The sequence below is a fragment of the Haliotis rufescens genome, unplaced genomic scaffold (genome assembly GCF_023055435.1).
Source record: "Haliotis rufescens isolate VD_foot unplaced genomic scaffold, xgHalRufe1.0.p SCAF_15, whole genome shotgun sequence".
NCBI lineage: Eukaryota > Metazoa > Mollusca > Gastropoda > Lepetellida > Haliotidae > Haliotis > Haliotis rufescens.
In genome coordinates this window covers 29822276-29879238 of record NW_025963835.1, presented here as the reverse complement: position 1 = coordinate 29879238, position 56963 = coordinate 29822276, and the positions used below count along the sequence as shown (strand labels likewise).

Genomic DNA, 56963 nt, shown 5'->3' with positions numbered 1-56963 from the left:
TGTTTTCTGTATCACGGCGATGGAAATTAAGATTTTATTCAACATTGGAATTCCAGGTTGGAATGGATTCCCCGCAATACTTGCTGGTGTCAATTAGTAACTGAATCGATCGGGTAGTCAGGTAAGGTCATTGCGTTCAATATTAGCAGCGGAAATAAAAGGTTTAATTCTTATTCCAAGAGGCGGTATAATAGATGACATGTTTTTGTAAAGATCCTCACGAAGGGGATTAATCACACGTTGGTATGCAGGGTTTGAGTCATTTGAATATAATTTTGTGATCTTAGACCTTGCTGATGCATTAGATCGAGTAATTTAAGGTTACTTTTTGGAAGCAACACCATAAATGATGGCGCTATCATCGAGTTTAGAACAGATAACTGATCTATACAAGTGAAGAAGGGTCAACTGATCTCCTCCCCACTTGGAATTAGAAACATTTTTTAATTAACCTAGAACTAGTGGCTTCAGACATTTAGCTTTCAGGGCCCACTTGTACAAAGCGATCTTAGCGCTAAGATGATCGTAACTCCCATACTTTAACATAGGCTTACAATAGTTGTAGCGCTAAGATCGCTTTGTGCAAGTGGGCCCAGATATGTAATATGTGGTAAGAAAGTAAGATGATGATCAAAACTTATTCTCCAAAATTTAGATTCATTTACAACTTTAATTTGAGTGCCCGCTAATAGTACGTCTGGGTCCTTATGTGGTTTATATTTTTGACAAAAACTGAATGCAATATGTTTTGGAAAATTGAAAGCCGATCTCATCTGACAATCCTAAATTTTATTAAGACAAAGCTGCAGCTGTCTCTCAATGGTGTGCATATGTTTACCTTGACATGAAACATTGAAAGCATCGGCAAATCAACATTTAACACCTAAGATAAACTATTAATTATTATACCAAACAAAGTTACCGATAATATGCTACCTTGTGGGACACCCTGATCTTTTTTATCGTAAACATCAGACAAGGTGGATCACACACGTACCTGGAAATTTCCACCTGTTAAAACTCTGATATGGAATAAGGCAAACCTCCTCTCAATCTAATTTGATGAAGTTCTTTTAAAATTCCATGTTTCAAGGTTGTATCAGACACTTTTTCCAAATCGAAAACTGCTGTGTGTTGTTTATTGATGATAGCATTTTTAACAAATGTTTCCTATCTAACCAAATGGACAATTATACATCTATTTTTTCGAAAAACACTTTGAATATTAGTAATAAGGTCATTATGAAGGGAAATTTCCCGTTCTCCAGATATGATAAAACATATTTGACAATGTTTCTTTCCATGAATCAGGTAAATGTTTGTGTAACTGATAATGAATTTTATCAGTACCTGTAGCAGTAACCCTATCTCCCAGAGGAGAAAAATAACGACATGCATGAAACTAACGTTAGTTAAAATGATGTGTCTGCTTTAGATAAGGTTTCTTGTAGACACACTGCTGAATCCTGAACAAAGAGCTGTAACTCAATAAATTAGTCCTCAGTTCTCTACAATTCCATTACAATATATGTGAAGAAGCTATCTCTTCGGAGCATTGACAGGATATCTACCCCTTACCTTCCTGGAGGGCGATAAGCTTTGTGTCCTATGATGTCCGTTGTCAGACACATCCATATCCTCAAGGGATCCATACTTATTGAACATTTGGATCTTGTCATCTACTGAATGGCACGAAACAGTTCTAGGAACAATAGCAGGAGGTGGAGTTGAAACAGAAACAACAGCAGCTTCATATGACATCCGTTTTTTTCCAGAGCTAGGACAATTTTCTGTTCATCCAGAAAAGAGATATTACTCTCATGCTTGATTCACAATATTTTTTATTGCATTTTCCACATAGGGTAATCTTTTGGAGGTGAGGTGAGGTGAAATGGGGTTTAACGTCGCGTCCCAGATTATTGCACTTATATAGCGACGTGCATGCACGTGTGTGTCTGTGTGGCTGCTTGTTCTAGTCCGGACTGATGCCGATTTATAGTGCTAGCTCACCGAGATATCATGCCGCAGTTTAACATGAATACCCCACTCAGACACAGTATACTGACTCCGAGCCGACCAGTCCTTGTTTTATCCCCTTAATGCCGAGCGTCAGACAGGGTAACAACAAGTACCATCTTTTAACGTCTTTTGGTATGACGCTGCCGGGGACCGAGCCCCGGACCTTCCGTTCTCCGGGCGGACGCTCCACTAGACCACGGAGGCGGTCTTCGACTTTAGAAGACAGACATCAAGAGAAGACATGACAAGGAATCGCGCCCAATTATCAGGTTTGATGAAGGGTGTTGGAGGGTCCTCATCCTCAAAAGAGATTGAATCATAGGTGTAGGTGCTCAGGGCTTGCCATGACTAGCCGATTGATAGAACCGGGCCCATCCTACCACCCGTCTAGGCGAAGTATGGATCGAAGTGGTGTATTGAGCAAAGGAACGCCACTCCTGGAACCAGTACCCCCAACCACCAGACTGCAGCCCTGCGCCGACACAGGGACAAATCCTACTGCAAACCCGGTAGCGTAATTTGGTCGCCCCTTACGACCAGCAATGGGGTGCTGGGAACACATTCTACCCCAGGTCCCCACGGGGTCAAGGGCTAAGACACATTAGCAGACATGTACACACATGCAGTTATTTATGCATTTAACATGGAAACATGTATATTATGTTCATTTAATATATTTAATATGGAAAAAGTGTCCTTTTTAAAGAGGTGTTCACCTAAACTTCTCTTCTCTGGATCATGAAGGGGAGAGAATACTGTGTCAGTAAATATTGTGACTATTTCTGATGATTGCTAGTGGCAGGTGCACATAAAATATCAAGTGTTCTGTTGGTGATGCTCTCATGGTTGGTAATCGTCCAAACTCCATCCCAGTCCTTGACTCGTCTTTGCGTGTGTTTGTGACGGGTGCCACCAACACCTGGTATCATCATTTTTATGGGGATTCATAAACACATACTCACGATATAGTCTGAATCGTTCAATAGAGTCTGCTTTTGGGAGAGATTTCTTATAGATATGGAAAGGGTTTTTCGCTTTTATTTTTTTACTCTCCCGGTATAGATAACTCCGCGTTTTTACTGTTGTTCACTTACAGGACTGATTGACTTCTCGAAGTTTGTAGAAGACTGTCTGCACCTAAATGCGCAGCAAAAGAAAGTGTACGTCCATATTTGATGGTGGCCAAAAGTGAAACAAAAAAGAAATGATTATTTGATGGTAATGCTTTTGATCGGCGATATGACATGCATCATATCCATGAATATCTCACGACTGATGACATGCGTATGACGTCTTAAGAACCTTGCAGGGCACAATTTGGACGACAGTTTGTAAGTGTATGTTTTCTTTTGCCCGGCCTTATATGAGAGCGAGAGCCTCATTCTACGATTTGTCTCGCGACTTATTTACTTGCCAAGCCCGGACAAGATACCTTTCGGAAAGCTCCGAGGTTTCCTGCTGTTTAGTGTTTTCTGGGTTCCAGAACGGAGCACGTACCTCGTCCAAGACATTCGACCATGACACATTCTGGACATTCGTGAGTGCACAGACTTGTGTAACAGGGCCCTGGCCTGTTATTTATTGCTGCAGCCATATATTTGACCCTTTGCATTGCCTTTTATGCTTGTAGACATAATCCTGAGTGTTTTAATATAATTTGGTGATTGTTCATTTATTTTATGTGGTTGTTTACTGATTCCAGAATTGAGTTCTGTTTATTCTTCGCGTTTCAGCTTGGGAATGAACATGTACACTTTTCAAAAATAGAAACGCACAGGTAGTATGTAGAACCTGACAACACAAACAATGCGGTATATAAATTGGATATCTGTTATTGGAAAATGTGGCCTGATATTCGACAAAAGGTGCGTTAAAATGCAGCCATTGTCGATTTGCAATGTTTTAAACCACATTATTTTCACACTTGTTCAAAAATGTCATAGAGGAAAACAGTAAAGCAAAATCCATGTGCAAGTTATGGCATTTGTAACTCGTGTTAGTGGCTATGAAAAGGAAAGCACAAGCCAATAAGTTTGAAAATGCCGAGACTCAGAGCTGCCGATCGGAACATCGCCATAGGACGTAGCAAAAGAGGGCAATCGCCTCTTCTGTTGCACGCCACTTCAAAGTCCACCACAGCATTATTTGCCGCCTTTGTGACCGATACACACAGTTCAATTGCACTGCAGACCGTCCGAGAACAGGCCGACCAAGAGTTACCACCCCTGCACAGGATCGCTACATTCGACTGTTCAACCTACGTCATCGCAATGCAACAGCTACGGAGACTACAGGACGCACCCCTGGTTTGAGGGGGATATCGGACCAGACTGTCAGGAACCATCTTCGCGAGGCTGGAATGCGATCCAGAAGACCAGTTATCGTCCCTGTTTTGCAACAGATCCATCGACAGGAGACGGGTATGATTTAGCGATGAATCAAAATTTCTTCTTCACCGGCGAGATGGAAGACAACGTGTTTATCGTTGTCGAAATGAGCGTTTTGCCCCATATTGTGTTCCTGAATTCGACAATTTCAGTGTCATGGTTGGGGATTGGGGAGGGGGCATATCCTACTCCACGAGATCTGACGTGGTTGTGGTTCAGGGAGATTTGACAGCCAATCGCTACATGAATCAAATTCTACAACCTCAACTTCTACCAAACATTGACCGCCAAAGTGAGCTGTTTCAACCGGACAACGCTCCACCGTTCACAGCTCGTGTCACGGTAGACTACCTTCATAATGCCAACATCAACGACTTGCCCTGGCCGTCGAGACTGACCAACGCGTTACAAACAGAATGACACAGATTTCCGCAGGACAGAATTCGTACACTTATCCAGTCAGCGCCGAGGAGATGAAGAGCCGTGATTGTTGCCCGGGGCTGTCACACGAGATACTGAGATCAGTGCTACCTTGTGGCCTTATGTGACACGACAACAAACAGTTTGCAATGCCTTTGTACAACAACATCATGTGACTATCGAGCTCCAAAATTTCATATTTGTATATATGATATTAAATTCAATATATCGACTTTATTAGGTACTATAAATTTACTAAAAATATACATGTGCCTCTGTCCTTAAGGATTTGACCTCATACAAACCAGATTCTACAAAAAGTTAACAGGCTTTAAGCAATATCATTCAATATATGTCAAAAGTGCTTGGCCTTATCTCAAGAGGTCAGCATTGGAAAGACTTTTCTCCACCAGCACGCCACGCTGACTTCTCCACACTTGAAACAAAGCATGCGGTTTTCTCGGGTACTGCTGTGTGTTCAGCTGGCTATTGGTGAGTCTGGCCTCAACTTCTTGATTGTGATAACATGGTACAGCGTCTTTAAGTCTGTAACTCTACCACGAGATGTAACTGCGTTTATATGCAGTTATTTCTCGAAACAAACTTAAGTTCAAGTTTTTAATGAGTAAACTCGTCAAAATGCATTTCTAAAACAAAACTGAGTTCATTTGTTTACTCCAAAAGATGTCGAAACCGCGTAAAACTTAAGTTAGCTTACATGGTTACTTAAATTTTAATACTGATACAAAATGGCGATTGCTAATAGACAGCGGAGATCGAGAAGGAGACTTGTTTTTTTCTAGGGGGCTTATCGATTGTAATAAAAAACCTGGAATACATGTTAGGGGAAGATTTATATCTTAGATTTAGATTCCATAACGATTCTATACGTCGTGTCACTCGTGTCCAACAGCTGAATTCTTGATAAGTTTGTTTGGAGAAATTTAGCTAAAATGAATCAGTCTTTTTGGGTTTTTTTTGGTTTTTGAGAGGGGGCGGGGGTTTATTTCCGGAAACGAGGGCCCGATTTGCGTCAGACTCTAACGACCCACTTTTGAAGGTAAATGGTACTCAGCTAAGATAAGTCAGTAAATCGGATGTCTTAAGGCTTACAAGCACCCTCCACACCCCCACACCCCCTTCAAAAGTCTTCTGAAAAAAGTTGCGACTTATTTTTGAAAACAATAGCGAATTACAGATGCATATTATCCAGGCGTGCATGTGGAATAGTGTAAGCCAAGTGTGCCTAACATATAGTGTTACCCATGGGAACCGGTTGTATTGTGTAAAAATAAAACGTCAAGCAAGACAATAAGTGAAGTGAACTGCAGTAATGTGTACGCCTCGAGTACCTACAGTGTAGTGTTATCTAAGTGTACAGGTAGTTTAGTGTTAACTAAGTGTACCTACAGTGTAGTGTTATCTAAGTGTACAGGTAGTTTAGTGGGAACCAAGTGCACCTACAGTGTACTGTTATCTAAGTGTACAGGTAGTTAAGTGGGAACCAAGTGTTTCTACAGTGCGCTGTTATCTAAGTGTACAGGTAGTTTAGTGGGAACCAAGTGCACCTACAGTGTACTGTTATCTAAGTGTACAGGTAGTTAAGTGGGAACCAAGTGTTCCTACAGTGTAGTGTTACCCAAGTGTAAGGTAGTTTAGTGTAAACTAAGTGCACCTACAGTGTACTGTTATCTAAGTGTACAGGTAGTTTAGTGGGAACAAAGTGTACCTACAGTGTGCTGTTATCTAAGTGTACAGGTAGTTTAGTGTGAACAAAGTGTACCTACAGTGTACTGTTATCTAAGTGTACAGGTAGTTTAGTGGGAACCAAGTGTACCTACAGTGTACTGTTGTCTAAGTGTACAGGTAGTTTAGTATGAACAAAGTGTACCTACAGTGTACTGTGATCTAAGTGTACAGGTAGTTTAGTGTGAACAAAGTGTACCTACAGTGTACTGTTATCTAAGTGTACAGGTAGTTTAGTGGGAACAAAGTGTACCTACAGTGTACTGTTATCTAAGTGTACAGGTAGTTTAGTGTGAACAAAGTGTACCTACAGTGTACTGTGATCTAAGTGTACAGGTAGTTTAGTGTGAACCAAGTGTACCTACAGTGTACTGTTATCTAAGTGTACAGGTAGTTTAGTGGGAACCAAGTGTACCTACGGTGTAGTGTTATCTAAGTGTACAGGTAGTTTAGTGGGAACCAAGTGTACCTACAGTGTAGTGTTATCTAAGTGTACAGGTAGTTAAGTGGGAACCAAGTGTTCCTACAGTGTAGTGTTACCCAAGTGTAAGGTAGTTTAGTGTAAACTAAGTGCACCTACAGTGTACTGTTATCTAAGTGTGCAGGTAGTTTAGTGGGAACAAAGTGTACCTACAGTGTACTGTTATCTAAGTGTACAGGTAGTTTAGTGGGAACAAAGTGTACCTACAGTGTACTGTTATCTAAGTGTACAGGTAGTTTAGTGTAAACTAAGTGCACCTACAGTGTTCTGTTATCTAAGTGTACAGGTAGTTTAGTGGGAACCAAGTGTACCTACAGTGTACTGTTATCTAAGTGTAAGGTAGTTTAGTGTTAACTAAGTGCACCTACAGTGTAGTGTTACCCAAGTGTAAGGTAGTTTAGTGTAAACTAAGTGCACCTACAGAGTAGTATTACCCAAGTGTAAGGTAGTTTAGCGTAAACTAAGTGCACCTACAGAGTAGTATTACCCAAGTGTAAGGTAGTTTAGTGTAAACTAAGTACACCTACAGTGTAGTGTTACCCAAGTGTAAGGTAGTTTAGTGTAAACTAAGTGCACCTACAGAGTAGTATTACCCAAGTGTAAGGTAGTTTAGTGTAAACTAAGTGCACCTACAGTGTAGTGTTACCCAAGTGTAAGGTAGTTTAGTGTTTATTGTTAAGCAAGTTTACCTCTGCTGCCGTTGTAATATGCAGCTATCAACCGGCTCGACTCGCATCAAAACACAGGGCTTGCGGGCAGATGACCATGGAGTACGCTGATCACTGTGTCGGATTAACGAGGCTTATTAATGAGTGATTTCGGTAATTCGTTGCAAATTAGGTGTGCTGGAGTCGGAGTGCGAGACCCTCGGATTAACGAAGCTAAATAGAACTGATTTAATCGGTTCCCATCATTAGTGTCGGATAAAACCAACTGTCGGATTAACCAGACTTGACTGTACTACGCAAAATTAGTAGGAGATATTTTGTTTTGAGGTGAAAGAATAGGTTCTGGCCATGAAAGTAATTGATTTATGAAAATGTCTGGAGAAATCAATCACCCAAACACAACACTGTCACAGTCATGACCTCGGACAGCACGTGTAAGGGGTGGTATGACATATTTTTGGCATATTCTTTATTGGAACCAAACACCCAAAGACACTTTATTAACACATTTAATCATTAAGGAAGCGACATTGCAGTAATGGGCACACGTCAGAATTATTAATGTTTCTCAATACAGTAAACTACGGTTATAACGAACTCAAAGGGACCACTAATTTTAGTTCGTAATAACCGTAGTTCGTTAAAAGCATATATACAGCATATATACATCAAATGGCCGGGACCAAAAAATAAGTTCGTTATATCCGTCAGTTCGTTATAAACATGTTCGTTATAAACGTAGTTTACTGTATGTCATCAGCAGATTGTGGGCTCGATACCAACAAACGCCTAACGTCAGTACTTGCCACCGCTCCGGACGCCCAAGGGCAACAACTCCGGCACAGGACAGATTAATCAGAATGATGGCATTAAGAAATTCCTTGCAAACCGCCACTCCGATTACGGATCGGTTGCAACAGGCAAATGTTGTGAGAGTACATGCCCAGACGGTGCGAAATCGTCTACACAGATGGCATTTACGTGCACGACGTCCACATGTCATCCCACAACGTACTGCACGTCATTTAAATCAGAGGCGTCTATGGAGTAACGTCAGAAGTGGGAAAATCGATGTTGGGCTACTGCCATGTGTCCTGACGATTCTCGGTTCACTCTCAACTTCCCTGACCGAAGGAATCGAGTTTGGAGACGACCTATGAGGGTTTTATGGGCGTTAACGTCATACAGCAGGATCGTTTTGGGGTGGGGCCATAATGGTATTGATTGGTATCACAATGACTGGCTGGACTGCGCTTCATATTGTCCATGGCAGTCACGGACACGCTCCTAGTGCCATTTGCACATTTAACATGAAAATGCACGTACCCATCGTGCAAGGATCGTGACCCAATACCTTCAACAGCAAAACCTCAATGTCATGCCATGGCCATCACACAGCACTTTTTTACCCCCCTTTGGACATGCCTGAGATGTCATTGACAGACGGTTACGTCAACGTCAAAATCCACCTAACACTCTAATGAACTCTGTGTTGCTCTTACTGATGAGTGGAATAACATAAGGTAAGCTGACATTGGTCGACTCATCAGAAGCATGTCTTGAAGAAATCGCATGTCTGGCCAACAGATTTTACCAAGTGTTAGTAACGCAAATTGACCCCCTATCTCCTATGTTTTTGACATATTATGTTACCCAAATGTACTTATAGCATTATCTATACATAAACTGTAATGTAACCCAATTGTGTATGTTATGGAGTGTAACCAAAATATGTTTTAGTGCTTCTGTCCGATATTCAATGGACACTGAATGCTCATGCGAGGCCAGTGGAAGAGGTCCTCAACCACCCACACAAAAATCCTTTCTCCGCCACGTTGTGCGCCGCCATCTTGAAATTTGACTGCAGTCTTCACAAAGTCACAGACCACGAGACAATGTGTGGCACCGACCAAGTCACCTACCCCGACCAGTGAGTGTGTTCAGGGGCAGAATAATCGTAAATGAGTAGGCCTAAATGTGGAGGATGCAAACAGAATCAGCGAACCACAAGTTCCTGGTAGCCATCATCTTCAACCCTTCAGGGGTTTCCATTCACTACGTTCCCTCTCACCCGTGAATACACACTACCGGTATATGTGTAGCAGTGACACGTGTCTATTGTGAGTCTGGCAACGAAGTGAGGGCACATTGTCAGGAGCTGGACCTGTTCCAGGGTGGGGTGATACATCGTCTATACAACCCTCATCGTCTTTATAAGGGGCGGTCGGGTAGCCTAGTGGTTAAAGCGTTCGCTCGTCACGCCGAAGACCCGGGTTCGATTCCCGACATGGGTACAATGTGTGAAGCCCATTTCTGGTGTCCCCCGCCGTGATATTGCTGGAATATTGCTAAAAGCGGCGTAAAACCATACTCACTAACTCACTCACTCACTCATCGTCTATACTACTGCGTGTATATCTATATAGTCGGATAAGCACAATTCTATCGATGAACCTTTTTCGAACCCTCCCGTTGGCTGATATGGAAGCAATGTGTAGGGCCGATTTAATCTGAACGCTACTTGGTCTGAACATTCCCTTGTTCACATCTCCTTGAACCAGACCGTGGTTTGACTCGTAGGTTCCACTAAGCGACTAAGCTGTATCTCGGCCGTATGATTTATGGAGGAACGTAGTGTATACATTTGTATGAGGAATAGAATATTGGTTATTTCCATTCAAAGGACGGTTGGGTAGCCAGGTGGTTAAAGCATTCGCCCATCAAGCCGAAGATCAGGGTTCAATTCCCTACATGAGTACAATGTGTAAAAGCCCATTTCTGGTGTCCCCCGCCGTGATATTGCTGGGATATTACAAACCATACTCACTCACTCACTATTTCCATTCAGTATTACCCTGGGTATATTACCGCATTCGCCGATACATCAGGAATATATTCCTTTCCACATAACTGCAGTTTAATATAACATAATATCACATCAGGCATATCCACCCTCCCCACTGATTGATATACTGCTTGCCCATACAGCTCGACTATTTATGCGTTCAATATTACAGCATTGAGATCCTACTTTCCATTCAATATCACACCAGGAAAATCAACTTTCAATTCAATAGTACACCAGGAATATGCTACTTTACATTCAATATTACGCCAGGAATATGCTACTTTTCATTCTATATTAGACCGGAGATATAGAAATGACATCTTGATCACATCATACATATAAATGTATTACTTTCCCACTATTACACGAATAAACTATATATTTGCAGTTCCAAAATACTGCTTCTATTTTTCCATCCACATTCAGCTGCGTGTTTGCCAAAGCAAGATGTCGGCCATCTTCCACCATACTGTTCAATCACAAAGGAGCCTGTGACGTCACGCCATCTCCAGCCAGTCACATGACCACCATCCTTCCAAGCACCGTCACGTGGGGCCATGACCCGGGATATGACCTGATCAAAGACGTTTTCTGTACCAACATCAACACCATCATCTGTGGGAATCACGTAGACTCCGACATCTGTGCCACGGATGGGAAGGTGTACACAAACCAGTAGGATCATCATAATCATCAATAGTAGTAGTTGTAGTTGCTGCAGTAGTAGTAGTAGTAGTAGTAGTAGTAGTAGTATCAGTAGTAGTAGTAGTAGTAGTAGTAGTAGTAGTAGTAGTAATAGTAGTTGTAGTAGTACTTGTTGTTATTGTAGAAGCAGCAGTAGTAGTAGATGTTTTGGTAGTAGTAGCAGTAGTTGTTGTAGTAGTAGTAGTTAAAGACAAGTGTGACCTGCAGTGTGTTTCAGTGATAGACGAACCTCAGCACTTCCTTGTATTATTTTGTTTTTTACTGACACAAAGTTTCTTTATCCAAGGTGCCTTTTTGCCAAAATGAAATGTTTCAAGCCTGACCTGGAGCCGACCAACCCCGCAAAGTGTCACGAGAACGGCCTCCCCTTGAAGTCAACACCGAAGTCTATTCTGATTGGATAAATTCATGCCCAATATGACGAAATGCATGTTTCAAGTACCATATGATGGACCTGTATTTAAGCGATGCGGACACTGATTTCTGTACTGTAAATATGTCTGTGGTATTAAACACCAGTAACAAGGATCAAAATGGATTTACATTAATTTCTGTATCACGGCGATGAATATTAAGAATTTATTCACCGTGGGACTTCCAGGTTGGAATGCAACACATGCTGGTCTCAGTTAGCAACTTAATTGATCGGGGAGTCAGGTCAGCTGATTGCGAGTCATCGTACAGTACGTCACAGATAGTCCGGTTACTGCTTGTATAAATATACATAGTGATGTTGTCGACAGTCCATGTACATATACTGATGTTATAGACAGTCCAGGTACATATACTGATGTTATAGACAGTCGAGGTACAGATACTGATTATGTAGACAGTCCAGGTACAGATACTGAATATATAGACAGTCCAGGTACAGATACTGATTATGTAGACAGTCCAGGTACAGATACTGATGCTGTAGACAGTCCAGATACAGATACTGATGTTGTAGACAGTCCAGGTACATATATTGATTATGTAGACAGTCCAGGTACAGATACCGACTATGTAGACAGTCCAGGTACAGATACCGATTATGTAGACAGTCCAGGTACAGATACTGATTATGTAGACACTCCAGGTACAGATACTGATTACGTAGACAGTCCAGGTACAGATACTGATTCTTCAGACAGTCCAGGTACAGATACTGATGTTGCAGACAGTTCAGGTACAGATAGTGACTGTGTAGACAGTCCAGGTACAGATACTGATTATGTAGACAGTCCAGGTACAGATACTGATTTTGTTAATAGTCCAGGTACAGATACTGATGTTGCAGACAGTCCAGGGACAGATACTGATTATGTAGACAGTTCAGGTATAGATACTGATTATGTAGACAGTCCAGGTACAGGTATGATGTTGCAGACAGTCCAGGTATAGATACTGATTATGTAGACAGTCCAGGTACAGATACTGATTATGTTAATAGTCCAGGTACAGATACTGATGTTGCAGACAGTCCAGGGACAGATACTGATTATGTAGACAGTTCAGGTATAGATACTGATTATGTAGACAGTCCAGGTACTGATACTGATTATGTTAATAGTCCAGGTACAGATACTGATGTTGCAGACAGTCCAGGGACAGATACTGATTATGTAGACAGTTCAGGTATAGATACTGATTATGTAGACAGTCCAGGTACTGATACTGATGTTGCAGACAGTCCAGGTACAGAAATTGATTATGTAGACAGTCCAGATACAGATACTGATTATGTTAATAGTCCAGGTACAGATACTGATGTTGCAGACAGTCCAGGGACAGATACTGATTATGTAGACAGTTCAGGTATAGATACTGATTATGTAGACAGTCCAGGTACTGATACTGATTATGTTAATAGTCCAGGTACAGATACTGATGTTGCAGACAGTCCAGGGACAGATACTGATTATGTAGACAGTTCAGGTATAGATACTGATTATGTAGACAGTCCAGGTACTGATACTGATGTTGCAGACAGTCCAGGTACAGAAATTGATTATGTAGACAGTCCAGATACAGATACTGATGTTTCAAACAGTCCAGGTACAGACACTGATGTTGTAGACAGTCCAGGTACAGATACTGATGTTGCAGACAGTCCAGGTACAGATATTGATTATGTAGACAGTCCAGGTACAGATACTGAGTATGTGGACAGTCCAGGTACAGATACTGATTTTGTTGATAGTCCAGGTACAGATACATATGTTGCAGACAGTCCAGGTACAGATATTGATTATGTAAACAGTCCAGGTACAGATACTGATGTTGCAGACAGTCCAGGTACAGATACTGATTATGTAGACAGCCCAGGTACAGACCGGTAAAATGTTGTCGTTTTTGGCCTGATTCCATCTTCCCGAGGCAAGAGAGTTAACTGACTGTAAATGTCACGTTTCCACCCTTGCCGAACTAGGCTGGATTTTCTTGGCTCGATCTATTACGGGTTATGTCCCTTCTATGCCTCTCCTATTGACCAATCAGATGCCACCTCTCGTATCGCTTGCATTTGCTTCAAACAAAATGGCGGCGCCCAGTCAGGACGTTCGATCGATAATCAAGATCTATATTATGATAAAACGGGTCTTACTTCGCAAAGCGCATCAAATCACGTGAGCACATTTATTAAAGACATGAAAAGATTTGGAAAATGTCTGTTGACGCCAAGTTGGCGGTACACATGCTTTGTAAATCCTGCAATCGACCGAAATTTACGAACCGGATTTCGATTTCGCCAGACGTAAACCACTTCGGTGAAACCCACGAGTACGGGTATGGTGCTGACAAACCTAGAAACATAATCGGGGCGAACCGGGATTCGAACCCACAATTATAGGTTTCTGGCGGAGAAGGCGGTAATAGGGAGAAGGCGGTAATAAGTGCCGCACTTGTGCCCAATCCCTTTGTCTTTTTGGACAATAAAATATGTTTAATAATAATAATAATAGGTTTCTGGCGTGCCCAAGGGACGCCACTCTGCACAGCGAATCGCAGCGCCTTAGACGATTTTGATTGGACTATGCATAGACTCGTTAGTCCAGCCAAAATATAAGATGGCCTGATCCAGACCCAATGCTACATGTCTTAGTGTATGTAGCAAAATGTGCATGCCATGTGTTCTGGGCTCATCTCCGGAGATTAGGAGTGCTAGGAATTTCCTTCAGGCATACGTCACTCTGACACCTTCACACCTTCACACCTTCACACCTTCACATCTCCACACCTCCACACCTCCACACCATGCACTGTCCCTTGGTACCACTGGTTGTTTGACTGGCTATTGGTGAGTCTGGTCTCGGCTTCGTGAATGTTGATAAACGGCACAGCGGACTGTACCTGCAGTGGGGTGTTACTTAAGTGTACATGTAGTCTAGTGTAAGCCAAGTGTACCTACAGTGTAGTGTTACCTAATTGTACAGGTAGTCAGGTTTTTTCAAGTGAATATTTGACTTGCCTTTGCATGTGTTTGTGAGGGTGCCAACGGTGGGGCAGGATACGCTCACGTTTTCGCAAACTCCTGGTGTTATCACTAATTGATAGGCATTGATAAACATATGATCATGATATGGTCGGATATCGTACAGTGGACAGCTTTTGACACATATTTCTTATGAATATGGAAAGGGTTTTGTCGCTTTTATTTCGACAAGCATAGGTTACTGGGGGCCAATTCTAACCCGGATCCCCACGGGGTCACACACTGCGACTATGCACTTGTGTACTGGGAAACATTCTTATCTACACTAACGCACAGTGTTCCACGGGATCTGAAAGTAGTGTACTATAGACTGGTTTCCTGTAGGATGGGCCGTGGCAGCTTGACAGGCGACAGGTACTCGAGTGTCCAGCGAGTGCACGATCAGCAACATGCGTACGTCCACCGTCTGCCTCCTACTGTCTGCCCGTGAGTACACCAAACAGTCTCTATGTCTGTCAATCTGTCACACAATGTCTCATGTTCACACAGGGCAGTGATAAGTGATCAACATCTTGACTGTAAATGGGCACCAAAATGTGGAGCAAAGTCTTTCATGAGGTAGTGAAAAATGAACACAAATCATTTCACGAAACAAGGGATAAAGCGTTTACGTTTTATGATATTCATTTTTGTGAATACTTGATCCCCGGACATTTTATTGGGAACCGCTATTATAAGTACGAAAAGTATCAATAATTTACTGTAGATATCTACTCCCTCTCTCTCTCTCTCTCTCTCTCTCTCTCTCTCTCTCTCTCTCTCTCTCTCTCTCTCTCTCTCTCAGAACACACACAAAAGTATCAATAATTTACACACAGATGTCATACACAGAACACACCTTGGTCATACACAGAACACCCAGTGGTCATACACAGAACACACAGTGGTCAAACACAGAACACACAGTGGTCATACACTGGACACACAGTGGCCATACACAGATCACACAGTGGTCAAATACGGAACACACAGATGTCATACACAGAAAACACAGTGGTCATACACAGAACACACATATGTCATACACAGAACACACAGCGGTCATACACAGAACACACAGTGGTCATACACAGAACACACAGTGGTCAAACACAGAACGCACAGTGGTCATACACAGAACACACAGTGGTCATACACAGAACACCCAGTGGTCATACACAGAACACACAGTGGTCAAACACAGAACACACAGTGGTCATACACTGGACACACAGTGGCCATACACAGATCACACAGTGGTCAAATACGGAACACACAGATGTCATACACAGAAAACACAGTGGTCATACACAGAACACACACATGTCATACACAGAACACACAGATGTCAAACACAGAACACACAGTGGTCATACACAGAACACACAGTGGTCAAACACAGAACACACAGTGGTCAAACACAGATCACACAGATGTTATACACAGAACACACAGATGTCATACACAGAACACACAGAGGTCATACACAGAACACACAGTGGTCATACACAGAACACACAGTGGTCATACACAGAACACACAGTGGTCATACACAGAACACACAGTGGTCACACACAGAACACACAGTGGTCATACACAAAACACACAGTGGTCATACACAGAACACATAGTGGTCATACACAGAACACACAGTGGTCATACACAGAACACACAGATGTTGTACACAGAACACACAGATGTTGTACACAGAACACACAGATGTCATACACAGAACACACAGCGGCCATACACAGAACACACAGTGGTCATACACAGAACACACAGTGGTCATACACAGAACACACAGTGGTCAAACAAAGAACACACAGTGGTCATACACAGGACACACGATAGTCATACACTGGACACACAGTGGCCATACACAGAACACACAGATGTCAAACACGGAACACACAGATGTCATACACAGAAAACACAGATGTCATACACAGAACACACAGATGTCATACACAGAACACAGATGTCATACACAGAACACACAGCGGTCATACACAGAACACACAGAGGTCATACACAGAACACACAGTGGTCATACACAGAACACACAGTGGTCATACACAGAACACACAGTGGTCATACACAGAACACACAGATGTCGTACACAGAACACACAGGTGTCATACACAGAACACACAGCGGCCATACACAGAGCACACATTGGTCATACACAGAACACACAGTGGTCAAACACAGAACACACAGTGGTCATACACAGGACACATGATAGTCATACACCGGACACACAGTGGCCATACACAGAACACACAGTGGTCAAACACGGAACACACAGATGTCATACACAGAAAACACAGATGTCATACACAGAACACAGATGTCATACACAGAACACACAGTGGTCAAACACAGAACACACAGTGGTCATACACTGGACACACAGTGGCCATACACAGATCACACAGTGGTCAAATACGGAACACACAGATGTCATACACAGAAAACACAGTGGTCATACACAGAACACACATATGTCATACACAGAACACACAGCGGTCATACACAGAACACACAGTGGTCATACACAGAACACACAGTGGTCAAACACAGAACACACAGTGGTCATACACAGAACACACAGTGGTCATACACAGAACACCCAGTGGTCATACACAGAACACACAGTGGTCAAACACAGAACACACAGTGGTCATACACAGAACACACAGTGGTCATACACAGAACACACAGTGGTCAAACACAGAACACACAGTGGTCATACACAGAACACACAGTGGTCATACACAGAACACACATATGTCAAACACAGAACACACAGATGTCATACACAGAACACACAGTGGTCAAACACGGAACAAACAGATGCCATACACAGAAAACACAGATGTCATACACAGAACACACAGCGGCCATACACAGAACACACAGTGGTCATACACAGAACACACAGATGTCATACACAGGACACATGATAGTCATACACTGGACACACAGTGGTCATACACAGGACACATGATAGTCATACACAGAACACACAGTGGTCATACACAGGACACATGATAGTCATACACTGGACACACAGTGGCCATACACAGAACACACAGTGGTCAAACACGGAACACACAGATGTCATACACAGAAAACACAGATGTCATACACAGAACACACAGATGTCATACACAGAACACAGATGTCATACACAGAACACACAGCGGTCATACACAGAACACACAGTGGTCAAACACAGAACACACAGTGGTCATACACAGAACACACAGTGGTCATACACAGAACACACAGTGGTCATACACAGAACACACAGTGGTCATACACAGAACACACAGATGTCAAACACAGAAAACACAGATGTCATACACAGAACACACAGTGGTCAAACACGGAACAAACAGATGTCATACACAGAAAACATAGATGTCATACACAGAACACACAGATGTCATACACAGAACACACAGCGGTCATACACAGAACACACAGTGGTCATACACAGAACACACAGATGTCAAACCGGAACACACAGTGGTCATACACAGAACACACAGTGGTCAAACACAGAACACACAGTGGTCATACACAGAACACACAGTGGTCATACACAGAACACACAGATGTCAAACACAGAACACACAGATGTCATACACAGAACACACAGTGATCAAACACGGAACAAACAGATGTCATACACAGAAAACACAGATGTCATACACAGAACACACAGCGGCCATACACAGAACACACAGTGGTCATACACAGAACACACAGATGTCATACACAGGACTCATGATAGTCATACACTGGACACACAGTGGTCATACACAGGACACATGATAGTCATACACAGAACACACATTGGTCATACACAGGACACAGATGTCATACACAGAACACACAGTGGTCATACACAGAACACACAGTGGTCAAACACAGAACACACAGTGGTCATACACAGAACACACAGTGGTCATACACAGAACACACAGTGGTCAAACACAGAACACACAGTGGTCATACACAGAACACACAGTGGTCATACACAGAACACACAGATGTCAAACACAGAACACACAGATGTCATACACAGAACACACAGTGGTCAAACACGGAACAAACAGATGTCATACACAGAAAACACAGATGTCATACACAGAACACACAGATGTCATACACAGAACACACAGCGGTCATACACAGAACACACAGTGGTCATACACAGAACACACAGATGTCAAACCGGAACACACAGTGGTCATACACAGAACACACAGTGGTCAAACACAGAACACACAGTGGTCAAACACAGAACACACAGTGGTCATACACAGAACACACAGATGTTGTACACAGAACACACAGATGTTGTACACAGAACACACAGATGTCATACACAGAACACACAGCGGCCATACACAGAACACACAGTGGTCATACACAGAACACACAGTGGTGATACACAGAACACACATTGGTCATACACAGAACACACAGATGTCAAACACAGAACACACAGATGTCATACACAGAACACACAGTGGTCAAACACAGAACACACAGATGTCATACACAGAACACACAGTGGTCATACACAGAACACACAGTGGTCATACACAGAACACACATTGGTCATACACAGAACACACATTGGTCATACACAGAACACACAGATGTCATACACAGAACACACAATGGTCAAACACAGAACACACAGTGGTCAAACACAGAACACACAGATGTCATACACAGAACACACAGATGTCAAACACAGAACACACAGTGGTCATACACAGAACACACAGCGGTCATACACAGAACACACATTGGTCATACACAGAACACACATTTGTCATACACAGAACACACAATGGTCAAACACAGAACACACAGTGGTCATACACAGAACACACAGTGGCCATACACAGAACACACAGATGTCAAACACAGAACACACAGTGGCCATACACAGAACACACAGATGTCATACACAGAACATACAGTGGTCATACTCAGAGCACACAGATGTCATACACAGAACACACAATGGTCAAACACAGAACACACAGTGGTCATACACAGAACACACAGTGGCCATACACAGAACACACATATCAAACACAGAACACACAGTGGCCATACACAGAACACACAGATGTCAAACACAGAACACACAGTGGTCATACACAGAACACACAGCGGTCATACACAGAACACACATTGGTCATACACAGAACACACATTTGTCATACACAGAACACACAATGGTCAAACACAGAACACACAGTGGTCATACACAGAACACACAGTGGCCATACACAGAACACACAGATGTCAAACACAGAACACACAGTGGCCATACACAGAACACACAGATGTCATACACAGAACATACAGTGGTCATACTCAGAGCACACAGATGTCATACACAGAACACACAATGGTCAAACACAGAACACACAGTGGTCATACACAGAACACACAGTGGCCATACACAGAACACACATATCAAACACAGAACACACAGTGGCCATACACAGAACACACAGATGTCAAACACAGAACACACAGTGGCCATACACAGAACACACAGATGTCATACACAGAACATACAGTGGTCATACTCAGAGCACACAGATGTCATACACAGAACACACAATGGTCAAACACAGAACACACAGTGGTCATACACAGAACACACAGTGGCCATACACAGAACACACATATCAAACACAGAACACACAGTGGCCATACACAGAACACACAGATGTCATACACAGAACATACAGTGGTCATACTCAGAGCACAGAGTATCCTTAGGGGTTCGAGATATAGTGATCATTGTGAATAATTCAGTTTGTATTCAGTGATCACTCTTTGTGGAAATCAATACTTGGGGTGGTATTCATGAAAATGTATTGAGTGCTAAAGAGGTCTTAGAAATTTCTAAGAAATACCAAACGTTACTCTTTAATCTAACAATTTCATAAAAAAGTTTTAGCATAAAAAGTACTCCTAAAGTTAATAGTACTTAAGAATCTTCTTAAGTATCGATTAATTCATAAGTTCAATCGTCACGAGTGATGCATTGCTGTTAGGGCGCACTCAGTCCTTCATCTTCCATCCAATGTGCTGCTTCAGTTATTGTGCTGACTGACCAGAAAGGGCATCCCAATAACCACCCCGAAGTCCACCATGGCGGCCAGCAACAGACACCTCCGGTCACTGAGAGCGTCGTGGACCAAATCAACGAGGTGATCCTCAAATACAACCCGGCGATGTGTCAACACATCCATGGCCTCCACTGTGACGCCTTGCCGGCTGATAGTAAAGTGTGCGGCTCTAATAGCGAAACATACGAGAGTCAGTAAGTTTTATAGATTCTCTGGTTGACTAAAACATGCGTCCTTTACAAACAAACAAATCAGTTCATTCTTCCAAGACATACCTATTTCTATCTGTCATTCTTCCAAAATATGATTATTTCTACCTGTCACTTTTCCAAGGTAGAGTAGGTCTTCAGCAACCCATGCTTGCCGTAAAAGGTGACTATGCTTGTCGTAAAAGGCGACTAACGGGATCGGGTGGTCAGGCTCGATGACTTGGTTGATGCATGTCATCGATCCCAATATGCGTGGATCGATGCTCATGATATTAATCACTGGATTGTCTGGTCCAGACTCGATTATTTAAAGACCGCCGTCATATAGCTGGAATATTGCTGAGTGCGGCGTTAAACAACAAACCAACCAACTTTTCCAAGAAATGTCCCTTTTTACCTGTTAACCTTCAAAGACATGTCTATTTTTTTCTGTCATTTTTCCAATGCATGCCTATTTCTAACCGTCATTCTTCCAAGGCATGATTGCGGTCTGTAAATACTCGAATCTGAACCAGACAATCCAGTGATTGACATCATGAGCATCGATCTACGCAATTGGGATACGATGACATGCATCAACCAAGTAAAGGAACCTGGCCATCCGATTCCTTTGGTCGCCTCTTACGACAAGCATATTCGGCTCTTATGCAGGCATGGGTTGCTGAAGACCTATTCCTATCCGGATTTCACGGGTAAAGTGCGACGAATGTCAGATGTGACATTATTGTGTCCGTCGTGGCGTCTACTGGGTTATAACCTGACATGATAACATTTGTAATGCTGTATTTGGTGGAAATGGTTGACATATGACAGTTGCATCTGTGTAAAGGAATATTTCCTGTGTTTAAGCTGCAAGTTTGCACAAGCTCGCTGCAAACATCATGACGTTGATTTCGTCAAGTATGGTGCCTGCGACCCCATCACATCAGCGCCACACACAACTCCCCCTTCACCCAGCACAAAGGACCAGGGGCTGCTTGTCACCTCACAGACGATCCCCCCGTCAAACAAGGTCACAACAACCACTCCTACTGTGACAACCACGACATCGAACACCATCACCTGGGGTCACGATCCTAGTCTTGACCTCATCAAAGAAGTGTTTTGCAGGAATATCGATGCAATTAGCTGTGGCAATCGAGTTGATAGTGACATATGTGGCTCTGACGGGAAGGTCTACACCAATATGTAAGTATTCTTCTTTGATAGGCATTTAGAAGTTGGAGTACTAAGTAAGGATACGAATTTATGGATGAACAACTTCTTTATTACAATTAAGAGCGACGTTTCGGTGAAGGTTCTAACACCGTTATCAAGCAAGTGAATATGTTTGATAACGGTGTTAGAACCTACACCAAAACGATGGTTTTCATTTATTTCCCCTCATAGTCCCCTTCCAGGTTTACACACTTTTGCCATCGATGCTGCAAGGCCTGGATGCCGGTCAAGAAAAAAAATTTCTTTAGCCACCCTAAAAAAGTCATTCACAGCGGAAATGACGTCATCATTACTAGGAAAATGGCGACCGGCTAGTTCCTTTTTTCATTTTGGGAAACAGGTGGAAGTCTGACGGGGCCAAATCGGGTGAATAAGGGGGATGGTCAATGGGTTCGAAGCCACAATCATGGATCGCTGACATGGCAACCATCGATTTGTGAACAGGAGCATTGTCTTGGTGGAACAGGACTCCTTTAGTGAGCATTCCCCGTCGCTTAGCTTTGATAGCTTCACGCAACTGTCTCAGTAGGTCAGCATAATATCTTCCATTGATAGTATGGTCTTTTTCAAGATAGTCAATCAGCAGAATACCCTTGAAATCCCAAAAGACTGAAGGGGGGTGATTCCGGATGCTTCCATTGTTAATACTGAAGTTTGGTTTCTGGTTTGAAGTGATGAATCCAGGTCTCATCCATGGTTACAAATCGGGCCGAAAAATCATCGGGATCTGCTTCAAAACGGCATAAATTGTCACGGGACGTCAGGAATCTGACACGTTTCTGATCCGCTGTCAAGAGCTTTGGCATCCGATTGAGATATCCCACTTAGGCTTAGAACCTTTCAGCCAGCCCTCGTATTTTAGTTTTTCCTTGGCTTTTCGGAAGGGAATTCCATAACACCGCTGAGACCCTGATGGATTGTTACTGAATCGCATAATTTCACAACATAAGTCTATATGAATATGAGGTACGGTACCATAATTTGCGGTGCAGAGTTGCGTTTCTTAGACGTGTCAGGATGCCGTGATAGTGGGTTCGAGTAACGGTTCGCCCTGATCATGTTTCTAGGTTTCTCAATACCGTTGCGTTCTAGATTATTTCACTTGTATCATGACTTGCGTGCGTGCGTGCGTCTGTATGTCAGCCTGTAGAGGTCCGAACTTAGGCTGGGTTTATAATGCTAGCCTACTGAGGTGCCTACTGCAGTTTAATACGGCTACTCCACTCAGATACGTTATGTTGACTCCGAGCTGACCAGTCCATGTTTCATCACGTACCATCATTTTACATCTTGTGGTATGACACAGTCAGGGGATTGAACCACCGACATTCTACTCTCTACTTCAGTCGATGATAGGATGTCTATTGAATACTGTAAGAGACATTATCGTTTTCTCGCCTTCTCGCCTTCTCTGGACATAGTCGTCCAGTCACATCACACGAGCGAGAAAAAGTCTGAGTCTGTGCTATGGTAGTCAATAGGAGAGCTTGAGATGGTGGCGCCACCTCACGAAGTTTTGATCTCAAATGATTCCATGTTTTTTTATCCTAACATAATGACGACATAATGCACTGGGTAATCGTGGGTGTCTCGTAATTGACAAATGAAGCTGTTTCATTGATCTCTGTTATATGCCTTGCGTCTCACTCTCCCGGGCTTGTGGGTGAGAGAGTTTGGTTTTACGCCGCAGCAATATTCCAGCAATATCACGGCGGGAGCGGGTGAACTGGGCTTCACAAATTGTACCCATGTAGGGAATTGAACTCGGGCCTTCGGTGTGACGAGCGAACGCTTTAACTACTAGACTACCCCACCGCCCAGGACTAGAGGGGCGGAGGGGTAGCCTAGTGGTTAAAGCGTTCACTCGTCACGCCGAAGAGACGGGTTCGATTCCCTACATGGGTACAATTTGTGAAGCCCAGTTCACGTGTTTCCCGCTGTGATATTGCTCACGGGGACTAACACAAGGATCTACTGTGATTGGTTGTGTGCTGGTGTCTACAGGTGTATGTTCAGCAAGGTGGCGTGCTTCAAGCCTGGCCTGGAGGTGGTGAACTGTGGAGGACATGGACTTCCCGTCATCACCACGACACAGAACCCTGTCCCCCTGCTCGGATAAACACAATTGAAAATTCTGTTATTCGAAATAAAATACTTTATCTGATTTTTTCTCTTCGTGTAACACGCATCGTTTGTGGCAAAATCTTCAACATCTGAATACACCTTTCCGCTGGATTTATTGCATTGGCATAATCTGATTATAATCCAATACCATACCTCTCCTTGATCTGACACCTCCTTAGGAGGTCGCCTCAGGTGAACTTTCTAATCATCCAATCAGCATCGAGGCTTCGAAATTCCCGGTATGGGTGAACGCATATCTGATTTTATGTATCGAAGTTAACGAAGTTAAACAAGTAGTTCCGAATCCAAATAATAAAGGCCGCTCTATTATATAGTTGTGGATCTGTGATACCCCTGTCGCTGCTGGGCTCCAGCGAAGTAATGAATGTGGGTTCTGTGTACGTTTTCTTTTATACAAATACAAATTTCCGAATCGAAGTGCTAAAGAAGAGACGTCGAATCGCTTCAGAAAGCTGACACCTGATTTCATTTCATTTAGATTGAGCGGTTAAAGTTCACTTAGGTCCCTATGTAGATGTCCCAAAATATTCACACACGTAAGCTGTGGGTGTAAAATATCTGATTTTCATGAAATCGCTCTTTGGCATGGTTGTAATCAGATTTAAAATCGCCCCTTAAGTCAAACCTCACACGAGATACACTCCCGTAGGAATGACAGAAATCTATGATTTGAGGATCTAATCCCGGATCGACCTGATTATTGAAAAATCATTGGTTTATCAACTCCATACCCGTGCTCCTGAGTTTCACCAAAGAGGTTACACCTAGACCTTCAAAATTTCGGATTTCCTCCCATACCAAGCTGACGGGTATGCACCGTTGCTCATAATATCAGTCACTGGATTGTCTGATCTACACTCGATATTTACAAGTCATTGTCATATAGCTGGAATATTGCTGAGAGCGGCGTTAAACAACAAACAAACCAACATTAGAGACAGATGAGTGATTATTTCCAACATCGACGCTCGTCTTGTACTGGCATACACCATGCAGAAACTCCACACAGTGCCATAGAGGTCACGCTAGTCACGTGGACGCACACTCCCTGTCGCCGTTCCATGGCCAGAACTACTTCTGGCTGTGACCTATGACGTGCAAACATTTTATTTTATAGAGTAGCCCGAGATAGCAGCTTGGTATTTTCAGTCAGAGCAGCCCTCGCCTTAACACTATGATTGTGAAAGTCATAATTTTCTCCTCTCTGATCAACGGTACGTCACTCTTAAATATGAAATATTAACGGATCTATAATTATATATAGTCCTTATTTTCCTTTGATGACAATTGCTGACGATCCGAATGATCATAATAGTAATTTTGATGTCAGTAATTGCAATGATATTTTAAACACTGACATAAGTGAACAAGAAATTGTATGCGCCATCAAACTACTAAAGGGTAACAATAGCAATGATTCTTCAGTGTATACATTGTCACCCTTGTATACCAGACTATTTATTCTTATCTTTGCTACTGGGATGTTTCCCGAATAATGGAATGGTTAAATTGAATTATTCGTCCGATCTCCAAAGATGAAGGAAGTACAGATGACCCTGGAACTTTCGGCCTATAAGTCTTATAAGTTGTTTCTGAAAGTTGTTTACTTGTGATTATGTTGATCAAAGTACCGTTATGCTGACGCGCATTCTGATTGGCGTGCGCCGTTTCCACGCAAGGCAGCCCTCTAGAGGAGGACGAGCCTTGTTGTAGGTTATGGAAACATGCTAATCGTGACAATTGATCAAAATACATATCGACATTGACGTGCTGTAATACCAACAAACAGTCCAAACATAATCCGCGCAGATCGGGGTTAGAAACCCATGCTTGGCGTCGGGTAGTCGAACTAGCTGACTTGGTTGATACATGTCATCGTATCTCAATAGCCTGGATAGATGCTCACGATGTCAATCACTGGATTGTCTGGTCTGGTCTGGTCCAATTATTTACGGAGCGCCGTCATATTGCTTGAATATTGCATGGTGCGGCGTTAAACTACAACCAACCACATTCAAACTAGTCAAATTTAAACTCACGTCACATGCGGCAAGCCCCAGCGTCCGGTCGACCCCAGGGTGAAGCTGTAAGAAAGGGTTAAAATATCACAGTCTGATAAAATATTCCGTTCAGCTTCATTAAGAATTTTATGAATTCGTATATTTTTCGTCTCTGATTTGTCTTTTACGCCCAATAAAATCTGTTTCGGAGGATAATCGAGACTGGTTATTCTCTGGCGTTGTCTTTTTATATTTACTTGAACTGATTTCTCTGCTGGTAAACTGTAGTCCCCTTGTTTCACCATAAGCTCAGAAATATTTATCAATAATGCTGAGTCAACTACAACGTACAACGACAAAACCATTTCCATATTCATAACAAACTCTGCTCAAAAGCCGATTGTACTATTACAACTACATCATGAGCACGTGTTCATGAATGATTATGAAATTGTGATGATACCAGGTGTTCACGAAAAGGTGCCGTCACAAACACATGCAAAGGCTAATCAACTTTGCACCTGAAAAAACACACGGGAACATATGGTACATATCAAAATAGGGAAATGCATCGTACATAATTCTTTTGGTCACTAATGCGTCAAATTTGGAAATGTCCTCCACATGTCTTCAATAAAACTTCATATGAGCTTTACTGACGTGTCATGTTGCTTTCATCTTCCAGTCATAGCCTCGAAGATCAACCATGGGGAAACTATTCACGACATAAACAACTTGATGATGAAGTATACACAGGAGGTGTGTGCCTCAATTCTATCTATATCCTGTGCTACACACATACCACACGGAGACGAGAACGTGTGCGGTACTGACCTCGTACTGTATAGCAATCAGTGAGTATATCAGTATATTCTTGACGGTATATTGTATAACAATCAGTGAGTATACGAGTATATAACATAACAATCAGTGAGTATACGAGTATATGCTTGACGGTATATTGCATAACAATCAGTGAGTATTTGCGTATATGCTTGACGGTATATTGTATAACAATCAGTGAGTATATGCGTATATGCTTGACGGTATATTGCATAACATTTAGTGAGTATTTGCGTATATGCTTGACGGTATATTGCATAAAAATCAGTGAGTATTTGCGTATATGTTTGACGGTATATTGCATAACAATCAGTGAGTATTTGCGTATATACTTGACGATATATTGCATAACAATCAGTGAGTATTTGCGTATATGCTTGACGGTATATTGCATAATAATCAGTGAGTATTTGCGTATATGTTTGACGGTATATTATATAACAATCAGTGAGTATGTGAGTATATGTTTGACGGTATATTGTATAACAATCAGTTAGTATATGGATGATCATATTTTTATAGCAATCAGCGAGTATATGCATGATGGTATTTTGTATAACAATGACATGATTTCTCCACATCGCGTATCAGCTTTCAAACGTTATTCAAATCTTCTTTTCCTCAGCTGCCTCTTTGCTAACGCCAGATGTAACAATGAGAACGTGACACTCTTGAATCACGGTCCCTGTCCCCAATCTCCGGTCACTAACGACATAATTACAACCAGCAAAGTTGGAGTGTCAGAGAAACCGTCATCTTCTCCGTCCGCAACAGCAGCAACAACTGACGCAGGGAAGACGTCAGCAGTCTCCCCAAAGATGTCTCTCCCGGTAACTGCGACAACGGACACACCGATGTCATCCGATGCGGTGACGGCTACCATGGTGACACCTATGGTTTCCATGGAAACCAGCACCGATACATCTGAGAAAGCCAATCCAGCGACCTCGTCAGACAAACCGTCACTATCGGTAAAGGCAACAAGTGACCTCATTAACATGCTGATGTCAACAACGGACGATATCAGGTCAACGGACATCATGACACGGACCGATACGGTTCCGATGTCGTCAGATGCCGTCACGGCATCAACGGTGGCTCCAAGCACGACGGAGGGCGTTGACCCTGCTTTCGGTATCATCCATGAAGTCTTCTGTCGTAACATACACAGCATCACGTGTGGAAGTTCGCCGACTCTGCTCGTATGCGGTACCGATGGACGCACCTACAGCAATACGTAAGCTGCACACCTGTGCTATTTGATTTCATATTTTGTAACTTATATTTTACCCTCTGAAATGGAAAACGCTTTTTCAAAGAAATATAGAATATTTTATATCAATAAGTCGGAGGGGGCATGTTGTATCTTTGATTTGAATTATTCCACGCCGAACAACATGACTCATTCGTATCATCGAGCAAGCAAGGCACAAATGCGCATGCGCGCTGATATGCGCGGGAGCATTCATTATACATAAATCGTGAGTATCTAAAACGCACAACAGATCGCATGATACTGATCATCGCATTATTCTGATACATTACAATACACATTAAACATGCATACGCTGAATACAGAAGACATAAAGTGCATAAATCTGCATTCTGAATCTTGACACTATTCTGCTTTAATGAAACTTTATTCGTCCATTTAACATATTGCTAGGGTGAGAGAGTAGGGTGTCACTGTGTCAAGACCTTAAATGATATCTCTTTGAAGGGAGGAGCCGGATTATTTTATCAACTCTCAGCACCATATTTTCAAAACGTTTTATTTTTATTTTATAAGGCGCGGTTGGTGGTTTTCTGGTCAATTTATATTTTTCAAGAAAGTTCAAGCTGTTTCTATTTTGACGACATACACAACATAGTATCCATATCATTGTGTTTTGTAGATGCATATTTTCTAAGACGAAGTGTTACAAGCTGGATCTGGAGATGACGGACCCATCCTTCTGTGGCGTCACCACGACACAGAGCCCTGTTCCCATTGTGGGATAATTTCAATTTAAAATTTTGTAATTCGAAATAAAATATTTTCTCTGAATTTTTCTCTCTGTATAACACGCATCGTTTGTGACAAAAGCTTCAACATCGGGTTACACCTTCCGCTGAAATCATCGCATTGGTATAATCTAATTATTATCAGATCGTTTACTCTGACCCCCCCCCCCCCCCCCCCCCCCCCACACACACACACACTTCCCCAGTACACCTCACCCACCCCACTACCCCCTGTTTTAGTACACTTCATCCCTCCCCCACCCCCACCGCAACACACACCCTACCCTCTGCCCCAGTACACCTAATCCACCCCACTTCTCTGCCGGAGCCTGTCCCAGCACCCCGCGGTAAGAAAGTTGTAAAACAACAACGCAATATTACAACAAACACTTATTTTCTACATTACTCTAGTCCTATCTATCTTATAGAGGCGGTCGGGTAGCCTAGTGGTTAAAGCGTTCGCTCGTCACGCCGAAGACCCAGGTTCGATTCCCGACATGGGTACAATGAGTGAAACCCATTTCTGGTGTCCCCCGCCGTGATATTGCTGGACTATTGCTAAAAGCGGCGTAAAACCACACTCACTCACTCATTCACCATTTCTTATATGTCATATATGATCCATATGCCCATGTAGATAAGAGCCCGGTGCACACACGCCATGACGTATTGTTACAACTCGAGCCATAAAGCAATGAATTGATCTTATCATTGAAATCTTAACTAATTCCCCCTTTTATGTGCATTTTACAATACCTTACATTGGCGTTTTAAAGGAGAATGAATAATACTATGAAAGCAGCGCTAAGGAGAGCTAACACTGTCATGCATTGCCGATTTAAGGAGAGCTGACTCTGTTCTACATTGACGTTTTAAGTACATCTAACTCTGTTCTACATTGACGTTTTAAGTACATCTAACTCTGTTCTACATTGACGTTTTAAGTACATCTAACTCTGTTCTACATTGACGTTTTAAGTACATCTAACTCTGTTCTACATTGACGTTTTACGTACATCTAACTCTGTTCTACATTGACGTTTTAAGTACATCTAACTCTGTTCTACATTGACATTTTACGTACATCTAACTCTGTTCTACATTGACGTTTTAAGTACATCTAACACTGTTCTACATTGACGTTTTACGTACATCTAACTCTGTTCTACATTGACGTTTTACGTACATCTAACTCTGTTCTACATTGACGTTTTACGTACATCTAACTCTGTTCTACATTGACGTTTTAAGTACATCTAATTCTGTTCTACATTGACGTTTTAAGTACATCTAACTCTGTTCTACATTGACGTTTTAAGTACATCTAACTCTGTTCTACATTGACGTTTTAAGTACATCTAACTCTGTTCTACATTGACGTTTTACGTACATCTAACTCTGTTCTACATTGACGTTTTCAAACATCTAACTCTGTTCTACATTGACGTTTTAAGTACATCTAACTCTGTTCTACATTGACGTTTACGTACATCTAACTCTGTTCTACATTGACGTTTTAAGTACATCTAACTCTGTTCTACATTGACGTTTTACGTACATCTAACTCTGTTCTACGTTGACGTTTTAAGTACATCTAACTCTGGTCTACATTGACGTTTTACGTACATCTAACTCTGTTCTACATTGACGTTTTAAGTACATCTAATTCTGTTCTACATTGACGTTTTAAGTACATCTAACTCTGTTCTACATTGACGTTTTACGTACATCTAACTCTGCTCTACATTGACGTTTTACGTACATCTAACTCTGTTCTACATTGACGTTTTACGTACATCTAACTCTGTTCTACATTGACGTTTTACGTACATCTAACTCTGTTCTACATTGACGTTGTAAGTACATCTAACACTGTTCTACATTGACGTTTTAAGTACATCTTATACTGTCCTGCATTGACGTTTTAAGTACATCTTACACTGTCCTGCGTTGACGTTTTGAGGGGGGGGGGGCTGACACTGCAATGCAGCTTTAGAAATTGGCACTAGTCCTATAGTCCTTGCCAAACTGCCCAAAACATTTGCCATTTTAAGGGTTTTATCATGTTATCATTATAAGGACTAGTGGACTAAAAGTGTTAGTTTCTACCACTACAATGTATTGCCGTTTTAAGGTGAGCTAGCAGTGTTATGTGTCGCCGTGTCTAAGGAGCGCATATTATATTTAAGCACTGCGTGTCCAAGATGAGCTAAATATTCTGTACACTGTACACAATGAAATACATTGATGTTTCGAAAGAGAGCTAACAGTGTCTTAGGCAGACGTTGCCACCATGAGTTCTCAATGCAAAATCCTGACCCTGCCAAAGTGATCCGAGGTAAGTCATACATCGACCTTGTCAAATATTGGTTAGAAAAGCTATACACAGATATTTAAGTCTCAACATAAACTATCAACTGATATGAATAAGTCACATTATACATAAATACGTTGTAATTGGTCTATTTTACGAGTGCACTTGCCTTGTGCTATGGAGTGTTAATAAGTTCATTAACATAAGATATTTCACTCCGATATGATACCTCCATGCGCTTGAAGATGTCAAATGACCGGGTTCATTGTTGGAGATTCGATGGCGCTCAGAAAAGTCCAGGGTGTATAAAATATCAACAACAGAACGGCCCGACCTTTATTATTCACACACGGAACTGGCTGTTTCCTTTCGTTTTCGTGGTACAGAAATTAGATAAGTTGCTCACTCATGCCAGGAATTTAGAAGCATCAACACTGATTGTTCGATTTTAAAGTTCCTATATAAAGGTTGCCATGTCTTCACGTGTGCGAAATACGCATCAGTCGGAAAGCGCACGTTAAATCTCCAAAGTAAGTAAGTAAGTTCACGAGGAGGTATGGTATCGGAGTAAAGAGAACTAGTGATGTAATACACCATCTGTTCCTACGAAATCAAATAATGGTATACACTGGCTTGCTAACTCTAAGTGAGAATGCTATATACTGACGCTGTCCACTATGAGACCACCTCCGTAATCTAGTGGTTGAGTGTCCGCCATCAGAGCGGAATGTACGGGGTTCAATCGCCGCGTCAAACCAAAAAACGTTGAAAGATGGTATTTGTTGTTACCCTGCATAGCGCTTGGCATTAAGGGGCTAGAACAAGGACTGGTCTGCCTGGAGTAAGTGTACTATGTCTGAGTGGGGTGTTCATGTTGTTTCTTTGACTTGCACTCTCTTCTGTCTTCGCACGAGACAGGTGAGACACTGTCTGAGATCTTTAACTCTCTGCACACGTTCTGATACAAATGAATCAACAAATGTCGGACACTCTGATACACTGGGCTCCTCTTCCCACACATACCACTTGCTGTCTTCTCTTGATGAAGTCAAACCACACTCCTTTATCTATCCCTAGGGGGCCGCCTCCGTGGTCTAGTGGTAAAGCGTCCGCCCGGAGAGCGGAAGGTCCAGGGTTCGATCCCCGGCTGCATCATACAAAAGACTTTGAAAGATGGTACTTGTTGTTACCCTGCCTGGCGCTCGGTATTAAACAAGGTCTGGTCTGCTCGGAGTCAGTACACTGTGTCTGAGTGTCGTATTTATGTTAAACTGAGGCATGGTATGTCAGTACTAGTCCAGGCAGCCACACACACACACACACACACACACACACACCTGATCACCCAAACTCAAACGGTAAATACTGTTATACAGGTACATGTACATTGACAACGCGAAAGCGTAATTCCTTAATTCAATGCTGTCAACAAAATAATTAAGTAAAGCCACATCAGCTGTCAATCTGTACTCTCTCTGTAAGGAATTCCGGGTAAATTTAATTGGTCCCCAGAAACTTAAACTTGTCTTAAGACTTAATGGATCGAGTGGTCGAACTCAATGACTTCCTGGTCATCGTATCCTAACTGTGTAGTCCGATGCTCGCGATGGCAATCACTGGATTGTTTTCAGACCGCAGTCATATATGATTGGTTGCTCAAGTAATCATCAGCTGATATATCACGTTCCTAAAGGACGTTTCTCAAACAAGGAAAACAATGCAACGTTATTTTGAACCAGTTATTAATAGTGAGGTTAAAGCACATATCATATCTCTACATATAACATTAGTATTACATACAAATTATCCAGGTGAGATAACAACATAAAATGGCTTTATTTAGGTGAGCTTACAACAAATTTCATAGTTCCATAGTGTTATTGAGTGAGCTGCAATACTCGTTTCATTGACGTTGTACTAGCGAACTAACAACATCAAGCAGATATATTTTCAGTGACGTTGCCTTAGTGAACTAACGAATTTGTATTCAATTACGTTGTCTAGGTGAGCTAAGAATAGTATATTCAAGGATGTTATATTAGTGAGTTAACAATTTTATATACAATGATGTTGCCTTGGTGAGCTAACAACATAGTATGCAATGACGTTGTGTAAGTGTACTAACAATATTATGCACAATGACGATGTACAGGTGAGCTACTAACATTATATCCAATGCCGGTGTCTAGGTGAGCTACTAACATTATATCCAATGCCGGTGTCTAAGTGAGCTACTAACATTATATCCAATTCCGGTGTCTAAGTGAGCTACTAACATTATATCCAATGCCGGTGTCTAGGTGAGCTACTAACATTATATCCAATGCCGGTGTCTAAGTGAGCTACTAATATTATATCCAATGCCGGTGTCTAGGTGAGCTTACAACGTGGTATAGGTGAGCTTACAACATTATGTCCAATGACGTCTAGGTGAGCCTACAATATTATATCCAATGCCCGTGTCTAGGTGAGCTTACAACATTATATCTAGTGACATTGTCAAGGTGAGCTTACAACGTGGTATAGGTGAGCTTACAACAATATGTTCAATGACGTTTGGTGAGCCTACAACATTATATCTAATGACATTGTCTAGGTGAGTTTACAATGTGGTATAGGTGAGCTTACAACATTATGTTCAATGACGTCTAGGTGAGCCTACAATATTATATCCAATGCCGTTGTCTAGGTGAGCTACCACTATCATTTTTAAGTTTCTTGTGTGTATAAGGGAGGAAACTCTGCACAGCGACTCGCGACGCCTTAAACGACTGGGACACCCGTGCCCCCCTTATATGCAATGACTTGTCTAGGTGAGCTAACAGCATTATGTACAAATCACCCAGACTCTGTGAACAAACAACATTGTGTGCAATCACCTTGTCAGTGTGAGCAACAACATTATGTACAAACACCTTAGTGAACAAACAATATTATTTATCACGACGTTGTCAAAGTGTGCAAATAATATGTCAATGACGTCATCTTATATTGAGTATACAACATTACAACAGGTTATACGTAACCTAATAAGACCATATACAATAGTTATATGCGAGCTACTTCTGTTAGAGCCCTGTCTACCTTGGGCATGCCAGGAACCTCTGATCGTGGGTTCCAATTCCAGTTCGCGCACATTATTTTTCGAGGTTTGTCAGCACCCATCCGTGCTTGTTGGTTTAATCAAAATAACATAGACCTGCATCACTTCGAGTAAATGTAATACTCTCCACATAGGGGTTAAACCAAGCCCCCCCACTCACTTATTACACACATGCGCGCGCGCCCACACACACACCCACACACACACACACACACACACACACACACACACACACACACGCACACGCACGCACGCACACACACGCACACAGACTCGCACACACACACACTCGCACATACTCGCACACACACACTCGCACACACACACTCGCACACACACACTCGCACACACACACACTCGCACACACACACTCGCACACAAAACAGCAAATACTACGTTTCAGGTAGAGCAGGAGGCAATCTGTCTGGCAGAACCAGGGTGGCACGCGGCTCCCATGGTTTTTTACGCAACAACTACGCGCATGGCACAGGCTATGTAATCTCGCGTTTGATCGCGGGATGTGGTCAGGTGTTCTCTCGGCTGGCACTGTACATCACTTCTGGTATTTCTATTAAGACAGGAGACACTAAGGCCACTGATTACAACCACCGAATATCGGGGAAAGAAAACCCCTGCTTTATGTTCCAGATACAGTACTCAATACGCTAGGCTTTAATTGCCTTTCCCATTAAATTCCACCAGTCGTCTGTAGAGCAACGAATACCTGGTTTATCTGAAGACGTGCTGGTAGGGGGCGATGTTATTATAGAAAGTATCAGAAGATGAAGACTCGACGGAGGAGCGTAAGTTAATGTATAAAAATATTTAATGATAGCGACTTTGCACCTGGAAACCTTGAACAGATGTTCCGAGGTATAAACAAATATTTTTGACTAAGTTTGTGGCGATAGGATGTGTTATTATGCTACTGTTGTGTACACAGAGAGGACTGCGGCTTTTCATGGCGAATTACAGTCTGTTTCATTTACAAAAGAAGTATACGTTTCATGAAGTTTGCTGATTCTGAGTGCAGTGAGTGATTGTCACGGAAGTTGAGCGGTGCAATCAAAGAGCCAGACTGGGTCAAGTCTGTTGATACACTACCCTGCAATCCGAACCAAGAATAACTGATTCAACCGGATATATAGCGGATCGCCAGACATAAGAGAGGGATTGTTAATAGCCATCGGTTGTCAGGCACGCATCCAAATGATGTTACTTGTTTAATTCCAGTAAGAATACAACACGAAATACAAACATAATTGCACAGCACTTTGAAAAATAATACAAAACACCAACGCCAGTGAATAACCAGATTCCATTGGGCGGAGAGACAGTGATAAACCAGTGCTATATACCAGGTGAAAAATCACCATTTCTACAGCTTTCCATCCAAAATGGAAACACCAACTGTGTCACGCGCTAAACGGGTACGTCATGCCATCCTCACCGGAATTAAACGTTTCGTCATGTTCCTTTTCTCACATGTTGGACTTACGTCGGCTGTGGTCGCCTACAGCATGCTAGGTGGTGTCATTTTCAAGGGTCTGGAGGCGCCAAGCGAACGGATCCAAAGGGATCGAGTTGAGAAGGCCAGAGTCACGTACACCAAGAAGTTGGTTGAGCTGTCACAGGCGTTGAAGAACACCACGGAGAGTTATGCCATGTGGCAGCAGAACGCGACCAAGTTGGTGGAGAAATTTCAGATGGAAGTTTTCGAGTTGACAGCCTTCAGTGGCTGGGATGGTCAGGAACCGGAAGATGAATTACAGTGGTCGTTTCCCGGTGCGTTGTTGTATGCCATCACCGTCGTCACAACTATCGGTGAGTGGAGTCTATAAATAAACAAGTTTAAACAAGTTTGACATATTGAATCACCCAAAAGCCCCTAAACGGCTTAGCGTGCACAGTTTAAAACATCCATTTCATGTGCGAACTATTTGAGTAGTATTACTGTAAATAAATTCAAGACCACATTGACTCGTTTTCGGCTTAGTTCTCACAATCTGGAAATTGAACATTTTTATATTCCTCGTGAATTAAGAAAATGTGAAGCTTGTTACTTAAACCATATAGAAAATGAAAATCTCCTTTTGTTAATTGTCCACCTTATAGCCATCTTAGGCAAAATTACATAACATCTAAATGTGACATCTTTCCAAATATTCTGAAGTGTTAATACACTCCTGTCATCGCAAGACCCTTTACCAATATGAATACAGCAAAGTACCTGTTTAATACTCTTGCTGTAAGAACACAAATACTCCAACTATGATAATATGCATTATCTTAAAACTGCTATTGTTAAAAAACAAAAATGAAATGTGTTGTATTTTATACTGTTTGCACCTGAATTGTATTTCGTTTGTACAAACAGGACCGTGGCCTACAAGTTCTGAATAAAGTGAAAACTGAAAAAACAAGTCAAAATACTACATAAAGACACGCTGTTTTAACTTTGTAGAAAGCAGCAAAACCTTCTCAAAACAAGTAGAGAGATAGAGAATCTCACCCGAGTGTCTTTTGATATCAAATATATCAACACGAGTTGATAAAAGTGGAAAAATTCCGAGGCTTGCCGAGGATGTTTGCCACTTTTATCAACGAGTGTTGATATATTTGATGTCAAAAGACACGAGGGTGAGATTTTATTTATCATCCAACATCATTCTTTCAACTTTTTCGATTTGTAGACAGTAATTAGCAGTGTCTTCAGTGTAAAAAGTACTGCTAACAGCTTCAGTAGCAGAGCCATTAGTGATGTCATTTGATTGTGACGTCATGGTAACCAGTGATGTCACAATGGTCTGCAAAGCATTGTGATGCAATTTCATTGCAGCGATAACTACAGTGTAGATATCGCTTGATCTCACACAAGCGATATCTCCTGTGGGAGCCAGTTTTGGATGATAAAAGGATATTTTTGTTTCGTGTAGCGTTTAAAGTAGCACTCTGCAAGACTACAGCAATATGAAGGTGGTTGTAAATATAACAATCGGGTCTTGACCAGACAAAACCGTGATTGATATCATCAGTTTAATTCTTGGAAACAATGTGCATTACAATGAGTCAAAGTCAACGTCGTTGATTTGTAATTGGGATATTAACCCAAATACACTGTACATAAACCGTCAACGCCAGAGAATAACCAGTCAAGACTATCCACCGAAACAACTTCTATTGGCCATTACAGGCACAGCGGTGAAATTTGAATGAGTGAACGACTAAAACTGAGGGATAACACCAGGGCACCGCTCCACGGAGCGATCTTAGCTACGACTATCGTAAGCCAGTGCTAAAGTATGGGAGTTACGATCACCTTAACAGTAAGATGGCTTTGTGGAACGGGGCCAGGTGTTCGAGAAAAGGGTAAGCATTGTCTGCCCTACCAGTAGCACCCGCATTAACAGTTTGCATAAAACATATACAATGTGTTTGTTGCCTGACGTCGCACAACAGTTTCCTATAGGTCTTTCAATGCAAAAGACTATATTACGTGACACATATTTCATGGAATTTAAATTTCGGATCTTTTTAAAAATGCATGGTATATACAATATTGCTGGCGTTTGTTTCATCCTGAGACGTTCACAGAAAACTTATAAATTTATTTGCAGTAGGACATTCTGGATGATAACCTGTCCACAGTTTATTTTATAATATTTACAAATATGTACACAATTATACTCATCTTCAATCTTCATCGCAAACAGGGCAAATACGTAAAACTGATTCATCTGATTGCCATCCCCTTATCTTTTGTTGAGTTATAATATCCATCTTAATTTCATTAAAATAAAACGCGCATGTATTTCAGTGACAAGGCTAGAATATATTTGAGGTTCAAACACTGTTTCGTGGTAGAGGTTCAAACACTGTTTCATGGTAGAGGTTCAAACACTGTTTCGTGGTAGAGGTTCAAACACTGTTTCGTGGTAGAGGTTCAAACACTGTTTCGTGGTAGAGGTTCAAACACTGTTTCATGGTAGAGGTTCAAACACTGTTTCGTGGTAGAGGTTCAAACACTGTTTCATGGTAGAGGTTCAAACACTGTTTCGTGGTAGAGGTTCAAACACTGTTTCGTGGTAGAGGTTCAAACACTGTTTCGTGGTAGAGGTTCAAACACTGTTTCGTGGTAGAGGTTCAAACACTGTTTCATGGTAGAGGTTCAAACACTGTTTCGTGGTAGAGGTTCAAACACTGTTTCGTGGTAGAGGTTCAAACACTGTTTCATGGTAGACATGTGTACAAGATTTCAAGATTTGATACACCTGTGATAAAAATGACACCCGATGCAATTCCCTATTTTGAGCCATGTAAGAAGGTGGGTTAAACCTGTGAATCCTATATCCTAACATACATGTTGGGTCAAATATTCCAATATTGTTGAAATTTATATTAGTTTTTTTCCACTGGGCCCCCCGATATTTCATTGATGCATTTTGCAATTTGAAAAGTGCCAGAAAAAAATGACGCCTGAAAACTTAATAATTGTTAACTGTGGACTGTGTGCTACCTTGTACATCCGTTTTTCCTTGGAAGATGAAATACCACCTTTTCTAAAACAACGTTAGTTTTTTTCGAGGTTAACTGTCAGTCCTGAATATAATTTACCAGAAAACATTTATACAAACGTTGCATTGCATCTCTTTCAACATAATCAAATATTTTCTTAAAATCTACGAAAGTGGTGTAAAATAGTTTTCTTTAGGTCTTTATCAAACAAGCTCTTGATAGAATGTAAAATATGGTGCGTTGTGGAAAGCAAGATCGGAAACCTGCTTGCAACTCAGGAATGCTATCTTCAAGTTAGCCATTATAGTAATGGCAGTTTGATATGACTGTAATAGCCAACGCTCTGGTATTGTTTGCGTTGTATCAGGTGTTAAAACTCCATTCAGTTACATGTAAGTTCGTGAAGATCCGGGGTAGAATAGGTCTTCAGCAACAAATGCTTGCCGTAAAAATCGACTAGGCTTGTCGTAAAAAGCGTAAACGGGATAGGGTGGTCAGGCTCGCTGACTTTGTTGATGTATGTCATCGATCCCAATTGCGTGGATCGATGCTCATGATATCAATCACTGGATTGTCTGGTCCAGACTCGCTTATTTACAGACCTACGTCATATAGCTGGAATATTGCTGTTTGTGGCATTAAACAACAAACAAACAAACATATATGTTCGTTGGTTGAAATGCAAGATTCGCCCTGATTATATCTCTATTACGAAGTTTACCAATATGATTGTCTGTCATGCTTTATGTTTCATTCCCCATCAACACGCTGCTTGACGGACGTGCAGACGCACTCCTTTGTCCGTTCGTTTGGCAGCAAGTTGGAATGAGTGTTAGGTTGTTTCCGGTGCCTAACGCATAAACGTTTCATTGTTTCTCCATGAAGATTGGCACATTAGCGCAGATTTTAAGGTTATTTCTGTTATACCTTACCAATGTGACAAAACAATAAAAAAAGATATGGCAATGTTCTCCTTAATCACTCACCTCCAAATACGTATACGTTATTCCAGATCGACAATGAGAAAATGGCGGCCCCACTAAAACTCCCACAGAAGTAAGGTTCCAGGGTCTATTACTGTTTGTGCGATCTCTGGTTATTCATGAATACCCTTTCCTCGGGAGAAATCACAGTTCAACCGCCACATGACAGACATATTCATGTTCAAAAGCGTTGATGGATATAGACTGTATCCCCTTGTTTGAATCCCAATCGTGAACGAGGGATCTTGGAAACCCAATGGCGAACGACGGAGCTTGTTTGAATACCAATGGTGGGTTACCGACCTTGTTTGAATCCTAATCGTGAAGTACCGAGCTTGTTTGAATCTGAATTATGAAGTACCGAGCTTGTTTGAATCCTAATCGTGAAGTACCGAGCTTAATTGAATCCTTATCGTGAAGTATCGAGCTTGTTTGAATCCTAATCGTGAAGTACTGAGCTTGTTTGAATCCTAATCGTGAAGTACTCAGCTTGTTTTAATCCCAGTTGTGAGTGACGGAGCTTGTCTGAATCCCAATCGTGAACGACGGAGCTGATTTGAATCCCAAATGAGAAGTACTGAGCTTGTTTGAATCCCAATGGTGAACGATTGAGCTTGTTTGATTCCCAATGGTGCACAACGGAGATTATTTAAACCCCAATCACGAATGACGGCCCTTGTTTATACATTGACTGTAGCATATACATCAAAGAATATCGATTGCGATTGTGTATAGAGTTATGAACCGGACAACATGTTTGTAGCACGGCTGTCTTCACACCTCAAAGAGCAGTGGAAATTTATGGCTACGGATCCTAGGGGGTTGAAGTGACCTTTAAGTTAGATTAGATTTGGGGAACATGTAAAAGGCAATACTGGTATGACATCAAACTCTCAAACCCATAGGGATAGATAAAGGAGTGTGTTTTCACAGCAGCAAGTGAAGAGACCAAAGTTCTATAGGTGTGAAGAGGAGCACAGAGTTTCAGAGTGTCCGACGTTTGCTGATTCATCTGTGTCAGAACGTGTACAGAAAGCTAAAGATCTCAGACTGTATTTCACCTGCCTGGTGCGGAGACACGTCGTAGAGAGTGCTAGGCAAAGAAACAGCTTTCTGTGAATGGTTGTACACGGGCTTACCATAAATCGGGATGTTTCCGTCCTCTGATTTACTGAGAACGAAATGCGTACGCCTTGCATTGAAGGAAACAATATAATGTGCCCTTGCCTTGCAAACAATTCTTTATTTATATTTGTTTAAAGGTAATAACTGAGCACCTGTTTATGTATGTGAAAAAATAATTGAGATTTAAAAAATGAAACAATGCTGATTTCATACCAAATCGGATGGTCAGGCCCGGCTGACTGCGGTCGGTCCATCGTTCCACGACGGCGGTGTATAGCATGACACCCTTGGACTATTTAATCCAGACTCGATTAGTTTGTGAACATATTGCTTGAACGAGAACAACAAACGTTTCCAATAGACATGGTGTGTAAATTACATGATAACTAGTGCCAGTGTCCTAGGATCAGTAGTAGCGGACAATGATAACTACTCATTAACTAGTGCCAGTGTCCTAGGTCTGCCAGTACTGGGTAAATAAAAAACGCCAACGTTAGAGAACAAACAGTTTTGATCCATCGACGAAACAGATTCCACTAGGCGTGAAAGGCAAAAAAAGGTGAAAATTATATGAATGGATCACTGAAAATCAGTGATGACTCCAGGTGTTCGTGAAAATGTCCCAAGACCACCATTCCTAAGGAATGGGTGTCATGTCAGTGTCGTCGTCTTGCTCATTCAGATCAGTGTCCACGCCAAACAAAAATAACACTTCGAGGTGTATCATAGTCACTGTATATATAAAATTTCACAACACTTCACGTGTCTCTAAACATAAATGGATTACAAACCTACGACGAGTTCTAACGACAATGTTTCTACAGAAATTCGTTGAACGTGCCACCCCAGGAGATAAATATATGAACTCATGCTTATTGAAATTAATTCTTTTTGAAATTTAAAAAAAATAATTAAAAATTGAAGTGGTCTTCCCTTGCTTGTCGTAACTCATGCTTATTGAAATTAAGTCTTTTTGAAAAATATAAAAAAAAAGTGAAAAAAAAAAATATTTGAAGTGGTCTTCCCAAGCTTGTAAAAGGCGATTAACGGGTCTGGGTGGTAAGGTTCGCTGACCCTGGTTCATAGATCGATGCTCAATCACAGGATTGTCTGGTCCAGACTAGATCATTTACAGGCCGCCGTCATATAGTTGAAATATGTCTGATTTGTCGTGTAACAACGAAATGTATAAACACATACAGTCAAGTCTCGTTAATCCGACATCGTTGGTTTCACATGATTGTGTCGGATTACCGAGTATGTCGGATTAACGAAATTAAGTGATTTGTGATCGAAAATCGGATGTCTTCACGATAGATAATAACCGTGTGTACCTTGTAATAAAATCATTAAAAACGAAATATTTATATTGTTATGTTATTTATTCATTCATTCCTTAATTCATAATTAATGACATTGCAAAAATAATAATAATATTCCCATTTATACATGACAATAGAGACATTACTCACTGAATTTATCACATCAACGACACACGTTTCCTCGTGTAAATGCAAGTGCTTCTGTCCTAACAACTTGCTTCATCTACTTAAAACGGGTGCAGGCTAAAACGGCACCTCAGCAAAACGTCACCGATTTCTCTGGCGAAAACGGCACCGCATTTGGCGAAAACGGCTACTATGAGTCGGGCGAAAACGGCACCTCTATTTTTAATAACGATAACAACGATTTTTGTAGTAATATATAGGGTTTATTTACATGGTATTTTATTAGTGATGTATTTACATTTCCTCTTTTCAGAGATATAAGTAAATATAGGGTTTATTTACATAGTATTTGATTGGTGATTTACATTGTATTTCCTCTTTTCAGTAAATATGTTCATATATACATGTCCATCTTCATCATCATCATCATCATCATCATCATCATCATCCTCCTCTTCACAAAATCTCACAATTATTGGCGCTTGCAAGTTACAATGTAAGTTTAATATCATTTATTTGACCAAGGTAAAAAAAAACAACATTTTGAAGGCACATTTCTCAAAGTCCCCTGCTCGCTTGTATGTATAAACTACTATAACACTCCCCATTACTTTATTGACAGGTTATGGCCACATCACACCGAAGACCAGCTGGGGTCGGATCGTCACTATCGTCTACGCAATCGTCGGCATCCCCCTCACGTTTCTGTGTCTCCGGAACATCGGCTCCTTGCTCAGTTCCTGCGTCAAGCTTGTCTATAAACATGCTTGTTTAGGGCTCATGAGCAGATGGCTACTCCTCAAACGAAGGATGCGGAAGTCTCGCAGATTATCGAAGATACGAGAAGCTGCCGAGAGAGCCAGGAAATGGAGTCGTCAGATGAACGGGGGAACCGCTGAGGCCTGCGGGGAGAACGTCAAAACCGACCATAATTCAGAACTCCTAGCCGAAGATGAAAACAAGCAACCAGTTGAATCGGAATCTCGAGAAATAACGTGCTATGAAACTGAAGGAGAGTTATCTCCCTTAGACGAAGAGCCAGTTCATACTAAGCTGACGGAGGTTCGCGTCCCAGTGTCGATAACACTCTTCATCATGACCGGATACATCATAGGTGGCGCTATAATGTTTGCATTGTGGGAGAAGGACTGGGACTTCCTGATCGCCTCCTACTTCTGCTTCATCACACTGAGCACCATCGGCTTCGGCGACTACGTCCCGGGGAGCAGCATCGACTCGTGGGGCAGCCAGGAGAAGCTGGTGATGTGCTGCCTGTACCTGCTGTTCGGGATGGCCATGCAGGCCATGTGCTTCCACCTCATGCAGGAGGAGGTCCGCTACAAGTTCCGCAAGCTGGCCAAGAGGGTTGGGCTACTGGAGGAGGAGGAGAAGACGGGGGAAGAGGCAGTGAGTGAGTGAGTGAGTGAGCTGGCCAGGAGGGTAGGGCTACTGGAGCAGGAGGAGAAGAAGGGGGAAAAGGCAGTGAGTGAGTGAGCTGGCCAGGAGAGTAGGGCTACTGGAGGAGGAGGAGAAGACGGGGGAAGAGGCAGTGAGTGAGTGAGTGAGTGAGCTGGCCAGGAGGGTAGGGCTACTGGAGCAGGAGGAGAAGAAGAAAAAGGGGGAAAAGGCAGTGAGTGAGTGAGTGAGTGAGCTGGCCAGGAGGGTAGGGCTACTGGAACAGGAGGAGAAGAAGAAGACGGGGGGAAGAGGCAGTGAGTGAGTGAGTGAGTGAGTGAGTGAGTGAGTGAGCTGGCCAGGAGGGTAGGGCTACTGGAGCAGGAGGAGAAGTAGAAGAAGGGGGGAAAGGCAGTGAGTGAGTGAGTGAGTGAGTGAGTGAGTGAGTGAGTGAGCGAGCTGGCCAAGAGGGTAGGGCTACTGGAACAGGAGGAGAAATAGAAGAAGGGGGAAGAGGCAGTGAGTGAGTGAGTGAGTGAGTGAGTGAGTGAGCTGGCCAGGAGGGTAGGGCTACTGGAGCAGGAGGAGAAGTAGAAGAAGGGGGAAGAGGCAGTGAGTGAGTGAGTGAGTGAGTGAGTGAGTGAGTATGTGAGTGAGTGAGCTGACCAAGAGGGTAGGGCTACTGGAACAGGAGGAGAAGAAGAAGACGGGTGAAAGGCAGTGAGTGAGTGAGTGAGTGAATGAGTGAGTGAGTGAGTGAGTGAATGTGTGAGTGAGTGAGCTGGCCATGAGGGTAGGGCTACTCGAGCAGGAGGAGAAGAAGAAGACGGGGGAAAAGGCAGTGAGTGATTGATTGGCAAAGAGGATTGGGCTACTGGAGTGAGTTAATAACATGCTTAGCCTCTTTTTCATGATTTCAATGGAACGCACAATTGATGGACATTTTCACAGAACAGAGTGATATAATGAAGCATAGTTTCACGCTAATCCATTCCGACACACCGTGCGTGAAGTTTAACACCAGGATCACGGGAGATAACAGTACAATGTGGCATACTGGCGTCACGTGACACGCAAATGTAAAGTGACATACAGGTGCATAGTGCCACACAAGTGTATAGTGACACTGACACACCTATGTAAAACGTCATGCGAGTGTATAGTGACACATAGGTGTGAAGTGTCAAAAACGTGTATAGTGAAACCCAGGTCTGAAGTGGCAAGCTAGTGTATTGCGACACACCCGTGTATATTGGCATGGATGTAAAGTGACACAAGAAGTGTACAGTTACACACTCATGATTTTTGTCACAACGGTGTACCGTGACATATCAGTGGTTAGCCAATATAACGTGACAGGGAATACACAAGTGTATAGTGGCCAATTCGGGTACATTATTTTACGAGGGTACACACAGGCGTTCTCACTTTGCCAGCAGCTATTGTTCTAGTTTAAAAATCAGTAGCCCGTGATAATCCCTACAACAATGGGGATTAACACTATAGACTGTTTCACTTTCACTGACTGACTATAGCCAGACTACAGCCTGTCTAGGTAGATATAACACACAAAATGTATGTAGTAGTATAGGTTTTTATTAATTATTAATTAAAAATTACATTTATGTACAGATGTACAAATTTTCAAGACAATATAATATAGCTTAATATCTGTTAAGCTGAACACAGTTCACTTCATTAGTTAAGTTTGGCTCACAGTGGGTCACAGCTAAGTCATGAAGGAGCTCAGATAATGAGAACAGGCTATAGCTGGCAAGTCACATGACCGTACATGTTAATCTCCCCAGCCTGCTGGCAAAGTGAGAGTAAACCGAAATGACCAACTTCGGCAGCGTAACTCAAGCGTATCACGGGGCATGCCAAGGGGCACAGGAAGGATCTCAGGGAGTGTTGAAAGGATCTCAGAGTGTGTTGAAAGGATCTCAGGGTGTGTTGAAAGGATCTCAGGGTGTGTTGAAAGGATCTTGACGTGTAGAGAAAGGCAAATACAGTAAAGTACGGTTATAACGAACTCAAAGGGACTTCTTATTTTAGTTCGTTATAACCGTAGTTCGTTATAAGCATATATACAGCATAATACAGCTAATTATTGGGACCAAAAAAGTAGTTCGTTATATCCGTCAGTTCGTTATAAGCGTGTTCGTTATAACCGTAGTTTACTGTATTTATCCTTTTTGTCCCCGCTACACCCGAGGATGGAATCCTCCAGGAGATCTGTGCAGTCACCAGCGACACATGGTCTTCCTGAACCATGATACAGGATACGTGGTACATGTTATACGGTGTTGATAGAGATGAGATGTTAAACCTGTAAAAATGTAAAATCTTGCTTAAATAGCTTTACATATGAATAAATACCTTGACTATATAGCTGATAGAATATGAGTATTGTTATCAGGTTTAGAACAAGAACATCTATAACAATAGATTAATGTCGGTTAAAAAGCAAGGCGAAGTTAAATTATTCAATTCCCCCAGAAAGAGACAAGAAAGTGACAGTGTGACCTGGTTGAGTGAAAAAAGGAAGTGACAGTGTGATCTGGTTGAGTGAAAAGGAAGTGACAATGTGACCTGAATGAGTAACAAAAAAGTGACAATGTGACCTGGTTGAGTGACAAAGAAGTGACAATGTGATCTGGTTGAGTGACAAAGAAGTGACAATAGGACCTGGCTGAGTGACAAGGAAGTGACAACGTTACTTGGTTGAGTGACAAGGAACTGACAATGTGACCTGGTTGAGTGACAAGGAAGTGACAATGTGGCCTGGTTAAGTGACAAGGAGGTGACAAAGTTACTTGGTTGAGTAACAAGGAAGTGACAATGTGACCTGGTTGAGTGACAAGGAGGTGACAATGTGACCTGGTTGAGTGACAAGGAAGTGACAATGAGCCTGGTTGAGTGACAAGGAACTGACAATGTGACCGGGTTGAGTGACAAGGAAGTGACAACATAACCTGGTTGAGTGACAAGGAACTGACAACATAACCTGGTTGAGTGACAAGGAACTGACAATGTGACCTGGCTGAGTCACAAGAAAGTGACAAAGTTACTTGATTAAGTGACAAGGAATTGACAGTGTGACCTGGTTGAGTGACGAGGAAGTGACTCAATGTGACGAACCAAAACCATACTCACTCGCTCAGTGTGACGAACCAGAGTTTTCTCTACTGTCCTATCTCATCATCCCGCATGGTACAGTCCAATACAATGCCTGGACAGTACACACGTATACAATAACACAAGAACATTGTAATCAAATCGGTGTGTTTATTTCAACGAACACGACATAATAATGCAAACTGCTCATGATACAGATGGGATGATGGAACAACACTGAGCCATTGCAATTCTCTTTTTAAAATATCGAAAATTCAAAAGTCCTTAACTTTGAAAACTATTTAGAGTAAAGAGTTTAATAACAGCTCTGCATGTCAATGCTAATATCATGAAATCACCGCCGCGGGTTGATCACATCACCTTTGTGAGTCGGCCGAAATCTCACCTCAACGAACTGCAGATGTCTATTTACATGTCGCTTTGGAAACCTTTGAAACTTTCTAGCTTCATATTTTCCTTTCCGTGAAAACGGTACACACATCATGACTGGTGTACACGAAGCCACACCTCTCTGTCACCATGACACTGATGTTCTGACACTGGAGGGAGTACATGAAGTCCCACCTCTCTATCAAATCCTAGAGCCTGATTTCCTGACGCTGGAGAGAGTGTAAGCCGTCAGCCTCCTCGCCCGTGTGTTGGAGCAATGGTTGTTCCTGGCATCGTCTCTCTGTCTCAACACGGGGGAGAGATAGTCCAGCAGCTTGGCCTGCTCGCGGATCTTCTGTTTGCCTTGCTCGATCTGGAAGTTCAGGGACGTTATTTCTGTACATTTGTGGACAAGCTGGGTCCGACATTGGTCTAGGTCTGCACGTGCTTTGCACATGCCAGCGTCACAATAAGTGTCCTTGAACCGCACGTTTTTCTCCACCATCTTTCGTTCATACAAATCTATTTTGAGATTTGTTATTTCCTTATTCTTCTCATCTAACATATATTTCAATCGCAATATTTCTTTATTCATTTTGTCTCTCTCTTCGGAATATTTCAGTTCCACTATCTCATACCGTTTCCTGTTATTATCCCTCAGCTGATTCATTTTCAGTTCTTGCTCTTTAATAACACAGTCTTTCTGTTTAATTTCGTTATTCATCCTTTCTTTCATGTCATCGACGCTAGACAAAGTACGTCTCGCCTTTTTCAAATCAGAGATCAATGTGTCGTTCTTCATGCGATATCTTTCATCTCGTTGTTGAAGAACTCTCGCGAGACTTCCAAACTCTCGCTGAAACTCTTGAGCAATCCATTTTTCTTTATCCAACTCTCGCTGCAGCGTAGTTAGGGATCGCTCATATTCCCTCTCACTGAGATCCTGTGTGGACTTGAGGTGGCGGAGTTTGAACAGAAGACTCTGGTTTTCGAATGTCACCCGTTGTTCTATGTAGCGTCTAACAGCCGCCAACTCATCCACGCTCAGCTTCTTCGACAGTCGAGTCTGTTCCCGGAATAACACTGAAAATACAAGGTTGAATACAGATTTTATTCGTAAGAATTGTTTGAACATATATCAACGCTGTATATCAACGATCATTGGGGATTCACAGAACACAGGACACCGTTCCACAAAGCGATCGTAGAGCTACGATAATCGTAAGCAAGCCTTGCAAAGCCTTCGTTCACCGCGCGTCACTATTATGACGTCATATCGCTCAATGTAACGTAAGATAATTTTTTAATTTGAAGTTTACACGATATACGGCTTTTCCACTGGACGAGAGGTCGGTCACATGACCGTGAATTGACGTTCATAGGTGTATGAACGACACAATTTGTGTTCTTGAAATGACGTAACCACTGACGGACTACTTCCACAGTGTTCTTTCTGATCATTAAGAACCTTTATTCTTGGTCTCAGCGTTTCAGTATACATTGAGAAATGTCAGAGAGCGTGACTGCATGATTGTTCACGAATATCCTCGCTACGGCCTATCCTAATGAACAAACGAAGAAATGCACATCTAAACTATCGGGAGTATCGACTCGATCCGTGTCTTCGGCTGACACTGACTGTCTCCAGCAATCTATGAATTTACCTTAGTGTCTGTTTGACGCATCTTTATTCACCTTTCAATGATCGGCCAGTTGATCAATGATGACTAACACATGTAATCGCCACAGGTTCATTAACAACTTCGGAAATTTCTCCCGTCACGTTTATCGTGTCGGCCATATTGACGTCATGTACTTGATGTAAATGTTTTACGAAGTGCTTTCATTGTGACTGACTTACTGAGGTAGTTCTTTACAGAACTTTCTCATCTAATGAGGATATGATTTGAACACATTTGCTGCGTAAGATGTTTCTGAAGAGCAAGTTGTGCATCTATACGCTCATGTCACCTCTCTTTTTGAGGAACTATTTTACTCCGCGATATAGCTGGTTGTTGTATGGCTGTCAGTGTAGACATGAAGTCACACGTACTAAATAAAATTGTGTTTAGGCCTTGGCCTACATCCTTTAAGGTAAGAAATTGTGATACAAAAATTATAAGAATTGACTTTCACTTTGTGTGAGTTCATTGGAGTATGAACCTTCATAGAGTGAGGGCCAAACATTGTATGAACGTCGGAGCTTATCTTATATATATGACGTCACAGTCGTATATAGTGATCGAGTGAGTATGATTTAAGGCTGCATTTAGAAATATTCCAGCAATATCACGGTGGGGGACACCAGAAATGGGCTTCACACATTGTACCAATGTCGGGAATCGAACCCGGTCTTCGGCGTGACGAGCGATCGCTTTAATCCGCGGCAAATAGCAAGTTTGAAATACATTCTCTTTGAAGATTTCTATCGTATTTTGTTTTGCACGAAACATAACGCCACACATCCCTTGAATATTGTCGTAACCGCAACTTTGCATTTTATCGAATGTAATTGTACATATAAGTATTTAAATACGCCTTCCGACAATGACTGTAAAAGTAGTAGTATTCTAAAATTATTCGTCAAATCAACTGTTTCATACCATGTTTACACTGTGCTAACCATTTTCACATTGAACCATACATTTTCAAATTTTCAAGCATTTTTACATTGTGTCAATCATTTTACATTGTAACATCTATTAAGATATTGTATCATCCATGTAAACATTGTATCATCCATTTAGATACCGTGTCATCCATTTAGACATTGTGACATCCATTGATACATTGTAACATCCATTTAGACATTGTATCATCCATTTAGATATTGTATCATCCATTTAGATACTGTTATCCATTTTTACATTGTGTCATCCATTTAGACATTGTAACATCCATTTAGACATTGTAACATCCATTTAGACATTGTATTATCCATTTAGATATTGTATCATCCATTTAGATACTGTGTTATCCATTTTTACATTGTGTCATCCATTGATACATTGTACCATCCATTTCGACATTGTATCATCCATTTAGATACTCAGTTATCCATTTTTACATTGTTTCATCCATTTAGACATTGTAACATCCATTTAGACATTGTAACATCCATTTATATATTGTATCATCCATTTAGATACTGTGTTATCCATTTTTACATTGTGTCATCCATTGATACATTGTACCATCCATTTCGACATTGTATCATCCATTTAGATACTCAGTTATCCATTTTTACATTGTGTCATCCATTAAGACATTGTAACATCCATTTAGACATTGTACCATCCATTTCGACATTGTATCATCCATTTAGATACTCAGTTATCCATTTTTATATTGTGTCATCCATTTATACATTGAAACATCCATTTAGACATTGTAACATCCATGGATACATTGTCACATCCATTTAGATTCTGTGTTATCCATTTCTACATTGTAACATCCATTTAGCCATTGTATCATCCATGTAAATACCGTATTGTTCCTATAGACATTTTGTCATCCATTTAGATACTGTGTTATCCATTTAGATACTGTGTTATCCATGTAGATACCGTGCTGTCCCTTTAGACAATTTGTCATCCATGTAGATACCGTGTTATCCATTTAGATACGGTGTCATCCATGTAGATACCGTGTTATCCCTTTAGACATTTTGTCATCCATTTAGACATTGCATCATCCATGTAGGTACCGTGTTATCCCTTTAGACATTTTGTCATCCACTTAGACATTGTATCATCCATGTAGATACCGTGTTATCCCTTTAGACATTTTGTCATCCACTTAGACATTGTATCATCCATGTAGATACCGTGTTATCCCTTTAGACATTTTGTCATCCATTTAGATACTGTGTTATCCATTAAGATACTGTGTTATCCATGTAGATACCGTGCTGTCCCTTTAGACATTTTGTCATCCATGTAGATACCGTGTTATCCATTTAGATGCGGTGTTATCCATTTAGATACGGTGTTATACATGTAGATACCGTGCTGTCCCTTTAGACATTTTGTCATCCATTTAGACATTGCATCATCCATGTAGATACCGTGTTATCCCTTCAGACATTTTGCCATCCATTTAGACATTGTATCATCCATGAAGATATCGTGTTATCCCTTCAGACATTTTGTCATCCATTCAGACATTGTATCATCCATGTAGATACCGTGTTATCCCTTTAGACATTTTGTCATCCATTTAAATACTGTGTTATCCATGTAGATACCGTGTTATCCCTTCAGACATTTTGTCATCCATTTAGACATTGTATCATCCATGTAGATACCGTATTATCCCTTTAGACATTTTGTCATCCATTTAGATACTGTGTTATCCATTTAGATACGGTGTTATCCATTTAGATACTGTGTTATCCATTTAGACATTGTGTTTCCATAACTTATGTTATCTTTCCAGACACGGTTATCCGTAGTACACGGCTGACAATTACATACTGAGTTATTACTATATCCCATAACAATACATCATACCCCGTCCTTGTATCCCCGTGTCACAACAGGCATACTGTACTCAAATGATAAATGTGAATCTAGAATCGATGAAGATGCGACGAACATACACACACGCAGGCTTAACCAAGTACTCAGCAGCTATCGGGAACTTGAGACTGTAATTGCCCGAAGGACTTCACTGATGAGCTTCTGTCAGATCCATTGATGTATTGTGAGCTGGCGGAGAGCGGGATGTTTGCTGTGTCTTCTGTAGTATTTCTGTATGGATTTCATCCTTGACGAGTTATGACGCTCATACCTGGGCGTGTCCACTCAATACAATGATTTCATGGTACAAGGACATTTCGTTTGGAGAAATGAGAAAACAGCTTAACCATTTCAATCCACTTTTCTGATGTAACATAGCGTTTGTCGATATTCTAACGCAGAAACGTCAAAGTTGGCACCAGCGTGCCTATAACACAAGTACTTCTCGTAGTATTATCGAAATACTGGCATCGCTTGTACTTTATTGTCGGTACCAATGAAGCAAACAGTTCCATCACAACCTCACTGCCTCAGTGCACTTGATATATAGGACGACATTATCTGTGATTTCATTTTAAGACTACCAAGCATGGGTTGATACCTCAGAGAGACGACGTCGTGAACGTCTCCACGTGTAGGCGACAACGTCTGTATGAACGGTTTGCCGACCAGTGATAGCGATCTAGAGAACACCGAACACAGGGAGATGCGGCAAGTGACATGTGAAAGACAGTCGCAACATTTGAGTGGATGTTATTTCACTGAGTGAGTGAGTGAGTATGGTTTTACACCGCTTCTCATTCTAGACGTTGGTGAGTTAATAATAAGATGAGGTTAACGTCGATTTGAACAGTATTGCACATATATCACGGTGTCTTGAAGGGTATTCCAGTTTTATACGGCGTGTCAGCTTGATGTGGGAGGAAATCCGAAATGATGCAGGTCTTAGACTTTTACCACTTTGGTGATAACAAATGTGCACGGATATATGACCTTAGACACATAATCGAAACGAACCGGGACTTGAACGCACGATCATAGGTTTCTGGCGTGTCCAAGGGACTCAACTCTGCAGAGCGAATTGCGGCGCCTTAGACATCTGGGCCACCCGTGCCCGCAGTGAATAAATAAGTAGACGTGCAACTTCATGGATATCATGCATCATACCACTCATTACTAAGTCTTGGTTGCAGTCACTCCAGCTTGATGACGTCGCTAAACGGTTATGGTGTTGACAAACCCTTTCCTCCCACATTAATCAGGGCGAAACTGGTTTAAAACCACGATCATTGGATTCTGGTACGTCCATGGAACGCAACTCTGCAAAGCTAACTCCGAAGCCTTTGGCGACATGACCACCGTTTTATCATTAACACCGAGAAGGAATTAACGCAGAAATACATCTTCTTGCCGATAAAGGCGGCCGTACATCTCGGGAGTTAATCACAGATGCTCCTTCAGGACCTTACGGGGCGGTCGGGTAGCCTAGTGGTTAAAGCGTTCGCTCGTCACGCAGAAGACCCGGGTTCGATTCCCGACATGGGTACAATGTGTGAAGCCCATTTCTGGTGTCCCCCGCCGTGATATTGCTGGAATATTGCTAAAAGCGGCGTAAAACCAAACTCACTAACTCAGGACCTTACTCTTAAACTCACATCAACCATACAGAAACAACAACGATCAACCTAACGGTCGAGCCGCCGCTTGTGACAAACGTGAAGAGGACTGCAGCACATGGTATTTTCTCAACAATACATGGACGGAGTTGGCTGACATGAGTGTTGCCGCCAAGCGAGACATCACGAACGTATATGCAAGGATTTATCTCGGATTCCAAACTAAGTGCCTTTGGCAGACAAATTGGATAAAGTCTTTATGTTTATAAAAAAAATAATTAAGTGATATTAGCATTCAATTTTAACACTGTAACACTAAGCACTAAAAGGGACGATCGGGTAGCCTGGTGGTTCAAGCGTTCGCTCGTCACCCCGAAGACCCGGGTTCAATTCACCATATGGGTACAATGTGCGAAGCCCGTTTCTGGTGTCCCCTGTCGTGATATTGCTGGGATATTGCTTAAAACGGCGTAAAACCATACTCACCCACTCACTCACTCACTCACTCACTAAGCATTAAAGCCTCTTTCGATGTATTGGTCCTGTTATCAGTGACATACAAGTCACCTCTACACAGACTATAACATCACTTATAAACATGACACATGAATTGGGAAATGTTCAATGCCTATTTGGTTTTTTTACGGTCTTGCTGCAGACCCCGGACCGAGTTTAGGCCTCTAAGTAGGTCTAGATAAAACATGGCCTGTGTTGCGATTCCACAGTGGCACGCAGCGTCTAGACATTGTCCATGGAGTTTCACTGACGCGAACAGTATGATCGCATACATTGACATGAATACTGTCTGTAATCAGTCATATAACAAGGGCATTCTTTGATGGGCAAAACATTTGATGTTCTTCAGCGAAAGCATACATGTTCCACTGACACTAACAGTTTTACTTACATTAACATGGACCCGCTCCGCATTAGTCGTATAGTAAAGACGAAACCCTTGACAGTCTACATATTAACCAGATCTTAACGGGCGCCTCCTGTAGTCTGAGAGGAGGCGCATATATTGATGAACATTATACAGCAATAATCTTATAAAATCAGATTTTGTATTCCTACACAAAACTTCTCTGTGTGAATGGTATCGTATCGGAGTAAAGATCTGATTTTATGATATTGATACAGCAACTTTGTCACGGGTCATCCATCACCGTTTGTTGAAATCAATTAAAAAAATGGCCTTTTGATTTGAAAACATTTGTTCTAATTGTAAAAACAGACGAACATGACTGACGTGCGTTGATCGTGTTTCACTAATGTCAATATGTGCGTTACCTTCTAATCCAGGCAGACCTTTAGCGTTCATCCTTCCTGCCGGGTCTATTGGCGTCTGATGAAGCTGTGTGTCGCAGACTTGTCACGTGGTGCAGACAGGTGCGCGGACGATATGGTCACAGCACTGGAGCGCTGTAGCTCTGCTGTATTTAGTCAGCAAACTGTCATGTCTATTAGCGTAATTAGCCCTTGTATATAACAGCATTCCAACACAAGGCGGAGTGTTGACACGCGTCTGTAGGCACGGGCAAGTATATATATATATATATATATATATATATATATATCCTGTATTTAATAAAGTCAGGTTTGTATTAACATACGTTAGGATTTCCAGAGAATATGATAAGAGAACAAAAAATATAAGTATAACGTAAATATAAGATATAGAGCGAAATGGAATAGACTCAAATCACTAACTGTATGAAGAGAAATAATCAATATATCACTAGCCACAAGAAGCAGTAGTTGACTCAAGTTATAGTTTATGCGACATTCTTAGTTTATAACTGAACTTACACTTTATTCATCAATATTTCAACAGCCAAAGGAAGTGAGTGAATCTTTAAAGTATACTTTCACCGTTATGAAGAATACACCACCCCCGTCATGGACGTATAAACATCACAGTCGTGGACGTACACCCCGTTACCATTATGGACATACACCCCGTCACTGACGTTCATACTACCACCGTCATGGATGTACACACTATCACCGTCATGGACGTACACACTATCACCGTCATGGACGTACACAATATCACCGTCATGAACGTACACACCGTCATGAACGTACACACCGTCATGGACGTTCGCACTGTCATTGACATGGATGTATCCACCGTCACTGTCATGGATGTACACAGTATCACCGTCATGAACGTACACATTTACACCGTCATCGTTGAAACATTATCATTGTCAATGCTATATATTTACACTTTCACCGTCATGGACATACACACCAACATTGACGTACACACTTTCACCGTCATGAACGAACACACCGTCATGGACGTACACACCGTCATGGACGTACACACCTACATGGACGTACACACTATCACCGTCAGGGACGTACCCTCTTTCACCGTCATGGACGTTCACACTATCACCGTCATGGACGTTCACACTATTACCGTCATGAACGTACACGCCGTCATAGACGTTCACACTATCACCGTCATGGACGTACACAATATCACCGTCATGAACGTACACACGGTCATGGACGTTCACACTATCACCGTCATGGACGTACACAGTATCATCGTCATGAACGTACACACCGTCATGGACGTACACACCGTCATGGACGTACACACGGTCATTGATGTACACACTTTCACCGTCATGAACGTACACACCGTCATGGATGTACGCACTGTCATTGACATGGATGTATCCACCGTCACTGTCATGGATGAACACAGTATCACCGTCATGAACGTACACATTTACAGAGTCATCGTTGAAACATTATCATTGTCAATGATATATATTTACACTTTCACCGTCATGGACATACACACCGACATGGACGTACACACTTTCACCGTCATGAACGTACACTCCGTCATAGACGTACACACGGTCATGGATGTACACACTTTCACCGTCATGAACGTACACACCGTCATGGATGTACGCACTGTCATTGACATGGATGTATCCACCGTCACTGTCATAGATGAACACAGTATCACCGTCATGAACGTACACATTTACAGAGTCATCGTTGAAACATTATCATTGTCAATGCTATATATTTACACTTTCACCGTCATGGACATACACACCGACATGGACGTACACACTT

General features: G+C 41.9%; 5 protein-coding genes across 5 annotated transcripts; 4 read left to right on the top strand and 1 right to left on the bottom strand.

The window, feature by feature from the left end:
* Positions 1–5221: 5221 nt before the first annotated feature.
* Positions 5222–11795, top strand: LOC124132078 (agrin-like). The gene is made up of 4 exons (XM_046495711.1): positions 5222–5318; positions 9462–9651; positions 10996–11244; positions 11561–11795. The coding sequence occupies exons 1-4, from the start codon at positions 5276–5278 to the stop codon at positions 11676–11678; spliced, it is 600 nt and encodes a 199-aa protein (XP_046351667.1). The 5' UTR covers positions 5222–5275; the 3' UTR covers positions 11679–11795.
* Positions 11796–14535: 2740 nt separating this feature from the next.
* Positions 14536–24495, top strand: LOC124132076 (tomoregulin-2-like). The gene is made up of 5 exons (XM_046495709.2): positions 14536–14551; positions 15071–15172; positions 20873–21098; positions 21963–22301; positions 24336–24495. Exons 2-5 carry the CDS (start codon positions 15136–15138, stop codon positions 24448–24450), a joined length of 717 nt encoding a protein of 238 aa, XP_046351665.1. The 5' UTR covers positions 14536–14551; positions 15071–15135; the 3' UTR covers positions 24451–24495.
* A 1079-nt stretch (positions 24496–25574) lies between these two features.
* Positions 25575–29366, top strand: LOC124132075. Its single transcript, XM_046495708.2, has 4 exons — positions 25575–25690; positions 27162–27330; positions 27945–28556; positions 29215–29366. Exons 1-4 carry the CDS (start codon positions 25651–25653, stop codon positions 29318–29320), a joined length of 927 nt encoding a protein of 308 aa, XP_046351664.2. The 5' UTR covers positions 25575–25650; the 3' UTR covers positions 29321–29366.
* Positions 29367–35480: 6114 nt separating this feature from the next.
* Positions 35481–44279, top strand: LOC124132074 (potassium channel subfamily K member 1-like). The gene is made up of 2 exons (XM_046495707.2): positions 35481–36564; positions 43434–44279. The coding sequence occupies exons 1-2, from the start codon at positions 36138–36140 to the stop codon at positions 44228–44230; spliced, it is 1224 nt and encodes a 407-aa protein (XP_046351663.2). The 5' UTR covers positions 35481–36137; the 3' UTR covers positions 44231–44279.
* Positions 44280–47494: 3215 nt separating this feature from the next.
* LOC124132073 lies at positions 47495–55190 on the bottom strand. The gene is made up of 2 exons (XM_046495705.2): positions 55143–55190; positions 47495–48796 (listed from the first exon to the last, which is right to left on the bottom strand). The coding sequence occupies exons 1-2, from the start codon at positions 55171–55173 to the stop codon at positions 47916–47918; spliced, it is 912 nt and encodes a 303-aa protein (XP_046351661.2). The 5' UTR covers positions 55174–55190; the 3' UTR covers positions 47495–47915.
* Positions 55191–56963: the final 1773 nt, after the last annotated feature.

Coding starts and splice junctions, on each gene's coding strand:
- LOC124132073 (XM_046495705.2), bottom strand. CDS start 55,173: ATGAACGCTAAAGGTCTGCCTGGATTAGAAG. Junction 48,797..55,142: donor AGGTCTGCCTGGATTAGAAG/GTAACGCACATA, acceptor TTGTATTTTCAG/TGTTATTCCGGGAACAGACT.
- LOC124132078 (XM_046495711.1), top strand. CDS start 5,276: ATGCGGTTTTCTCGGGTACTGCTGTGTGTTCAGCTGGCTATTG. Junction 9,652..10,995: donor CAAGTCACCTACCCCGACCA/GTGAGTGTGTTC, acceptor ATCCACATTCAG/CTGCGTGTTTGCCAAAGCAA. Junction 11,245..11,560: donor GGGAAGGTGTACACAAACCA/GTAGGATCATCA, acceptor TCTTTATCCAAG/GTGCCTTTTTGCCAAAATGA.
- LOC124132074 (XM_046495707.2), top strand. CDS start 36,138: ATGGAAACACCAACTGTGTCACGCGCTAAACGGGTACGTCATGCCATC. Junction 36,565..43,433: donor CACCGTCGTCACAACTATCG/GTGAGTGGAGTC, acceptor CTTTATTGACAG/GTTATGGCCACATCACACCG.
- LOC124132075 (XM_046495708.2), top strand. CDS start 25,651: ATGATTGTGAAAGTCATAATTTTCTCCTCTCTGATCAACG. Junction 25,691..27,161: donor TTTCTCCTCTCTGATCAACG/GTACGTCACTCT, acceptor TTCATCTTCCAG/TCATAGCCTCGAAGATCAAC. Junction 28,557..29,214: donor GGACGCACCTACAGCAATAC/GTAAGCTGCACA, acceptor TGTGTTTTGTAG/ATGCATATTTTCTAAGACGA.
- LOC124132076 (XM_046495709.2), top strand. CDS start 15,136: ATGCGTACGTCCACCGTCTGCCTCCTACTGTCTGCCC. Junction 21,099..21,962: donor AGCGAAACATACGAGAGTCA/GTAAGTTTTATA, acceptor CCTGTGTTTAAG/CTGCAAGTTTGCACAAGCTC. Junction 22,302..24,335: donor GGGAAGGTCTACACCAATAT/GTAAGTATTCTT, acceptor TGGTGTCTACAG/GTGTATGTTCAGCAAGGTGG.